Genomic DNA, 72,089 nt, shown 5'->3' with positions numbered 1-72,089 from the left:
ACCGATGGCGGATACCGGTCGAAAGATACCGATGGCAGATACCGGTCGAAAGATACCGATGGCAGTTACTGGTTGAAACATACCGAAGGGGTATACAGAACCCATGCAATGCTTATCTGTATGTTTATGATATGTTAGTATGTGATCAGTATGTTTATGATATGTTAGTATGTGATCAGCATGTTTATGATGTAGTACGTGATCAGTATGTTTATGACATATTATTATGTGATAGTGGTAGGGGTGAAATAGTCCCCGGTTACCGGTTGAAAGATACCGATGGCAGTTACCGGTTGAGAGATACCGATGGTGTTATGTGGTATGTGGTATGATGGGGGAACTCACTAAGCTTCGTGCTTACGGTTTACAGTTTTGGTTTCAGGTACTTTGTTTCAAAGGAAAGGAGTCGGCTTGGTCGCAGCGCATCACACTATGTTTTCCGCACACGAGATCCTTGGGATTATTCTCTGATATGGTTTCATAATATTATATTTTGATTATTCACACTTTGGTTTTATGTAATAACCTAATTAAATATGAAATTTTTGGCCTTGAATTTTGGGATGTTACAGATAACAATCACACAAAAGGTTTTCTTATGCTTTAAAATTTTATGCTTACAATAAAAGGATACCAAATACTTCCAAAATGACTTAAAGTCATGTAAACTCTTTAAAGTCATGTAAACTCTTTTTAAACACTGTTAAACTCTTTTAAAATGTTTTATAAACTCTTTAAACTTATATTTGTCAAAATCTTGTTTATATATGTATATGTATATAAATAAGACTTAAAGGGCTTAGGACTAATGAATTGCCTTATTTCCTTTTCCTTGTTTGGATGTGGCCTTAAGGTGGAGTTATTTGTCCGAAGGTTGTTTCCTTCTTAATTATATATATTATACATATAGGAACATAAAAGGTTACTTCAATTAATATTGTTACCTTTGTATCACGTTGAGCAAAGGGGTACATGTAACATCCTAAATTTCAGAAGTTGAGTTAAGCGCTAAAAGTGTAAATTGAAGAAGGGACTCGACGAGTAGGTATACTTACTCGCCGAGTCGGAGCGGGTTTCGGGTCGCGAATTAAGTGATCAACTCGCCGAGTCGGAACCTGGACTCGACGAGTTGGTGCTGGAATGAGAAAAACCCTAATCTCGCAGGTTGCACCCTATTTAAAGGACTTTATGTCCTTCTCTCAGCCTCCTTATTACCCTTGAGAACCAGAAAACCCTAAGCTCGTGTGTGAGGCCTTTGGAGGAAGATTGAAGCTTTGGAAGTTGTTTCTAGTGGAAGAAACTTGAAAATCAAAAGGGCTTGCATCAAGAGAGTGGCGTGGATCCAGAATCTACTTCAGTTTGGGCACATCTTGGAGGTAATAAGCTGTTACCTTCCCTCTTATGCATCTAGATCTATTCATGGATGAGTTTTGGGGCCATTTTTGGTATGATTGAGATCTATTCCGGGTTTGGGGCTTAGATCTGAGGTTGCTACTTCAGATCTAGGGTTGTGATGATCCAGAATGTCTTAAAGCAATAGTCAATGAGTTATTGGTGAAGCCCCTTTGTCTTAAACCCTAGCCGTAGAGTGTTTTGGGCCTTTAGCTCCTTGGTTCCACGTAAAGTTTGCAACTTTATGTGGGGGTTAGACTTTAGAAGAGTGGATCTATAGTTTGGAGCCCCTGCATGGCTCGAAAAGCCATTGTATGGATTAAGATCTGAAGCGACTCGGCGAGTCACATGGGTGGACTCGGCGAGTTGTATGAAGATGGGCAGGAAATCGACGAGTTGGAAGAACAACTCGGCGAGTCTGTTGAAGATTGCCTTGGACTCGGCGAGTCTGTTCTTGGACTCGACAAGTCAGGTCGCAGAACCCCAACCTCTTTTGGTTAAGCTTCGGATCTGTGAGTCGGTTGGCGACTCAGTGAGTTAGTTAAGACAGAATTCTGAGATCGTTCAACTCGACGAGTTCTGGGGCGACTCGGCGAGTTGAGTCGTGTTATGGGAGTTTTCTGAGTATAAGAACTCGACGAGTCGACGGGTTGACTCGGCGAGTAGGGTCAATCAGGAAGGTTGACTTTGACCAGGACTTTGACCAAAGTTGACTTAATTGACCCCGGGAAGACAGTTTAGTCTAAGTGTTGTTATTGGTATTGGTTGCTCAGGGAGCTAGAAGAGCAGCATTTCAGAGAGTTGTCGGTTAGCAGCCGGAGGGTTATCGGCCGAGTTCAGCAGTTCAGGTGAGTTTTCCTTCCAGTAGGAACGAGTCTACGGCCACAATGCCGACCCGTTTAGTTAGCAGTAGTTCCGGACCTCGGTCCGATGCAGTAGTTAGAGTGCTTGATGTCTTTGTGATTCAAGCATGTTTTTGTGTTATGTGTTCCGGACTTCGGCCCTATGCAGTATGCAGTATATGTGTTTATGCTAGTAGTTATGATTATGCTATGCCATGTTCAGCCAGTTAGTCCGGACTTCAGTCCGATGCAGGGGCAAGGCCCCAATTAGTCCGGACTTCGGTCCGATGCAGTTAGCCGGACTTCGATCTGATGCAGGGGGCAAGGCCCCAGTTAGTCCGGACTTCGGTCCGATGCAGTTAGCAGGACTTCGGTCCGATGCAGGGGGCAAGGCCCCAGTTAGTCCGGACTTTGGTCCGATGCAGTGGGCAAGGCCCAGTATGTGCTTTATATATTATTGTATGGTATGTGGTAGTTTGGGGGAGCTCACTAAGCTTTGTGCTTACAGTTTCAGTTTTGGTTTCAGGTACTTCCGCTAGCAAGGGGAAGAGCTCGGATTGATGGCATGGAACATACCATAGTTGCAGTTTATTCCTGGGAGTTTTGTTTAGATATTTTGATATGATATTAACTTCAGTTTTGAATTGATACATTTACTATGGCATTTTGAGACACACGATTCATGGTTTTATTATCTAATAGTTGATGTTGCGATTTTTAGTAATATTAAAACAAAAAAAATTTGGGTCTTATTTTGGGTCGTTTCAGTACATTCATGAGAGATCATGCTAATCAGATAGAACATATAAATTATAATAGGTATAATTTATGATACAAACGAGAAATGTATTTTTACTAGATAAGTATACAAGGTTTAAACTACTTTGTTAAGAAAAAGATATAATTCAATCTTTACTTAAAACTAGATAAACCAAAAATGTGAGATGCTATTTCAAGGGATAGCAATATACTTGTTATGTCGTGTTTTATAACCAGAGTCTCCTGGAGGGAGAACGAACATTGTGTGTATAGATCTATACGAGACTAACAATCCCACACCTTACAAGGTCAGAGTTCGACAGCGGCTTTTGAGAGCTACGATTGCCAGTTGGTTCCTGAAGTCATACGCAATAATAGTTTTAGACTTATCCAAGTGGGAGACTGTTGGATTAGTGTCTAAGTCCATAACTATAATTGGTATGTACTTGACCCGACTCGGCATGGTCCATTTGGGTTGCATGACATCTGAACATTTGGATAGACTGTTTATGAGGAAAAGACATTTTGTGACATATTAATATATTATAAGTTCTAATATATTAATATGAAATCATGTTATTTAATTAGTATTGATCAAGAATTAATTTGGACTTAATTTAGTGATCAAAAAGAGACTAATTAAATATATGGGGATTGATTGTGTAAATCATTCATTCTTATATATGTGGGCTTATGATCCAAGATTCCTTTATGTTGGGTTTAACCCATGTGGTGATCCATGGATACTCCATGGAGGTTAAAACCCATGGAGCATAAGGAATGGGTAAAGTCATGAGTTACATGGTGTAACCCTAATAGCCACACTATATAAGAACCCCTTTAGTTCAAGAAATTGGCACTAGTGATACATATTTTGCGGGCTAGCCGATTTGAACATGTATGTCTTCTTCTCATGGTTATTCCAAGAGTTCATGATGTTGTGTGAACCATTTGAGGTGTCACACTTGGGGCACTAGGCTCTCAAGCTTCATGGAGTCAAGCAACAACAACAAGGTATGTATTCTATCTATTTTAGTATCCTAGTATCAATGTTTTGGTATGCTAGTTAGGATAATACCTTGGATAATCATATTTGCATGTATAATAGAGAAAACATAGATCCAAGGTATTTAGGGTTGCATGTACACTTAGGAGTGTTAGAATGCTCAAAACCCATCAGTGGTATCAGAGCCTAGGCTTGTTTTCAATTATACTTGATGCAAATTGCTGAAAAATGCTGAAAAAGTCGAATTTCGGGCATTCTGGGCACTGGACTCGCCGAGTCCACTGATGAACTCGCCGAGTCCATGAAGAAAATCATCCTACTCGGTGAGTAGGTTGATACACTCGACGAGTAGGAGCCCCTGGCAGCATATCTTCGAGTTTTTTGGCTAGAAATGGACTAGGAACATTACCATAAGCTGTTTTTGAACATATAATCCTGTTTTGATGTGGTAATGTTCATACTAATCCAATTTCAAAGATAATTGTCAATAGATTCATGTTTTGTATTAGTTTAGTGATTAGGCTAATTACATGAAAAAGTTTGATTAAATTATCTTGTTCTTATGAGTTGCTTAGATTAATAGAAAAGTTAATTGATTATGTGTTTTCAATCCATTTTAATCTAAGAGTTGATTCTAAAATGTGTTTTTGTAACTTGTCCTCAAGTTATATGAAAAGTCACATTTAAGTTTCATAAAACTCATCAAAGTTGGTAATGGTTACAAAAATGAAGAGTCTTGTCCTCAAGTTATGGAGGTTCAAGAGTCACTTCATTAAGTAATAAAATGTGTAACCTTAATTAATTCCATAAATTACAAAATAAAGAAAAGTTACATTCTTTTATTAGTTTAAAGTCTTCCATAACTTGTCCTCAAGTTATGGAACTTGAAGAGTTTTTTTTTTAATTAAAACTACTTTAAACACATAAGTTATGGAATTAATTAGTTTTGAATAGTTTCAAAACTTGCCCTCAAGTTTTGGAATTTGAAAAGTTTTCTCTTATGAATACTTTAATTCCAAGTTAGCCCTTAGAATTTTAAAAGTTAAAATTCAAACCCTTATACTATTATTATAATTTTAATTATATAGTTATGTATAAGATAAAGTCAATCTTACCGTTAGTAGGCCTCATTCACGAAGTCGGTCTATAAGGGGGGTATAAGGTTACTGCCTATAAAATGGCAGTTTAATGGGTGTCCACTCTCACCCACCGCTTCCTTGACTGGTGGAGGGTCGTTAGCCGAACGGGTAGGAAAGGACTATAATTCTCCCTTCATTAAAAGTATTAATGATAAATATTAAGTAACTAAACACTTGTACATTCCCAATCTTAGTTACTTAGGAAAATGTGAAAAAGGTGCTAACCCATGAAATTACACTTTGTACCTTACCAAGTCATTAGTGGAGCGTGTGTGGTTAAACGGCACACTAATAAGGACTAGTAAGAGTGGCAAAGGGTAACTTGACTCTATTATAGATCGGTGGAGCGTGTGTGGTTAACCGGCACATCGATTAGGTGATAAAGTTAAGGGTACCAAGTCAATTTGCATGGTTATTCACACCTTGTTTGTGATCCTCGGCATCCCAGTCACAAACTTGAGAGGGCACAATCGAGATTCAAACATGCCATTGAAAGTTCAATGTATCTCAAAAGATCTAGGAGTTTCAAATCCAATTAAAACTTAATTATATTTCGTTTTTCATGGTGGAAATTGGTAAATCGTCATTTACCTACCTTCAACTATTTTATAACTTGGATTACGGCATCCCTCTTCCAGTTATAAATAGGTTGTTGGGTCCTAGCCTTAATATTTCATATTGGGTGTTATATTAAGGACTTTAAATCAACTCTCTTGAATATCTCCCAAAAGATGATCTTCCCAAATCTCTTGAAACAAGCTTTCCTAAATGAAGATGATGTCCCATGGAAATCATACTTCTTTCACCTCCTCCAATTATTCTCCCTAACCCACAAGTTCCTGAAAAGTTTAAGGTCACTCAAGCAAAGGTCTATATGTGATAACATCTTGGAGATGTAGTCAGATATTGACAAGCCGGGAGAGTTGGGTGTCAAAGTCTTGAGAAAGTTGGTGACTCAACTATTTTCTAAGTCACATAGTGAGTTCCTTTGGGACTCCTATTAAACAGACTATGACAAGACCCTTAATGATCTTATCTATTTGCTAAGATCAACTTCCTAAAACTTTATGGACATTAACAATGATGACATTGGATATCCAGTAAAGCTCTCTCTTCCCAATGGAAAGGGATCGGCCATAGTCAACTCGGTTGACCAAATGGTAAAGAGAAAGGCTAAGTCTGAGATAGTCCCATTATCAAGGGTCCATTGCCAAAGAAAGGGGCATTAGTTGCGAAGCTGCCAAATTTACCTAAGGATGTTAAAGTCAATAAGTTTGACTCTACTTCAGGTAAAGTCCACTATCTAACTCTACTAAGTTTCTATTCTGAGATTCTTGATACATGATGTGACTGGGTCACATGTTGATGTTTTAAGAATCAAAGAAAAAAGTGAAGAAACTTAAAGAAAGATTATGCTGAATCTGATCGCGTAAATGGATTTCTATCGCATAGTTTGAAGATCGGATTCTTAAGCTACATCTTAGGAGTTATGATATATTGCATAGGATTAGATAACAACAAAGTTTTCATGTGCTTTTGCATTGTAAGGATAGTTTTTCCGCAAAGTTTTAAAATAAAAGGAAATTTTTTTTATTTTATTTATTTTAAAATATCCTTACAATGGCATTTGTGAAAACTTTTGTTGCTTATAAGATTCCATTAAGAGCAAGAGTGGAAATATGAATTTGATTCTTTCATTTGTGGTAGTGTCTAAATTTATCAAATAAGGAAAGATTCTCATCACCTAAGTTTCAGTTGGATAGAAACTTGGAATCATGCAAGTTGTATAGCATGATGAATAAGAACTTTCAAGCATTGGAAAAATTAAGACTAAGTACTTGTTCACATGGATGTGTGAGTCAAGTAAAGGATCGAGTACACATTCTTGTGCACTGATCAAGCCCACCACAAATAATCGTTAAGACTATTCGTCATTATTTACTAAAATTCAGTAAATATGGTTATACTTACAAGCTTAAGTGTAATTCTGAGACATTGGAAAAGGTTTCAATGTATGGCATAGCGAATAAGAAGAATCAACTTAGGCATAAAGATAAAAGTTTCTCAAATCTGAAAAGATGGGAGAGTACTTTAGTATCATGTTATATAATCATCTTAATGATTAAGAGACCTTATCACAATTCATCCTCTAAGTGCATTCTGGTAGCTAAGAAGAGGAGCTATGAATTGTTGAAGTGGTTAAATCAAGAAGATGATTTATACTTCGTTCCAAAAACAATTCTTAGAGTTATACTCTAAGATTGTAACTTGAGTGACATGTCTTAAAGAAGGTTTAAAACACTTGTCAAATGTAAGAGTAAAAGTTTTCTACTCTTGTACATTTGAAATTGGTAAGTTGTGATGTTTTGGATAAAACAAAGACCAACTAAGGCCAATTGTGTGAAGTGTTTGTCTTGATTAGAATCCACACTATCTCTTGAATATCTGACAAGAAAGTCTTATATGTCAAGAGGACAGTGGGAGTCTTAAAGGTCTTGAAAGTCTCAAGAACTAATCAAGAATAAAACCTGAAGTTCTTCACTAGCACACGACTTGAGGTTTATAACCTATCGTGTCGACATGTCTGTGCCTATTCAAGTTGGCTTTGCATAGGAGTTCTGAGAGTTCTCAATTGGTTGCACAGCTACTTGGAAGCAATGGCAGGCCCTTGAGCTGCCAAATGGCAAGAATTTAAGATTGCATAAGTTTAATCCATATAAGTGTGGATTTGTCAGTAACCTTGTCTTGTGATTATGGTTTTGACAAAATTCATATGGATAGGAACTCATACACCATAAAATCTAAGTGTCATAAGGTTTCTCTCCGATTCATGAAAATGATGGTGAGGAAACACTTTCACTAAGTAGATTTTAGCTAGATAGCAATTGTGATATTTGCATTCTCAAAGTCGTTAGTGGAGCGTGTGTGGTTAACCAGCACACTAACATGGACTTGTGAGAAGTGGTAAAGGTCTAAACAATCGAGACTATGATTACGGCATCCCTTTTCATAGTTCTTAAAATTGTTTAGACACACCTGTGAGCTATCTAAGATAAGGTGTATGATATTGATAAAGTTTTATCAAAGCAATCTAGTATCAGAAATCTGAACTTTGGTAAGAAAGTCAACAAATTATTGATTTCTAGAAGTCCAGCTGATTTCTGATTACATGTCAAAGCTAGTGGGAGCATGAGTGTTATGCTAATAATCATCATGTTAGTGGGAGCATGATAATTATGATAAAGATTGCAAGTTAGCAATGTTAATTATAGAAAACAAAAGTTTCAATTCGTGAGGCTGCAGGGGTTGAAAAAGTTGTTTTGCTATAATTAAGGGAGAGGAAATTATACTTCATTTCAATTCTAAAAGCTTAGATTGAGGTTTTAAGTCGTATTTAGTCAAGGATATATATATATATATATATATATATATATATATATATATATGAATTTCATGTTGGAATGACTCAACATAAGGAAATTCTATATATGGGTCCATTATTTGCGTTCTAAAATTCGATTATGATTACGACATCCCTTTTCATAATCTGAATTATGAGAACTTGGCAAATAGAAATGGAAATGTTATAGCAAAAGACTGGTTTAGTCTTTATGTGAGACATCATGACTCGTGTCCCATATGCTTCGGATATAGGATCGATTACATGTGCTATATTTATCCTTTCTAAAATTTTCCAAATGCCTGGGGAATTAAGAAGGGAAAAGGTCTAGAACTGGATATGACTAAAAGGATTAAGCAATTGTCGAGGACAATCTAAGGTTTACCAAATATTGGTTGCTCAAGGACAGTTGGAAGTATAGTGTTAATTCTGGAAGGACCATATTGACATAATCTGTAAGGAGGCAACTCTTGTTCAGAAGTGATAGTCAAAATGGAATATGGAAATGTTTCAAAGTTGGAAATTATTCAATCTGTGTAAGATTAGGAAACTTAATGCAAGAAGGATGTTTCCAAGGAGTTGATCTCCTTGGAATGCTCTGTAATGGTTGTTGTCAAGTCTTTCTGACTCTGTGCATAATCATTACAGGAGGATCAATGCATATAAGTTTAGAATCTAACAGATTTCAGTAAATGGCATGAATTTGGAATTCTTGCATTTGCAGTAAGGATTTGGGACTGTGAAAGAGGATCATTGGAGTTATGTTCAATTGATCTAATTCACAAAGTGAAGATCATAGACAAACATAGTATGCATACTTGGTGTATGGCATGACTAGTGTTTAGAAAACATAGTGTACATGCTTGGAGCATGGGACAACTATTGTTTTAAATTCAAGAATAAAGTTGATAGCTGAAACAGTATACAATGAATAATGTGTAATCATATGGTGATAAATAAAAGGTGTTTTATTTATGTTCATAGGTTTTGATACCATATTAGATTCTATTATTATTGTGTTTCATTTTGCATGTTTTGACTTCCAGAATAACTAGGTCGTTCTTCCTGATTGACTAAGTTATTCAAACTATCCACAGTCGGTCATATGTTGGAAGTAGATATGAATCAAGACTGTCATGGGTTGGCTTGTAAAGGTCTAAGATGTTGGACAAGGGGCTACAACACTCATGAGTGCTCATAAGTTCTGAGTATTGGATTCAACCCGCGCTCATTGGAATCACTTCATGGATTTTATCACGAGTGATCATGAGACGATAATATCTTATATTCTTCAAACCTAGAGATATGAGTTGTTACTATGAGTTGGTTGTACATTGATTGCATGAAAACGCATTCGGTAACTCTGTGTTATAAAACGTGCCTTTGTGTATGATTCAACAAGTAGTAGAACAAGCCATATGAGTCGAAGTTTATCCATTCCTTTTACCTTCGGGATAAAAGCGATATCTGTGGGCCCCTCGATGATTTGATGATGACAAATGGAAGTGCTCGGCCGAGCCAGGACTGATTTGATTTGTTCAATTAGTCAGTCGTCATAAATCGGAAATCAGGAAACAACAAATGGACAGAGATAATGATTATAATCCATGTCTCAGTCCATATGATATCTAGAATGGAGGAATATATGATCCCTTATCTAATGGACAAGTCATTGACAAAGGTCAGAGTTCATCTACAAGGTCAGAGTTCGACAGCGGCTTTTGAGAGCTATGATTGCCAGTTGGTTCCTGAAGTCATACGCAATAATAGTTTTAGACTTATCCAAGTGGGAGACTGTTGGATTAGTGTCTAAGTCCATAACTATAATTGGTATGTACTTGACCCGACTCGGCATGGTCCATTTGGGTTGCATGCCATCTGAACATTTGGATAGACCGTTTATGAGGAAAAGACATTTTGTGACATATTAATATATTATAAGTTCTAATATATTAATATGAAATCATGTTATTTAATTAGTATTGATCAAGAATTAATTTGGACTTAATTTAGTGATCAAAAAGAGACTAATTAAATATATGGGGATTGATTGTGTAAATCATTCATTCTTATATATGTGGGCTTATGATCCAAGATTCCTTTATGTTGGGTTTAACCCATGTGGTGATCCATGGATACTCCATGGAGGTTAAAACCCATGGAGCATAAGGAATGGGTAAAGTCATGAGTTACATGGTGTAACCCTAATAGCCACACTATATAAGAACCCCTTTAGTTCAAGAAATTGGCACTAGTGATTCATATTTTGAGGGCTAGCCGATTTGAACATGTATGTCTTCTTCTCATGGTTATTCCAAGAGTTCATGATGTTGTGTGAACCATTTGAGGTGTCACACTTGGGGCACTAGGCTCTCAAGCTTCATGGAGTCAAGCAACAACAACAAGGTATGTATTCTATCTATTTTAGTATCCTAGTATCAATGTTTTGGTATGCTAGTTAGGATAATACCTTGGATAATCATATTTGCATGTATAATAGAGAAAACATAGATCCAAGGTATTTAGGGTTGCATGTACACTTAGGAGTGTTAGAATGCTCAAAACCCATCACACGGGCCATTTGCAGAAAATGCAAATGTTTGTGGACCGTCTGCTCAAGTTGAATGTGAACTTTGATGATGAGCTGGCTATATATATCATTCTACACTCCTTACCTCCATGTTATGATCAGTTCCGTATGACTTATCATATGAACAAGGAAGAGGTCACTATGAGCAAACTTCAAGGCCTTCTGAGGACCACTGAAAGTGGTCTCAAAGGTAAATATGTTGTAATCACTCCTACTGCTAATGCCCATGTTCTGGAAATTGGGCAAGGTAAGGGGAAGAAGAGGAAGGCTCCTTCCAAGAGCTACAAGGGAAAGTCTCTTGATGGATCCTTTTCAAGTGGAACCAAAGGAGGTTCTGCTACTCCCTCGACCATCCCAAAAGAAGAAGAGTGTTTCTATTGCCATGAAAAGGGCACTGTAATAGGAAGGTTTCACCTATCACCAAGATTGGAGTTTACTCTTTATTGATTAGTAGTGGGTTAGAAATAGATTTGAATAATTATTGCTACTCGTCCGAGTTTGCTTCCGAGCAGGCTCAGATGACTCGTACTCGCTACATTCCCAGGGTTGAGCGTGAGAGATTAGCTCAGGAGTTTTTGGACCTGAGACAGGGTACGGAGTCGGTGGCGAAGATCACTCGGATGTTTACTGAGAGGGCGATGTTTTGCCCGGAGTTTGCTTTTGAGCAGGTTCAGATGACTCATTATCTGACTATGCTCAAGACTGACATCTGATAGTTCGTTGTTGCTTAGCATTGTGATACTTACTGGAGTTACAGGAGGCCGCTAGGCGGTGTGAGTTGGAGATTGAGCTTCAAATGAGGGAGCAGAGGCAGGCCCCGACACAGTCGCAGCCTGCGCCAAAGCGGTCTAAGACTACTGATACTGGATCTGGGGGCCGAAAGGGCCGCACTTGTGGAAAGTATGGCAAGATGCATGATGGGGTTTATCGAACTTCTTCAGGGTGCCACTAGTGTGGCAAGCATGGCCACATTGCTAGAGATTGTAGGTAGCAGACTCCAGCTTTTGGTGTCAGACTTTGTTACCATTGTGAGCAGGTGAGCCATATGAAGGCCCAATGTCCCCTGCTAGCTGCCAGACTGACGCATGCTCCAGCGTCGGCTACCTTGAGGATTACTGACGGGGGTCAGGGTAGAGCAGAGCCCCCGAGGGCTTAGGGACGTGCATTCCAGCTTACAGTCGAGGAGGCCGGGACAACACCAAATGTGGTGGCTGGTATGTTTCTATTCCTTATCGTATTGATTATGTTTATTGTATGCTCATATGTTTGTACATATGTTAGGTATGTACGTTTTTAGTGAACTCCTTGCCTGCTCTTGTATTGTTTGAATCGGGGGTGAGTCGGTCATTTGTCTCTCGATCGTTTAGTAGGGAGTTCAGTTTGACTTTAGGAGAGCTAGAGTGTCCGTTGCGAGTCTCCATCGCCAACGAACACGGGTTTCTGCTTCATCAGTTTATCGGGGCTGTGTTTTAGATATATTCGGGGTGTCCTTTTCGATTGACATGATTCCGATTCCCATGGGGGGTGTTTGCGTTATAGTGGGTATTGACTGGCTGAGTCGTTTCGGTGCCATGATCGACTGCGAGGGTCAGTGGGTGGTAGCTCGAACCCCAAGTGGGGGAGAACTGGTTATCTATGGCGAGGGCACCAGGTTGGGTTCAGGGTTTTGTTCAGCCGCCCGGGATCGACAATATATTCAACACGGGTGTGCGGGTTATTTGGCGTACGTAGTGGATACGCGAGTCAAGGATTAGGTATCGATTTTCGATGTTCTGGTTGTTAGAGATTTCGCTAATGTGTTTCCGGAGGAGTTACCCGGAGTGCCTCCTGAGAGGTAGGTTGAGTTCAGGACCGACCTTGTGCCAGGTGTGACCCCTATTGCCAAGGCACCATACTGATTAGCACCGCTGGAGATGCAGGAGCTGCTGGGCAAGCAGTTCATTCGTTCGAGTAGTTCCCCGTGGGAGCGCTGATTCTCTTCGTTAGGAAGAAAGATGGTTTACACCGGATGTGCATTGACTACCGGGAGCTGAACAAGTTGACGGTGAAGAATCGTTATCCCTTCCCACTGATAGATGACCTCTTCGATCAGTTATAGGGAACATCTTGGTTTTCCAATATAGATATGAGGTCTGGGTATGTTAGAAGTATGTTACCAAAATCCAAAGGCTTCAAGCGACACTTTATTATCAAGATCCTTGTTCACGTGTAGCATGTATTCAATTACATTATGCAAATGTAGTTGTACAAAATGAAATCATATGGGCCACTATGAGAGAAATAAAGAAAGATGATCATAAATATGGTTTTGTTAAAATCTATTCTACATTCATCGTTTTTTAGTTCCTAATATATGTTGTAACCCTCATACATAGGCGTAATTTTCATTAAGCTAACCTCTATTATTGTAACATCATCATCACCATGTAAAATATTGATCCAACCTCTATAACAACATTATCATTGCCGGTAAAATGAATTATTATGGTAATTATGTCCGTTCAAAAACATCATCCAAGTAAGGTCTTTATACAAAAAACACAAACAAACTATATATTTTGTTCAAATGTAACCTTATGGTAACCAACATATACCAGTAAAAAATAGTTAAGGGAAAATAAACAAGAGAAAATGACTTATGAGGGTAACTATGTTTCAAAATTGTTCAAAAACATCATGTAAGTTTGGTTGTTCAAAAAGCACCATCTCAGTAAGTTTTTGTACAAAAAACACCAACAAACTATACATTTTGTTCAAATGTTACCCACTGGCTCTTGCAATTAAAGGATGACTTGGCCTGATTATTGGTGAAATGGAATAATAATGGGTGGCATGGCATTAATTTATATATTTATCATTTATAAATCGATTTAGGGCTTCTTTATGAACGACCAACTTAATTTTTGAAAACAAGATGATAAATGTCCATAAGTAGCTCTAGAATTTATGAAACTGGAATGTGCATAACAATTTGCAATCCACTCCAATTGAGTCATGACATGTAGCTAGGCAAGATGCAAACAAAAAGTGGATTTCATCATATTACAATTTGGCATAAATATTCATCAAAACATTGTTATAATCACACTACAAATTGGTATACATATTCAAAAAAGTACATTGCTCAAGTTTGTTATACCCCCTATCAAAAACTTATATATATATATATATATATATATATATATATATATATATATATATTAAAAAAATGAATCATATAACCAAGCAAATATATAGGAGAATGACATGATAAAACTTTCTATTAAAGTTACCATTCAATTGGGACAAACCCCAAACTTTTTGTTAGGATTAGTCTTTGTGGTTAATGTCCAATTCAAGAAGGATGCCTACAACCCCAAGGGTTTGCATTATCAAATATCTTATATGTTTTCGAATATGCGAGCATGAGTTGGAGATCATCGATTTAGTAGACGAAGAAGAAGCAATCACAGATGACAAAGAAGTCATTCGTTTATGAACTTAAATCGTTTTATAAAGGAAGAATATATCAACTAATGTCATGTCACAAATTATTATGCCATGTCACCAATAATTAGGTCAAATCATCATTTAACTGCAAGACCCGATTACCAGTGGACAATATTTGAACTAAACATATATTTTGTTGTTGTTTTTTGTACGAAGACCTTACTTGTATGTTTTTTTTGAACATATCAAACTTGGATGATATTTTTTGAACAATTTTGAAACATAGTTACTATCATGAGTCATTTTATCTTGATTTTTCCCTTTAAATAATTTTTACCGGTAAATGTCGGATACCATAAGGTTCCATTTGAACAAAGAATATAGTTTGTTGGTGTTTTTTGTACAAAGACCTTACTTGGATGATGTTTTTTAGCGGACCAACCTTATATGGTGTTTTTTTTTTTTGAATTTAAAACATAGTTACATTAAGAGTAAATTACTGAAATCGTCCCTATGGTTTGGTCAAAATTTCATGTTTTGTCCCTAACTTTTCTTTTGCACACGGATCGTCCATGTGGTTTGATTTTGTTGCGTTTTTCGTCCCTTACATACATAAAATTAGGGACCAAACGTGCAATTTTGACCAAACCACAGGAACGAAAAACGCAACGAAATCAAACCATAGGGACGATCCGAGTGCAAAAAAAAAGTTAGGGACCGAACGTGAAATTTTGATCAAACCATAGGGACGATTTTAGTAATTCACTATTACATTAATAAATCATATTCCTTGTTATTTCCTTGTAAAATTTCATCAGAACCAACCTCTATAATTTCATCAAATCCACCCTTAGCGACTTCGTCCCATTCTTTATTTAAAAACTTTTGTTTGTTGAGTGCCATGTAAAACATCGAGAAAAACTATTATTTGTTACCACTCTAAATGGAACCAATGGTTCACCGATCACAACAGTCAAAATTGTAAAACTCTATATTATTACCAACCTAAAATTTACAAGTCAAATCGGTAAAATTTACAAGAATATTCTAGAACTCCATTATGGTGGACAGGTTTGGAGGGCTAATCTTTTAGATAGCTGATAGGGATAAAAATTTGAATAAGGATTAAATATGATTATTTTATCGATTCAAATCAGGTTTATTAGCTAAATACCACAACTATATAAGCATAAGTATCTGAGAGATACACATTAAGTTAATGTCGAAGGCGAAAGCTACATTGATCTAAGCATGAGTAGTTGGATGCTTCTGATAGATCACAAGTGGGGGATTGTCCAAGTTGTATTTATCACTTTGAGTTGAAGTTGTCATGCTTATTGCTTTGAGTTAGGTCCCGTTTGATAGTTTCTGTTTGGGAAAGTGATGTCTGGTAAAGTGCTGTCTGGGAAAGTTTTCTGACCGGGAAAGAAACCATGCTGTTTGATTGTACATCTGATTGACTATGCTGAATGATGAAAAAAAAGTAATAATTCAATAAAAAATAAATTTTAAAAAAGTTATTTAAAAATAATTAATAATCCAAGAAAGAAAGAAAGAGGCCGGGTTTGGTGCATAATTGTCTTTCCAGCCAATTCAGCCAGAAAGATATGATTTTTGAGCTTTCTGGGAAAGACATATCTTACCGAGAAAGACCATTTTTTTGTGCAAATCAAACAGTCTTTCCGGTCCATTCAGCCAGAAAGATATGTTTGGACCTGGAAAGATGCGTATCAAACGGGGCCTTAGTCCTACATGGGAGGGAAGTAGGAAATAAGGTGAGTTTATAAATTCAAATCCTTTGTAAAATTTTGATTTGTGATTTGGATGGGCTAGGTAAGGAGGAAGTTTTAGCAAAAACTATACATATAAAGAAGGAATATAAATTCAAGACTTGACATTTTAGTACTTTGCACGTGTATATAGATTCTTTACATATTTGATCCAAAATTTAAACGAGGTTCAAAATTCTAAATGTTTGAACTATTTTTTTTATGATTATTGTCCTTTGTAGTAATTTTAATTATGAGTTCCTATGCGAAGATATAAACATGATTTGATAGACTCAAAAGTGTAAAGATCTTATACAAGTAGAAAATAAGTTTTTTTAATCCGTAAATAAATAAATAACATGGAAATAAATATATTTAATCATACAATCTTATATAATTTGTTTTTACTTCTATCACTCTGTGGTGAATGAATGTTGTTCATATTTTATTTCATACTCGTTTAGCGTCCTTGGTTTGCTTATGTAGTAGACATGTGAATATGACGGACACAAAGGACAAAGGAGGTGAAGAAAAGGTGAAAATTGTTTTGATTTTGATTTTAACTATTTTGTATTGAGTTTGAATTTGATTTTTGACTTGTGGTTGAAAATATTTGATTAAATGGACAAAGAAGATAAAGGAATGAAACCATGATGATGACATTTATACAAAACCAAAAATCAAATTTGGAAAAAAATGATATACTACAGGGACCAAATTTGTAATTCACTATTAACTAAATACGTTGTCAAACACATGTAAACCATTCACTGCTTTGTTAAAATACTTGTGAAAATTTCATTGTTTTCAAATGATGGGGTTTTAGCCCGTGTTTAAACTACCTTACACCTATCTCACAAAATAAAAAAATAGAAGGGTTTAAATGTAAAAAACAGAAAGATTGTGGTGCTGAGTGTCTTGTACGGAACTACTATTTTTTTTCTCGGGGCAAAAAGCATCTTTCACGCCAGCGAACGTTGGCCGGACATTCCATTAGAAATTGTGCTTCTTATTTACTCAAGCCTATCAATTTATTTACATCTTTGCCACTCATACTTTTCTTTGTTTATGCAGTTATAGCCCTCCAAGTTCTGAATAGTTACCTATAAGTCCAATTCTTTAAAACTTGAACATGTAAACATAGAGAATTAATCAATAATTACATATTTTTATTAAGAAATAATAAAATACTTAATTCTAAGAACAAAAAAAACATATAGTTTCATTTATCAGTATGCTCAATTTTTATAAATCATTATACGATTAAATTATTTATCAATCTTAGTTTTTAATTACAAATTCAATACATCGTAGCATTTACATTTTTTGTGTTTTATCTCTATTTTTTATAATTTAAAAACCCAAAATCGAATAAAACATCATGAAAAATGTCCATCTAGTAGTTTGAAAATTTAAAGCCTAATTTGTTGTTGTTGAAATTTATATTATATTTTATTAAAAACGATAAATATTTTTTTTCTCATATTCACTTGTATAAAAATACACATTTAAAAAAAAATCAAAGTTTTTTTATCTTTTAATACTAAACTAGAAAGGTTACCCCCGCTACGCGGGGGCCAGGAGCTTTCAATGTTGTTTCCGAATTGATAAATATGACAGACATAGAAAGTGCAAGGATGAAAAGTCCGGGCTTTGCCCCGGACAAAAAATGTAAAAGTTTTGACTGCAAGGACCAGAAGTGTGAAAATGGCTAAAGAATTAAAGAGGTAGGAATTAGCAACTTTTTAGAAAAGGGATCAAAGTTGTCAAACCGTTAAAGTTTTGTGGCCAAACTTTAAATATTAAAAGGTTCCAAAAAAGTGTAAAAATATTGATTGCAATGACGAAAAGTGTCAAAATGGGTAAAGAATAATGAGCAAAGTTGCCAAAAAACATCCAAATTTAGTATTCCTAACTTCCAACAATAATACAGGGATCAATTCTGCCAAAAAAATGGAAAGTTGAATGGAACACAAACAAAAGGACATGAATAAATTAGTTAAAGAAGTACATGGACCGGATATGTAAATCAAGGGACCAAACCTGGACAAAATATCCCAAGTTTACTATTCTTTTCTTCCACAACTTTAATATATATATAATAATTATTTGAAAAATATTATTTAAATGCTACATAAAAATAATTAATTCCCCCAACTAAATTTATACGAACTGTAAAAACATTTATTGCGAGTTAAAAACTACACCTTTTCAAATAATTTAAAATTTAAGGAGAGTGAGTGGTTTCAAAATTTGAATTTTTGACACAAGACTGAAAAGGGTAAATCCGTAAATAAAAGGAAATACAGAGCTTAAAGTGTAGCCGGCTAATCCAAAAATGGCTGTATAATGTCTGATTTTTGAGTCGAGAGCCGCTTCGTGGACTGGACTTCCATAAACTCGCCGCTCGAGCTTGACCAGACGACAGAGAAGTCTAGAGAGAGAGAAGGTTGTAGAGCGAGAGAGCAAGAAACCCCACAACATACACATTGCTTTGCTGTGTGTATAATAATATATACAAATTGTATTACCCAATAAATATATATATATATATATATATATATATATATATATATATATATATATATAGATACAAAATTACTGCGTCATTTCTGTGATAGAGAGAAACTATTCCAAAAAAGTTCACCTTTGCATCATCATCATCATCGTCGTCATAATCTCTGTTGAATACTCTTGGGTTTCTTCTTTATCATCGTCTTATTATTACCGATCTGAGTCACCGAGCGGTGTGTGGTTTCTCCGACTCGTTCTTCTCTTTATTGATGAGAAGGAGATCGATTGGGCTTAGAAGTCATCATTAATGGTATGTTAATCTTGTTTTTGGTGAAGTAGCTCAATGGTTATCGGTGGTATTTGCTTGAATCTTTGTTTTCAAGGTCAAATCTATTCAACGAAGAGTCCACATGTTTGAATCTTTGTTTTGTTCGTTGTTAGCTGCTTATGCTTATTGATGCTATATGTTTCGGCTAAATTTAAGCTAGGGGATTATGTTTTTTTTGTGATTATATCATCCATATGTGTATCGGTGTATAATCTATTTGCGTTATCCGGCTCAATTAGCTCAAATTTTGTATTGATTTTGCTCAGATTCATGAACATACCTTGAGGAACAGGGAAGGGTATGGGTGTAAGTTAATTTTTTTCGCTGTTATATGTACCTGATGTTTTACAGCTTAGATTGAGGGGCTAATTGAGCAGAATCCGCTAGATACCAGAAACGTGAAGTAGCAAACTTTGATAAATTTGAGATGAAGCCAATCTAGGGTTTTTTGAGACTCATGAACTTTTATGTGTTATCTACACCATTTCCGAGCAGCCACATGATTTGATGCTTATTTGAACTGGAAACCAACTTCATATACAAACTTTAAACCCATTTTTCCCAAATACTACCTTCGATATATCAATGCATAATCAACATCTTCTCTTAGAAGACTTCACATAACTTGATAGTGTATATATTCACCTATTCAATAAGCTTTAATGGTGTAGCTTTGAACAACTAGTCATCATTGTAATTAGTGTATGATAGTTTGACTTGCAACTTATTCTTTCACCATTGATGATAAGAAAAAATCAACTTGTCATAGTGAGTACAAAATATATTGTCTACCCCATTAGTTAGAAAATTGATATACAACAAAATGCACTTAGGAAACTTAGATTACATAACTTATTATTGCTTCAAAGTCCAATGTATATAATAATACATACAATGTTCAAAGACTAAGTGAACCATTTCAACTTTCTAGAGCTTTTTCTCTTTATGATTCTAATGGAATGAAGTTTTTTTTTTTTCACAGGCTGCTCCAGTTAATATTATTGTAGGGTCACACGTTTGGGTTGAAGATCCTGCTTTAGCATGGATTGATGGGGAAGTGACCCGAGTTAATGGGCAAGAGCTTCATGTACATACCACAAAAGGGAAAACAGTGAGTACTTTAATGTTTAATCATACATTGTATCAAAGACACCAATATCTATTTCACAAAATAATAAACTTATTCAACTACAGATTGTTACAAATGTCTCTAAAGTATTCCCTAAAGACACTGAAGCTCCACCTGGAGGTGTAGATGACATGACACGCCTTTCATATTTACATGAACCAGGAGTGTTACAAAATCTTGCAGCCAGATATGAACTTAATGAAATTTATGTAAGATGTCACATTTTCATCTTTTTTAAGCTTATATCAAAAGACAACTGATGTAATATTTCATTTTTGTAGACATATACTGGAAACATTCTAATTGCTATAAATCCATTTCAAAGATTGCCTCATTTGTATGACACACACATGATGGAACAATATAAAGGAGCAGGATTTGGAGAACTTAGTCCCCATGTTTTTGCAGTAGCTGATGTTGCATACAGGTATATAAATATAAATTATACTAATATAATACATTAATACATGAACATTCTATTTTCTTTTTTTCTTTTTTTATAATCTAGTTTGTTTTATGTATAGGGCTATGATGAATGAAGGAAAAAGCAATTCAATATTGGTCAGTGGAGAATCTGGTGCTGGTAAAACTGAAACAACAAAGATGCTCATGAGATATCTTGCACATTTAGGTGGTAGATCTGGAGTTGAAGGAAGAACAGTTGAACAACAAGTCCTTGAAGTAAGAAAAATTTACCTTTTTGCCACTGACATTCGAATGTTTTGAATACATGTTTACAAAATACATATTTTCCAGTCAAATCCAGTACTTGAAGCATTTGGAAACGCGAAAACTGTTAGGAACAACAACTCTAGTCGATTTGGTAAATTTGTAGAGATACAGTTTGATAAAAGTGGAAGAATATCAGGGGCAGCTATTAGAACATATCTTCTAGAAAGATCTCGTGTTTGTCAGATATCAGATCCTGAAAGAAACTACCATTGTTTCTATCTTCTTTGTGCTGCACCACCTGAGGTAGATCTTATTTTTATAATTTTGTGTAATAAGTAAATAATGTCATAGATTTGTTATCACTTCCAATATCATTGCATTAATTTGCAGGATAGAGAGAAGTTTAAATTGGAAAGTCCACAGTCATATCATTATTTAAACCAGTCAAAATCATATGAACTTGAAGGTGTAAGTGATGCCCATGAGTATCTTGCTACAAGAAGGGCAATGGACATTGTTGGAATTAGTGAAGAAGAACAAGATGCAATTTTTAGGGTTGTAGCTGCAATTCTTCACCTTGGTAATGTCAATTTTGCAAAGGGAAAGGAGATTGATTCTTCTGTGCTTAAAGATGAGAAATCTAGGTTTCATCTCAATGTCACAGCTGAGTTGCTTATGTAAGTTTTATTCTATACATATATACATTATTAATATTAATATGTTATTATTATTTTATTATATAGATAATAATGATAAATTCAATCTCTGAATAGGTGTGATGCTAAGAGCTTAGAGGATGCATTGATTAAGCGTGTAATGGTGACACCAGAAGAAGTGATTACAAGAACTCTTGACCCTGAAGCTGCATTGGGTAGTAGGGATGCTTTAGCAAAAACAGTCTACTCTCGTTTGTTTGACTGGTGAGAAAAACTTTGACCAGTTTCAAAATATGAATTTCTTTTTTATTTTTCAAGAATCTGACTTTTATCTTTACATCTTTTAGGATTGTGGAGAAAATAAACAATTCAATTGGGCAAGATCCGAATTCAAAGTCACTAATCGGTGTTCTTGATATATACGGATTCGAGAGTTTTAAACACAACAGGTATTGTATTACAATTTACAAATTTAGAATCAATTTAAATGGTGTAATGCTGATAATGAAACGTTTGTTTAATATAGTTTTGAGCAATTTTGCATCAATTTCACAAATGAAAAACTCCAACAACATTTTAACCAGGTTAGTTTTTTGTTTTTTTGAATTCTTCATCAATTTATGGGATTTACATTTACTGATTATTTGTCAAACTCTTTTGTTATTGTAGCACGTGTTTAAAATGGAACAAGAGGAGTACACAAAGGAAGCGATAAATTGGAGCTACATAGAGTTTGTTGACAACCAAGATGTTTTGGATCTTATTGAGAAGGTGTTGACTCTTGACTAATCTGTTTGACTTCTTTCTTTTGTACTTTCCATTAATGGAAACTAATACATTTCATTACAGAAACCTGGAGGAATCATCTCACTTCTTGATGAAGCCTGGTATGATTAATTGATTATCACATTTCAGATTCATTTTTAAGGCAAAAGATTTTAAGAAAAAATGATTTATGTTTATATTTACTTGATGCAGCATGTTCCCGAAGTCAACTCATGAAACTTTTGCTCAGAAGTTATACCAAACATTTCCAAAACACAAACGTTTCATAAAACCTAAACTTTCACGCACTAGTTTTACAATAGCTCATTATGCTGGAGAAGTGAATTATTTAGCTGATCAATTTCTAGACAAAAACAAAGATTATGTGGTGGCAGAACATCAAGATTTATTAACTGCCTCAAAGTGTCCTTTTGTTGTTGGTTTATTTCCTCCACTTCCTGTTGAGTCTTCCAAATCTTCCAAATTTTCCTCCATTGGGTCCCGCTTTAAGGTATTACTTTTAAATTTTAATTTATCTATATAAATGAAAAAGTGTTATTTGTTACATCAATCTTGCTTTTTTAATTGCAGTTGCAACTTCAATCTTTGATGGAAACCTTGAGTACAACAGAGCCTCATTACATAAGATGTGTGAAGCCAAACAATGTTCTCAAGCCTGCAATTTTTGAAAATCTAAACATTATTCAACAACTAAGATGTGGTGTAAGTATTGTGAAAAAAGATTCTTGATTTCTCTTTTTTCTCAAATGTTTATTGCTAAAAATTGTATCTTTTAATATAGGGTGTTCTAGAAGCAATCAGAATCAGTTGTGCTGGTTATCCCACCAGAAGAACATTTGATGAGTTTCTTCTTCGTTTTGGTGTTCTTTATCCCGATGTTCTTGATGGAAAGTATGATTCACTTCTTTTCTGTTTCTATTTTCTAATTCCCAATGATTTCTTTCATCTAATCATAATGCTTTTCTTTTTATTGTAGGTATGATGAGAAGGTTGCATGCCAGGTGCTGCTTGATAAAATGGGATTGAAAGGCTACCAGGTAATCTTCAAATCTTTGTAAAAGCTTCTAGATACTTTTACAAGATTTCTCATTGTAACCATTATTTTACAGATTGGGAAGACAAAGGTGTTTCTAAGAGCTGGACAGATGGCAGAACTTGATGCAAGGAGAGCAGAGGTTCTTGGAAATGCTGCTAGAATCATTCAAAGACAAATGCGTACTTATATTGCACGTAAAGAGTATATCTCAATACGAAAAGCAGCTATTCAGTTACAGGCTTGCTGGAGAGGTATTTTATAGCAATTCGTTATAAAAAAAATACTCACTTTTGTTTACAAAAAATTGATTCCTTTTTTATAATGTAATCAGGTTTATCAGCTTGCAAGCAATTTGAGCAGTTGAGAAGGCAAGCAGCAGCAGTTAAGATTCAGAAGAATTTCAGGTGTTTTGTTGCTAGTAAATCATATCAAACACTTAGGGTTTCTGCAATCACTTTGCAAACTGGTTTGAGAGCAATGACTGCTAGAAACGAGTTTAGATACCGAAAGCAAACTAAAGCTGCAATTTTCATTCAGGTACTTTGACCTTAATTAAATAAAATTTCATATATTGTAATATAAATACGGGTTATGAATCGATTTTATGATGGAATTCAGGCTTACTATCGTTACTATAGAGCATACTCTTACTACAAGAGTCTCCAAAAGGCTGCAATTGTTACTCAGTGTGGTTGGAGGCGAAGAGTTGCTAGAAAAGAGCTTCGATCACTCAAAATGGTATATCACTATTTTATAATAATAATAAAAAAACCCTAAGTTTCTTTTGTTAATAAAATTGTCAAATGTTCAGGCTGCAAGGGAGACAGGGGCTCTCAAAGAGGCGAAGGACAAACTAGAGAAACGTGTGGAGGAACTTACATGGCGTTTGCAGTTGGAGAAGCGATTAAGGGTAATTTCGTAATTTTACTTAAACTATCCTTGATGATGTTTTTCATCATTGGTTTTGACTCTTTTTTCACAGAGTGAATTGGAAGAGACAAAAGCCCAAGAAGCTGCAAAGTTGCAGGAAGCTCTACGTGTGATGCAAATCCAAATCGATGAAGCAAATGCTAAAGTGATTAAAGAACGTGAGGCTGCAAGAAAAGCCATTGAAGAAGCTCCTCCGGTTGTTAAGGAGACTCCGGTCATAATTCAGGATACTGAGAAAGTTGACTCGTTGACCGCTGAGGTGGAAAGTTTGAAGGTAATGAAAAAACTTTGATCAAGTCATGGTTTTTGTGATGAAAAAACTTTTTAAATATTTGTATCTTTATCTTGTTGCAGTCTTTGTTGCTGAATAAAAAACAAGAGACAGAAGAGGCTAAAAAGTCATTGATAGAAGCTGATGCCAAAAATGCAGATTTATTGAAGAAATTCGAAGAAGCTGAGAAAAGAGCGTATCAGCTTCAAGAATCTACTCAAAGGTGAGTAAAAGTTTGAAATTTATATAAAACAATAAAAAGTTATAAATTTTTTACTTTTGGTTGTGTAGGCTTGAAGAAAAACTCTCAAATATGGAATCTGAGAATCAAGTACTTCGCCAGCAAGCACTCACCATGTCACCTACCGGAAAGTCCATGTCAGCAAGGCCAAGAACCATGATTATCCAGGTACTCCACAAAAATATTAAAAGATTTTTTTTTTCTTTTTTCTCATAGATATTAATTATTAGTTTTTCTTTTCAGAGAACACCAGAAAATGGGAACATTCATAATGGAGAATCAAGGATTACTACACCTGTAAGAATACTTTTAAACTCCATAAATATTTTGAAGATGCAAAAATTTAAATATTTGTTATTATTATTATGTGTAGGATACGACACTTGCATTATCAAATTCAAGAGAGCCAGAGTCCGAAGAGAAACCACAAAAGTCTCTTAATGAAAAACAACAAGTAAGCAAAGCGATTACGATTTATGAAAATTAAAAGATCATTTTTGTAATTTTTTTTTTATTCATTACATAATGTGTGTGATTCAGGAGAATCAAGATCTACTTATCAAATGCATCACACAAGATCTTGGATTCTCAAGTGGCAAACCAGTTGCTGCATGTTTAATCTACAAAAGCTTACTCCATTGGAGATCATTTGAAGTTGAAAGAACCACTGTCTTTGACCGAATCATCCAAACCATTGCTTCAGCTATAGAGGTAAGCGTTACAAACATTATATGATGATTTCAAAATTCAAATTAGGGTTCTTGAAAATCTTGATCCTGTGTGATATGATGCAGGTCCATGATAGTAACGATGTGCTAGGTTACTGGCTATGTAACACATCCACATTGTTGACGCTTCTTCAACACACTTTGAAAGCAAGTGGGGCTGCAAGTATGACCCCACAAAGGCGTAGGACATCATCCGCTTCACTTTTCGGAAGAATGTCACAAGTATGTTGTAAATGACCATTTTACCCTTGTATTCTTTTTTTTTAATTTATTTCACTAATTAAAATTTGATAAATGTCAGGGACTACGCGCGTCTCCACAAAGCACTGGGCTTTCGTTTTTAAATGGTCGAGTTCTTGGTAGGCTTGATGACTTGCGCCAGGTGGAAGCAAAATATCCGGCTTTATTATTTAAACAGCAACTCACTGCTTTTCTTGAAAAGATATATGGAATGATACGCGATAATTTGAAAAAAGAAATATCTCCATTGCTTGGATTATGTATCCAGGTAATTTTATTATTTATTTTATGATTAAATTTGGTTTAAAAAAATTCAGACATGAAAGTAGGTTTTGTCTAAATGTGTAGGCTCCAAGGACATCACGTGCAAGTTTAGTTAAAGGGAGATCACAAGCTAATGCAGTTGCTCAACAAGCATTGATTGCTCATTGGCAGAGTATTGTTAAAAGCCTTGATAGTTACTTGAAGACAATGAAAGCAAACTTTGTAAGTTATATAATCTTTTAAACTGGTTCTTTTATAAAAAATTAAAAATTACTCGACTGTTTATGGATTTTTACTTTTTTAGGTACCTCCGTTTTTGGTGCGCAAAGTATTCACACAGATATTCTCCTTCATCAACGTTCAGCTATTCAACAGGTAAATTGCATAAAATATGTTTATATTGTATATCAACTTTTTTATTTATAAAAATGCTGATGATTATATATTTTTTGGTGGAAGTCTTTTGTTGAGACGTGAGTGCTGCTCGTTTAGTAATGGTGAATATGTGAAGTCAGGATTGGCTGAATTAGAACAATGGTGTTGTTATGCAACTGAGGAAGTAAGCATCACTTTTTATATTTTTTTATATATTTAAAAAAAATAAAAAATGTAGTAAATAATATTTGATTGATTTACAGTATGCGGGGACCGCATGGGATGAGTTGAAGCATATCAGACAAGCAGTTGGATTCTTGGTTATACATCAAAAGCCCAAGAAGACTTTGAATGAAATTACCAATGAACTTTGTCCTGTAAGCAAAATTTATTTTAATAATAATAAGTTTTTTAATTCCCTTTTCCTCTTTTATTATATTCAAGATTGTGCATTTTTGTTATTTATGCAGGTGCTTAGCATACAACAGCTATACAGAATCAGCACCATGTATTGGGATGACAAATACGGGACCCACAGTGTTTCATCAGAAGTAAGTTACTACTCACGTAACAAATATGAATTCCATCTCATAAAAAAACTTAAATCCTAAGGGCGTTTTCGTAATTAGGTCATTTCAAATATGAGAGTCATGATGACAGAGGACTCAAACAATGCAGTTAGCAGCTCGTTCTTGTTAGATGACGACTCCAGGTAAATATCTCAAAACTTGTAAAAACTTTTCAGGGGCAAAATCGTCTAAAATAAGGATATTTATTTGTGTATGATGCAGCATACCGTTCTCTGTGGATGACATCTCAAAGTCTATGCCACAAGTAGACATAGGCGAGATTGAACCTCCACCTTTGATACGTGAAAATTCAGGTTTTGTATTTTTACATCAAAGGGCAGAATGATTGATGTCTGAATAGTATAGAATATCTCTATTCAGACATGTGTATACAAAATTTCAGTCCGTTTTTTTTTTTTTTTTTTTTTTGGTGTGTTAATACTATTTTTTTTGTTGTTGTTTTTTTTTTTAAATTCCCGGGCAGTTTGGGTTTTTTATTATTAGTGTCTGGGGTCCAATTTATTTTGTTGGCTTCCTTTGAGCCCTTTTGGGTGGGGTTAAATTAAAGGGGGAATTTATTGATTTTTAGATGATATGGCAATGTTGCCAAAAGTGTGTTTTGAATGGGAGGGTGTATTAGGGTTTTTATAGTTGCAAATTGTTGGGTTACAATTTGTGGTAGTCGTAAGGTAAGAAACAAAACCTGTATAGTTGCATTGTGTAAATCAGTATATGACATGACACCTTCCCTAAAAGATCTCTTTTGTGTTACTTTTTTTTTTTACTTTTTTATGTGGTTGTTTCTATGAAATGTGATGGGGAGTAAGGAGGTGAAAATCTATAAAGACAGTAAAGTGAAATTTTATAGAAAATTTTTCTATTGATAATCATTGTATTATCATGTATGTGCATTATAAGGCTGCTGGGTGTGGGCAACATGTTACCATACCCAAAAGGTGTCGCATCATCATCCTAGTCATAAATAAGTGTTATAACACCAAAGGTGGAAATGGGCAACACCAAATAACATGTAATAACACCACTTATTTTCTATTTTATTTTTTAATTTTTTTTTTGATGTTTGTAATTCCCATTTTTCTATTTTGTTTTATTTTTTTAATTTATGTCATAATAATTTTTAAATAAACATATAAATTAAATAACACATAATTAAAATAAATACTAATTAAAAACTACATTCCAATGAAAAAACATAAAACGACATTCCAATGAAAAAAAAACATAGACCGAAAAAAAATAACAAAAAAAAACATTACAACGAAAAAAAAAAAACACTAATCTTCGTTTAAATATTTCTGCTCAATCTTCGCCTTCATTTTTCGGAGTGTCTCCAACCGTCTCGGTGGCAAATTATCCTCGCTAGTTTGAAGAATTGCAAAATCTTTCGCAATACGATCGTCGTCGGCTTCACGACGCAAGAACTCAAAATGTTCCCGTTGCAACTTATATCTTTTACGCGCGATTTCGTTGTGCTCGTCAAATTTTTGTTTCATTTCCGCTTGCTCTCGTCGTCTACTTTCGGCTTCATCCGGTGTGTCGTTGAGCACGCCTTGCTTTGTCGCGGCTTATCGGTCGTCGAGGCGGGGAGATCTCTTAAAGGTCGTTCAAGTCGTTCGGTATCTCATCCGTGTCCGCATTGAGGTCGATGTTCGTCCGTGCGTCCGAAACATCGACCGAACCCGAGCCGCGCGACCTCTTCGATTGTTGTTCCGTAAATGTGTTTGTTTTATTCCACTTTGGGTCTTCCTTCACAATCTCCCAAATTTTTTCGTGCTAAAAAACGTGACCGGTCTCCACATGATATTGCTCCCTCGCCGCTCTATAAACGTTAAAATCGGTCGCACCACTTTACTTGTGCGAGGAAAGTTTGTTGCAGATGAAATTGAACTTGATGCACTTCTTGCTAATTTGAGTCCACTTGCTACTCAACATGTCGTGATTGCGGTAGTTTTCACCTTTATTCAAAATGGCACAAAATTTCACGATCACGGCTTCCCAAAAAGCAACTCTTCACATGTCGTTTCCTTGCGTTGGATTTTTTGATGTCCCGCACCAAGCCACCGCCAACGCATATTCCTCGTCCGCGGTTCCCTTTCCGATTGCCCCCCCCCCCTGCCTTGCGTCTCGGGTACAGTTTCTTGGGTGGGTTGTGGTTGTGTGGTATTTTGTTGCATTGTAGTAAATGAGTTGAAAATGTTTTGTGGAAGGTTTGTAGTTAAATGTGGTGGGGGTGAGGCGGGATTGGAAAAGTTGCATTGTGTGTTGAGAATGTTAGCCTACATTTCGTATTGTGCAAAACCAAGAGGAGGAGGTGTATTTTTGTTTGGAGGAGGAGTGTTGGGGTTTTGATCCATAGTAGGGAATTTTTTTTTTTTTTGAAGATTTGAAAGTAATAAAAGGTTTGTAAAATATAAAGGTTGATGTGTATATATATATATATATATATATATATATATATATATATATATATATATATATATATATTTGAAAAAAGATTGAAATTGTATTATTATTATTATTATTATATTTTTTTTTACATTTTTGACCGTTTTACAACGGTTGAAAAATTAAAAATATAGACGTTGGATCATTTTTGCTTCGAATTCTTTCCGTTGTCGAGCGTTACCGCAGTAACGTATTATAACGTAACGCCTAATAACGCACGCCGGGCGCGGTGTTCGGCGCGTTATACTGGCGTTTTTACACCTCCGCGTCGGATTAACGCGAATACGCGTTGCCCGTACCTAGCCGCCTAAGTAACTATTGATAACCATCATATTCCATGTGCAAATCTTGACTTTTATGTAACCATGATTACAAATTCTCTATTTTTTCCTTTAAGTATTCATGGTTGGTGTGGTAATGGCAAAACACATGTTTTCAACTTTTCATTATACATCTTAAGAAAGCACCTGACGACATTATTGTCCTTTAAGAGGCTAAACTACATGTTTTTCTTAAGTTGTCTAAAATATTTTAAATTTTAAATACGAGATATTCACAAAAAAATTATGTGGAAATAGCATGATGATCCAAATTTTGGGCTTTTACCAAAATTTTATGTGGAAATGAATATGATATTCCGGACTAAAATTTCATAAAGTAACATTTTAAAGTGCATAAATTTTTCTACCTTTGGTGGGTTAAAGGTTATGAGAAATTGATCTCATTAACCACAAATACCTAGAGTATATCTCTGACGAATTCAACATCTAAATCTGTTGTTTGAGATAAGTTCCCTTAATTGTGTCAGTGAAGAAAGTTTTTTCAGCCCACTCGTTTACTATTATACCCTTCAAAAATCCTAGAACAATTTCATATAGAATATAACATCCATCAGTTTAAGCTCTTATCTGTCCCCTTTGAGTTTGATTAATTGGTGTTATTTTTGTAATAAATTTTATATGCGAACGCTCTTAAACTAAGGGTGACAAATTTTGACACGACACAACCAGACACGTAAATAAACTAAACTGGGTTGGATTGGAGATTTCAACCCGTTTAATTAGACTAGTTTGACATGAGACGACACGAAAATTAAACGAGTAAGGTTATGGTTCAAAATTTTAACACAAAAATACACGAAGATGACCACTTTCTTTATATGCACTTTTTTTTTAGAATAAAAATCTTTTAGGGCATGCCCAAAACTAAAATCAAATGTAAAAGAAAACTTTGCTTTGAGTTGTTTAGTAATATGAAAGCCACTAATTAGCAGTCCAATCAATAATTATTTTTAGTTTTTAATTTTTTATTAATATATCATACTACACAATCTCACTTACGGAGTGAGCAAAACATTTGTCATGATTTTTAATGAGGATGGTGGAATGCCCTGGGAAGGTTTGAAAATTAGTTATCATACTCGATATGAACAGTCCAGTTACATACCCATTAGACATGTCATTACAAATATTATATCACGAGTTTTGTTGTTGGAATTTGATCATGAATTTGTGAGCAAGGATCGAACAGTGAAAATTTATTCCAGGTGACATGCAAGGCATATATAATATCTTATTTCAAAGAGAGTTTGGCTATGCTACATTGTGCAATTCCAAATCCATGTGAATGACTTAAAATAATGATAAGGATAACAAGTAGGGACATATATACCAAGAGTTATAGGAGTGTCGATAAATAATTTAATTTGAACTCTATGAAATATATGACCTCTTTTATGATTTATACTAGGGCTGCGTTTGGCGCGCCACAGTTAGCTGATAAACTAGTTTATTTTTCGAGCTTTTTTATGTTGTTGTGTTTGCCAAACCAAAAAGTAGCTTATAAGCTAACTTTTTAAAAAACTACTTAGACTAGCTTTTTAAGAGCTTTTTTAAAATTTTACAAATATACCCTTTAATTAATTATAGAAAAACATACTCTTAAATGTTTTTTTATGTAATTTTATATATTTCAGCTAGTTTTACCAAACATCATTTTTATCATATAACTTTTCAACCATCAGCTAGCTTTTTATTTAACAACTAGCTTTTCAGCTAACAGTTATCTTTTCAGTTAATACGCCAATCATAATCTAGGTGTATTAGTGTGTTGCACGATAGTAAAGTTGTATGGTAAAAATATATTGACATATCATATATTGATATAAAAACTTTGGATCTAATAAAGTATGCAAAATTAAATATAAACCGATCATCAAAATAAATATTATGTATCAATAATATATTTTTCGTCCAAAACTCAAATATAATAACATAACCATCTTTCTGAAGCTATTTATATATAAACCGTCCAACATAAAAAATATAAGAAAACACATTAAATAAATTATCTTAAAATTTAGGATAAAAAAGAAAATAAAACATATTAACAATAACCCGAAAGTTAAATATGAGCAAACGGATTGGTGTTGAACTTTTTTTTTTTTTTTTTTTGTGAAAACTCATACGTGTAAAGAAAATACAATTTAATAATTTCATGAAGTACATTTTTATCGGTAAATACTACTAATTAAAAGTTAGAAAGTTATATTAGAAACTAATATTTCAATCATATTAACATATATTATATTTCAAATTTTTAAATAAAAGGATGAAACTAAATTAAAATTTTAATAAAGTTAATACAAAAATCTAAAATAAAATACAGCTATAACCAAAATCTAAAATTTAATTATTTTTAACCGATAAATATTTAATAAAATTTAATTTAAAATTTTATATGATCTATATTTTTATGAAAACACACATACACACATATATATATATATATATATATATATATATATATATATATATATATATATATATATTGTTTTTAATAAATATATTATTATAAAAATATTTCCCAATCAGTTTTATTTCCTTTTTGATTTAGTTGCTTCCCTCATAAAGTTTTATCTTTATATTTTTCCCTTTTGTAAAGTTCGATTTTCTTTTAAAAAGCTTTATTAACCCTAAATATTATCTCCTTTAGACATACCTCGAACTGAATAGTCAAAATGAATTAGAATTTATCGAGGTTGTAAAAATCGCTCGACGTTAGCTAGTCGGTTGACTGAGGTTAAGTGATTAATTGGTTAGACGAGATTAATTAGGGACCATTAATTTCTAATTTTTTGAATTTTTATTAATTAAATATGACTAATGTCATCTAAAAGTTCATAAATACCACTAATATCATAACAAAAAAAGTTAATAGGATTTATACAACACTAATCATATCTTAAATAGTTTCTATTGAGATATAACTTCTTCAAAGTGTTAAAATTTCATCGGGTTCTACTACTTCAGTCATTGTATATGCAGAGATTAATCGCTAGGGATTAATCGAAGATTAATCGGGACCTAGTCGGGATTTTGACAACACTGAAATTTATAATGTAATTTTTTTTCTCGAGTAAAACATTTAATCTTTTCGTATGAGTTAGTGTTGGGAATATTTTGTGTTTGTTTTAATATTTATAAATATATGAGTATTAAGATTGTATTATTGCAGTTATAATATATAATTAATTAGGAAATTAGAAGGTCTCCTGCATTTAACTCAAATCAACATACATTTATAAGGGAGGAGAGAGTCATTCCCTCCCAACTCATTGGACCCACTAGATCAACTTTTGTCTCTCCTTTTTCTTAATCTTTTCCCAACCCACAACACATGTAAATTTTATCTTTCTTAACCCACTAAATTAAAAAAAAAAATACAAAACAACTAAGGTACAAGTTTTAAAACACATGGTACGAGAGAAAGTAGAGAGAAATGATAAAGTGGGTTAGTGAAACCAATTAAACAATCCGCTGAAGAGGGAGTGATACCGGTGGTAACTGTATTGCTAATTAAGATTTTATCTTGATTGTGTTGTATTTTTTTAAATTGAATGGGTTACCCATTCAATTAAAAAAATACAAAACAATCAACGTAAAATCTTAATTAGCAATTGACTTACCACCGGTACCACTCCTTCAGCGGGTTGTTTAATTGGTTTCACTAACCTACTTCATCCTCTCTCTCTCTCTAATGTCTCTCTCATTTTCTCTTGTACCATGTGTTTTAAAACTTGTACCATAGTTGTTTTGTATTTTTTTTAATTGAATGGGTTGAGAAATATAGAATTTCCGTGTGTTGTTGGTTAGGAAAGATAAAAAAAAAGAAGAGACAAAAATTAACGTGATAGTGAGTTGGGAGGAAATGACTCATTCCTCTCTAAGAAGCTAATCAAAACTACCATATCAACGTGTTTGATTGGAAGATTGGTGTGCAATTAGACACGTTTCTTTGTATCAAGGAATCATGCATTTTTTACTAAATTTTTGCTCCACTAATATTTACCTACGTTTAAACTATGTATATCTTAAAACGAAAAAGACTATCTATCTATTTAATCATTGGCATAGTATCATTTTTTTTTTCATCTTATATTTTGATTTTGACATTTATCATGATGCATGTAGAAGAATAAATATGAATATTTAATAGGAAGATACTGAACCTCTCATCTTTCTCATCTTTAAATGACTGACAAATAAACATTATATGCATATTAATTACGACCTAGAAAACCGAATGACAAGCAATACATAACATATACAAATTGAGGTACAAGCAAAATATAAAAAGCACAAGAATATATAACAAGAATATATATGGTTCACAACTTAACACGATCATTATAATTCTATTACATCAACATTTGAACTATAGAAAACGTTTTATTAACAATGCGACTAGGGTTTACAGTTACACGATATGCAAATACGCTGAGAGAAATTTTGTGGCTAAAATTCCATATGGTTGAATCTATAACGTTACAATTTCACAAGCAAGATTTTCGTTTTTAAATAAGATAAAATCCCTATTTATATAAAACTCAAGTTATGAAATCTCATTTGTTCAAAAATACAGTTGTTTGAAAATCAGAGTAACATAAATAATGCGGAATCTCCATTGTTGCTGATGAATGTGTACAATCATGCCTTCGCCTTACCACGATCACGAGTGGTACCTAAAAAACATTTAATCCACAACTGTAAGCTAAAGCTTAGTGAGTTCCCCCAAAATACCACACACCACAATACATATACAATGCATGCACACATGAGCCTTCAGTCTATCTGGTCCGCCTCGCATGGCCTACAACATGCATTGACCGCTCTCTTGAGCTTGCTTCTTGTTTCCTTGCACCAAGATGAATCTCTCCTTTTCCCAAGCTTCACCAAAATCCAAATAATAAATTCTAACTCAATAAATCAAACCCTCAATCATGCATGGAGGCTAGGGTTTCGTATGAAACGGTTGGAGGCTGAAGATGATGCCCTAAACCTTGAGTTTAGGCCTTTATTGAAGAAACCCTAAATTTCATGGGCTTGGGCAATAGTGCTCCCCACGTCGTTGCACCCTCCTTGCCACGTCATGGCGACCAACATATCCGTGTTTTTCATTAACCATGCACCACGTCGTGGTGTACCTTGACCAACCATCTCCAAAACTTGATTTAGGCTTAATATTTCTCCACATTCAAAATCTTAACTCCAAGCCCAAGAACCTGGGTCCAAACTCGATCCTTTGAGACCCGAGACCTTTACCAGGTTAATTACCACCCAAACCTCCAAGTTAGGGTTATTTCGAAACTGGGTGTCACAGAATCGAGGCTGCACCCTAGGGCTCCTGTTGTCATCGTGACAATCAGGTTCCTTATTAACCATCCGATTTCACTAAGTTTGTAAAAATCACTGGATGATAGCTAGACAATCAACTAGGGAATGGTATTTATCAGTACATGCGAAGATTAATCTAGATCCTAAATTATAAACTAATTTATTTAAAAAAATATATATCATCACATAGCAAAGACTGATTCATTTTATTTTCACATCATAAATTATACAGATAGGTGAAAGTTAAAACAAATAGTCAAGTTGGATTTATTTTATGCTCAGATACATAGAAACAACATCGATGTGAAGTCCAATGTCAACATGATGAGAGACGAAGAAACAGAGACGTCAACATGATAAAAGATAAAAAGACGTGAAGCTAAAATTAGCACATTTATTTATCATTCCCATATTTTCATTCTAAAATTTTCATTTTTTTTTCCAGATTTGTTAACTTATTTTCACTTGTTTATAGTTTTAACCATTTTATATTTGACTAGTTTTGACCGCCTAATCCGATTAATCGTCCTCCTAATCCGATTAATCGGCCACTAGTCCAATTTTAACCGAGCACACATAATACGACCGATTAACATTATTCGTAGACGGATGAAAAGTGTCAAGTGATCGTCTAGACCGATTTTTACAACACTATTGAATCACCCAACTCAATATATTTATGTTCTTAACTCCCCAAACTCTTTGAACCCTAATAAGTAACAACCCTTGATCTCTCCCCTTTCACTTGTTAATTATTTTTGTATTAAGATGTAGAAACTTCATAGATAAAAATATTGTATATGGCTGAAATATCAATATAAGAAATTATTCATTTTCTCTACATATAACATATTGCATATGCACTTGTTAAAGGCTGTTTCATAAAAATGCCAAATTGCCGATCAATCATCTAAAATTCATAATGAAATCCTAGCCCAGCTTGCGAAAATCTGGCGAATGGCGCCCATATTTTGAATTCTTATAGCAAAGTGGGCCATATTTGGGCTTACAAGTTGATATCCGTCTTTTCCAAAAAGATACAACCAAAAGTCGATTTGTCACCTCCAAAATTTGAATATTCAAATTTCAGGCATATATTTTCTTGTAAATAACTAAATATCCATAAGTGGTGTGACAATGTAAAAAGTATGATAATTTTGAACCAATGTATCAAATTTGAATTAGTTTATTTAAAAACCAGAAATACAAGTTTATATGAATATAACTTTCATATGGCAATATCGACCTTGAAAGATTTTTGTAGTTGATCTATTAGAAAATTTATATTCTAGGAACATTGATTTATTATTATTTTTGCGTTGTAAATTAATGAAAAAATTGACATAAATATGATAATCGTCTTATTCATGTTTTTTGAAATTATGGTTCTTTTTATAAAAGTAAATAAATTTGATGAGACTTTCGTCTCTTTCCAAAAAAAGAAAAAGAAAAAAAAATTATGATTCCTTTTCTCCCTTTACTAGAATCCATGACTACTCTCATAAAATACATCAATTCATCAAATATGTTATATTCAACATGTAGCTAACTTAGTTGACAACAATGACTAGATTTGAATAAAATATATATTTATTGTTACATACTGTAGCATAAAGAATAATACAACTATTAAATAACATTTTTGGTTCAACCACTATTTAAAAAGGAAGTTGTGTTAAGAACCTTAGTTTATTTCTATGACTCTCAAAAAGTTATTAAAAATGTAAATTAATCGACCTATACAAGGTTTGTATTTAAACACATAGCTTCACAAAATCGCTATATACACACAACCTAGATTAATAGCATTTATAAATAAAGTTATAAAACTTTAAACCACGTATCATAATTATCATATTTAATACCCCTATGTAGGGCTGATAAAATTGTACCACGGAAAACCAACCAACATGTTACCAACCGAACCAATAAACTTGGTAGCCAATATATTTGGTAGCCAACATGTTTGGTTGGTAGTACCGTACCAATTGATCAATGTTGGTACGGTAATGGTACAAAAGTTTGAATACCATGGTAATACCGTACCAACCAATTTATTATATATATATATATATATATATATATATATATATATATATATATATATATATATACATGAAATCGTATATTTCAACTATTAATTGTGTTTAGTGTTTACAGTTTTAATAACATTATATTAGTTATTTGATTGTATTAGTCGATAGTTATTACCACGTTAAAGCACAAAATTAAAACGTTACTTTAGCATTACTTTAGTATAATTCTTTTGTAAACAAAAAAACTACGTAACTAATTTCTATACTAAGCATTAAAATCCCGATGTCTTTATTTTAGTAGAATTCTTTTGTAAACAAAAAGAACTACGTAACTAATTTCTATACTAAACATCAAAATGCCGATGTCTTTGCTTATTTTTAAATGTTACAATAGAAAATTAAAAGAAGTTGGTATATACCATTACCAATTTGTACCAAGCAAACATGTTGGTAGCCAAATAAATTGGTACCAAGCATACTTGGTACGGTACCGGTAGAAATTTTTGTATACCAATTATAGTTGGTACGGTACACGGTTTAGAGAAAAATGAATTGGTACCGTACCAATTCCACCCCTACCCCTATGAATTGAGGAAGTTTATGATAAAAATTTGTGAAAGTACAAGGGGCAAAATGTAATATACGAAACGATCACGTGCACTGCACCAACTAACGATGGCATTTCAGACATATTTTTATTGTTTGAACTCCGAACAAAAGAGGGTCAACCAGAGAGAGAGAGAGAGAGAGAGAGAGATAAGCTTAGCGTTACAAAGATTTGTAACTGTAGTTGCAAGAAATTCCATTTTCTTATTCACACACGCAATCAGAAGCTTCAAGTTTAAGGAGTACAGAAGGCATCCGTCAAGGGATTAATCTAGGGTTTTCATGTTCTTTGTGCCCACGGATTTATCGAGGTAAGTGGTTTAACTTCCACTCTTCTATATCGTTACATTACATAGTTAAAGTATTCCGTATTATCATGCTGGAAAATTTTAGTAGTGAATTGAATCAAGTTTTGTTGAATCGGAACTCGAGAAATTTTGAACTGGATTGTGTGTATTTGAATTTTAAACGAATTAGGATTTAGGACCTCCGGTACCTGGATTTGACTGTATTCTCATCAATTCGATTCTCTCGAACTTGAATTTTATAGTTCAAATTTGAAGCTTGAAAAGTTTCATGAACAGTGCTGTTTTGGTAGGATTCATGAATTGAGCTTTTTCTAAAAGGTTAATTTTGATTTTCGTTAAACTGTAGGTAGCGAAGAGGATGTCAAAAAACGAGCTCAAAAGGAGAAGTGGTGAGGGTTCTGGAAATGGAATATTGTTCAAGGATATAGATGTATTGACTAAAGCATTATATGAAGATAAAACACATCCCAGGAGCATCATAAACTCTACAGCTAGTAGCAGATCAAAAGCCATTGTTAAACCTCATCTTCCTGAAACAAAATCAAAATCTAAAATCAACAATGAAGATCGGTTTCTAAAGGACAAGAAATCCATTTGGAGTTGGAACACCTTCAAATCTTTCACACATGTCCGCAACAAGAGATTCAACTGTTGTTTCTCCCTTCAAGTCCATTCAATCGAAGGACTCCCACCAAGTTTTGATAATCTCACACTCTGTGTAAAGTGGAAGAGACGTGATGGTGAGTTGACCACTCACCCTGCATCAGTTTCACAAGGTGTAGCTGAATTTGAAGAACTGTTGACCAACACTTGCTCTGTTTATGGTAGCAGGAGTGGGCCCCATCACTCAGCTAAATATGAAGCAAAACACTTTTTATTGTACGCATCTGTGTATGGAGACCCTGAGCTTGACTTGGGAAAACACAGGGTTGACCTTACTAGATTACTCCCTCTTACATTAGAAGAGCTTGAAGATGAAAAAAGCTCAGGAAAGTGGAGTACTACATATAGATTATCAGGCAAGGCAAAAGGTGCAAGTATGAATGTCAGCTTTGGGTATTCAGTAGTTGACAGCATTAAATCTCCTACTGGTCAAAGTCAAATGAAGCGAGGTGAAAGTCTTCCTGTTATGTCTCGTTCATACAATCGTTCTGTAGAAGATATAAAGGATCTTCATGAGGTTTTTCCAGTTTCAAAATCAGAACTTTCTGAATCTGTTAGTATGCTGTATAAGAAACTTGATGAAGATAAGTCAACCATATCTGTTGACTATGAAACCAAACGAGATGTTCAAGACTTTGACACTCCTGATCCTGATAAAAGTGAGTTTTCTATCCTAGAACAGGGAATAGAGTTTCCTGTGAAAGAAAAGGCAACACCAGAACATGACATAAAAGCTTATGAAGAGGAAGAAGGTACTTTAAAAGATCAGAGATTTGATGAAAAAGAATTAATCATGCAAGAATTGGAATTGGCCTTGAATAATGTGAATGAAGTATCAGATTCTCAAGAAGAAAGTGAGAATCTAAAAGAAGATGAAGAAGAGGGTACTTTAAAAGATCAGAGATTTGATGAAAAAGAACTAATCATGCAAGAATTGGAGTTGGCCTTGAACAATGTGAATGAAGAATCAGATTCTCAAGAAGAAAGTGAAAATCCAAAAGAAGATGAAGAGGGTTTGAAGGTGACAGAAACAGAAAGTGTTGCAGGTTTTGAATATGAAGAAAATGAAAACATGGAGGTTAAAATCGGTTATAAAAAGAAAGGAAAGGCACTGAAATTAGATCATGCTACTGAAGTTGTAGCTGAAGATTTCTTAAACATGCTTGGAATAGACCACAGCCCCTTCAGTCTGACTTCTGAAAGTGAGTCAAACTCTCCACGAGAACGTTTACTAAGACAATTTGAAAAAGATGCATTGACCAATGGTTCTTCTTTATTCAACTTCAATCTTGATGATGATGATGATGATTTCATTTGCGACTCTTCATCCACCTCAATGTTACCCGAAGAACATAACAAAACAAAAGCATCGATCATGGAAGACATGGAATCAGAAGCTTTGATGCGTGAGTGGGGTCTAAATGAGAAGGTTTTCGAGCGGGACCCATCGAGTACAAAAAGTCAAGTTGACTTTTCTCCTGAAGAACCACTTGAGCTTCCTCCACTTGGAGACAATTTAGGTCCGTTTGTTGAGACAAGTAATGGAGGGTTTTTGAGGTCAATGAGCCCTGAGATTTTCAAGAATGGTAAAAATGGAGGGAATTTGATCATGCAGGTTTCAAGTCCAGTTGTTGTCCCTGCAGAAATGGGGTCTGGAGTTATGGATGTTTTACAAGGTTTAGCTTCTGTTGGTATTGAAAAGCTTTCATTTCAAGCAAACAAGCTCATGCCTTTAGAAGATATATCTGGAAAAACTATCCAACAAATAGCTTTAGAACAAGAATCATCATCATCATCCATCGTAGGTCAAAGTCAAAGATCAAGAAAATACGATTTGGGGGATACAGATCCAGAATATGTCTCTTTAGAGGATCTTGCACCATTGGCAATGAACAAGATCGAAGCTTTATCAATGGAGGGGTTAAGAATACAATCCGGGATGTCTGATAATGAAGCACCTTCAAACGTAAGCCCAAAATCCATAGGCGAAGTTTCTGCTCTGGAGGGTAAAATGGTAAATTTGGGAACTGGGGGGTTACAGTTGTTGGATGTTAAGAACAATGGACATGATGAAGATGATGATGGTATGGATGGGATGATGGGTTTATCTGTGAGTTTAGACGAATGGATGAGATTGGATAGTGGTGAAATCGACGAGAGTGAAAGAACTTCAAGAATTCTTACAGCTCATCATGCTAGTGACATGGCGAGGGTAAAAAGAGGAGGTAAAAACAAGAAAGGTGGGTTGTTGGGGAATAATTTTACTGTTGCGTTAATGGTTCAGCTTCGTGACCCGTTAAGAAACTTTGAACCGGTGGGGACACCGATGCTTGCTCTTGTTCAAGTGGAACGCGTCTTTGTCCCACCAAAACCCAAAATTCACAGCTCCATTTACTGGAGAAAACCCGAAGAAGAAGAAGAAGAAGACGAGGTGAAAGTTAAAGATGTTGAAGAAGATAAGGTGGTGGTTGTTGAGGAAGAAAGTGTTTTGGTTCCTCAGTTTAAGGTTGTGGAGGTTCATGTTGCGGGTGTGAAAAATGAGAGTGAGGGGGGTAAAAAGGGAATTTGGGGGTGGGGGTCGAATGTGAAACAAGAGAAGGCGGGGTCGCGGTGGTTGGTGGCGAATGGGATGGGGAAGAAGAACGGGAAGCATCTGCTGATGAAATCGAAAGCTGCTGATAAATCCTCTGGTGGTGGTGGTGGTAGTATGTGGAGTGTCTCATCAAAGGGGAAGGGGAAAGGGAAGGTGGATCCACCTGTTACTGTTAGGAACCCTAATGTTATCATTCCTAATGAAACAGTGAGGTTGCTAAGTGGAGCAGGCTTTTTATGAAAATGAAATGGTTTCTGTTGTGAACAGATTGCTATATAACTTATAAAGATGTTTTGTTTTGTTAAAAAGAAATTATGGTTGAAACTGAAGAGGAACCTGTTTGAATCCTTGCTTGTGTACAGCTAAAGCCAAAAGTCATGGCATGGATGATGTAGGGTGATTGAAATTTCTTCTACTTTATAGCTTGTGTAGGCCATTTTGCCATTTTCTTATGTTTGTGGTTTTAACTCAGAAAGCTTTTCAGTTTCAATTTTCATAGTTTGCAACGAATATTTGAATGTATTTATTTTGTGATTTATATTATATGGCAACCACCGGTTTGCAAAGAAAAAAAATATTTTTATCAAATTACATGCAAGTTATCCGTTTTTTGATGAGGAATCCAAACTACTAGTCCCAACAATTGTCCTAGTACAAATGGGAGTCAACAACATTTGAGATATAGTACCACAACTCATTCCATCCATTGATCATTTTGTCTCAGCATTAGTAGTTGTCTATCTTGCCAATTCCAGAATAGGCACCGATAGAAATCAAAAAAACAAAAGTTTGAATCAACTATTTTAGTGATATTATGCTATTTTATTCCCAAGACAACACAAGGCAGATTAATCAAGCAGGATTACAAGCAGTCAATACATTTGAAGAACTCACCAAGCATCTTGTTGAGTTACCAGGAGAGATAAAAAAAAAAAACAACTATGTCAAATAATCCTCAATGCAACAAGATATCATTGTCAATAGTGTAAAGAAAATTTAGAAGAAGCACCAATAATGGAACAATGATACACACAATGACGTCAGTGAGAAAATATAAGAGCAAAAACAATATACAATATTACTGTTCAAACACGATACAATTATTACCTGTCAAACATATAATAATTATAATATATTGATTTTTGTCAGATCTATAATAGTATGAATGTATTGTATGTAGGACACATAGGTCAATGATACATAGTAACATCCAATATGTATGTAATAGTATGAATGTATTGTGTGTATGACACATAGGTCGATAATGCATAGTAACATCCAATGTGTTTGTTAGGTATGTGTAGTTTGTAATAATTTCATAATGTAGAATAGTATGTGTAATTGACTAACAATAGTTAGTCATATGTTGTGTTTGTAAAATAATGTCTATATAAGGATTGTTCATCCCATGAAATAAAATTTGTGAAATAAGTTTACTCTCAGAATTTAAAAATTTGTCTGTTGAAGTTTTTAACTTGTGAATAACAGATCATATATCCTAAAAATATCATCCAAGAATTCGACAAGCAGACGAATATTGTGTATTGTGGTAATATTAGTGTACTCTACTGAACCAACAACCGAGTTCGACATCAAAGAACAAAGCATATCCAAATCAAAGGTAATGACTTCTATTATCTTTGTTTATTCAATTTTATTCTTTTGTCCAACTAAACATAAGAACATGCATGTTTCATTTAACAGTTTTAAGCAAAATGTTCTGATAATTTGTTAAACAGATCCATAAAAGCAATCATGGGTAAACTAGAGATTCCAAGAAAAAACATTTTCTTTTTGCAATGTCCATGGACAAGTAGATAAAATTAAAAAGATCTCAAGTCTTTCTACATTAACATCTAAATGACTAAAATAACCAAAACACCATATTAAAACCAACATTCTTTCCTACACTTGTCTCAAATTCAACCATCAAGGTCGTGCTCTCTTGGTGCTACAACTAGGACATTTATAGTGCTTAATATGCTCAGCTTTTGCAGGAGTAATCTTTACACACTTCCCATGAAACCACCTCTCACACAAATCACAGCAAATCCAAAACTCATCAGAAGCATAATTCTCTCCACAGGCCCCACACAATGCATCACCATGTTCATCCTCCTCCTCATCTTCTTCTTCCTCATCAACCTTACCATACTTCCCCTGAAAGGATTCAGACCCTTGCTGTTCATATCAAACATTCAACCAAAACATATTTTCAATATATTATCAATAAAACAATGGAAATAAAGTCTCATAAATCATATCATACCCCTTTGGTGTTTGACTTTGATTTGTTGTTGTTGCTGTGGTTTGCCATCTTTGTTTGTTTCTTGGTGTTTCCACTCACGACTTCAAAGATTGTTGGGAGATCATTTATCATGTTGAACAATCGTTTCCTGCATCAGAATGTAATGATTATAAAAGTAATCTAACCACCATTGATGAAGGAAACAGAGATGAAAGAACCTGTCGGATTTGTCAAAACCAAATCTAGCACCAAAATAGAATGCTACAGAAAGTAGCCATGCATCACTGTGGACAGCAACTAAAGCCAACCAGTCGTTTTCTTGCATTCCATCTCTTGCAAAATTGATACCTAATGCAGGCTCAGGAAGCTCTGGAGGGACCTCTTCTGCAGGTAGGTTAACCTCCCATTGTTCGCTAGGGAATCCATACAAACACAGATTTTCTTTCTCTGAAAACACCAAAACATGAAGTAAGTTCATAAAAACAAGAGTAGCCCCAATTGTTTCTATAACATGTTTGATCCGAATAGCTCCAAAACATCACACAATTATCTCCTTTTTAAAAAGGAAATAGAAAACCTAATCATGTATCTTCAGTTGATGAAATTGTAAAACATATGATACGGGGAGAAAGTGATAAGAAGTTAAGAACAGCTGGAAAATTGAAACCCTAGGAACGAACCAGGATCGCACTGCCGGAAAAAATCTTCAACATCTACAATGCGAAACAAATAGACGATATCAGATATTAGGAATTGAACCCTAGAGACTTGAAACTTGAGCAAATTCGTTGAGTGAGAAATTGAGATTGGATAATTAGGAAAGGAAATAGAAGAGATTAGGCGCACCGGTTGTGAGGGCCTTGATCATGCCACTACGACGGCCTTTGTAATCTCTGAAGACTTCTTCGACGGTCCGAGGATTGTATGCAGCGGCTCCGGCAGCGTCCATTGTCGCCGTCGCTCTCCGAGGAGGAAACACGTTCACTGTATGTGCGCTGAAAAGAAAACTTGATTTTCAGAGATGGATTTTAGCATCCATTAACTTCATATAAAACAAAAAAAGAACATGGAATTTTGTATTTGTGTGTGTATGAGAGAAGAAAGAGAGGGGCAGATGGGTTTCCTTCTTATATAATATTGGTTGACTACTTTATTTTTTAGATAAATGCACACTCCGAAAAATATTTTATTATATAACACAATTCTCTTTTATAAAAGATATGTCGCAAAATAGACCAAAATACTTTTTGGTCAAAGGGTGTGGCTTCAGCCTGGTCAAAGGGTGTGGCTACAGCCTGCAGTGGCACCAAGATTGAGATAACCCCTTTAGTTAGCACTGACAAACGTGTTGTGTTGTATCGGATTTGTATCGTGTCAGCTAAAAGGGTTGAGAAAGCTGGACTCTAAGACCTTCCCATATGGGGTAGATGTCTACGAGTGAGGTCCGACATGACGTAGATGTTTAACTGTGAACACAAACCCAAAGGGACGTAAATGTGTTGTGGCTTGGCTACGGTCACAAGAGATTACGATGCATTCCGTTGATTAGCCTTAAACGGTCACAATTTAGATTGTTGCATATTACTCTTGCCATGTAAAAAAATTATATTTAAATCGTACAACCTTTTATTCATAAATTCCAACCTTATACACATTTCACACTACAAACAGGGGCAGATGCAAGATTTTGTATTATGTGTTGCCGGTGGCATATTTTTTTTACGTAGTGGCACAATACTAAAAAAAATAAAAAATTAGAAATTTTTTACACTGTGTCTAAAAAAACAGGGGTTGTCGATATCATTATGGGCACCATAGTGGAACTGCCCCTCACTACAAACACATACATTTTCTTTCTATATCCTATTCTCTTCAAATCATGGATCCAAACCAAAATACCAAAACCACTCCAAACATCCCCAAAAACCTCAAACACCTCAAATGATCCATTCTCATATGTTGGTAATTACATGCAAATGTTAACATCTCCAATTTAACAACATCTATTCACTAACTATTCATACCCCCAAACTACTTCCAACAACCTATACCACAACAATTCAATCATCATAATTCAAAGCTTTTCAACAAAAACCATCTTAACCTCAACAATTTCAAGCAAACCATCTCAACCCCAAACTGAAGTCTCATTTTCTCAATCCCAACCTAAAAACTTCGTCCAAGAAACTCAACCACAACCTAGAAAAAGACAAAAAAAAAGGGAAATGGAAAAAAAATTTGTTTGGAGCGAAGAAGATGAGGAAGCTTTAGCGAAAGCTTGGATTTTCATATCGGGAAGACAAGCAAACCGGCAACGTGCAATCGACACAAAGTTTTTGGAATCGTGGTTTAGACCACTTTCATGCACAATCAGGAAAGTGCCCATATCGGACATACGACTCGGTCAACAGAAAATGGCGTGAAATACGAGTAGCTTGTACAAAATTTAATGGTATATTTGAAATTCTTAAAAATATGCACAAAAGTGGTACCAACGATTTCAACATTTTGTTAATCACGTGCCACCAATACAAGCTTAGCAACGTCGATTACCCATTCAACCACCAAAAAACGTGTCGTGTTTGTCGTAAGGGTCCAAAATAAGTCCTTAATCCAAACGTGCATTTGAAATCGACCACCATCTCCAATAAAAGGTTGAGAACATCCGAGTCGGATGTGGGTTTTGGCATCAACCTCAACGATGACTTGGACGACACCAATAGGGAGGGTTCACCGGAAGTCCACCTTCATCAACCACCATGAAGGGACAAAGGGAAACGAGCGGCATCTTCATCTGGAAAAACGAGTACCAAAGAAGTATCGTGTCGGAAAATCTAACAGCATTTCTAAAAATTCAACGCAACGTCATCAAAAAATATGGCAATTAGTTATTATATTTTGATATCCATGTGTTTTTTATTAGTAATGTAGGTTTAAATTTGTAACTTTAAATTTTTATGTTTTTTTTCCAATTTGTAATCTAGGTTTAAATTTCTAAGTTTTAATGTCTAATGTAATTTTTTTATTAGTAAAATATTTATTTATGTTTAATAATTATGTTTTTTATTTAATATAATGTCAAAAAAATATAAAAATATAAAAATATATAAATAATATGGAATGATAACTATTTAGAATGGTTAGTGGTGTAGTAGTAAGGCCGGACGGAGTGGTGAGCGGGGAAGCCGCGGGAAACGATCCCGCACCAAGAAACACCGCACCAGGGGTGCGGGAAAGGAAAGGTGGGAAGAAGGTGGGGGAAGAGAGTCCCGCACTCTCTCTCTTTTTGTGAGTGGCTGAAATTTGTTTTTTGTTTTTTTTTTTTTTTTGAGTTGCAGGTTTTAACGAGAGGAAGAAGATGAAGGCTTCTGAAAATGACATATTTGGCCCCTATGTTTTGGTCTTATGGCAGAATACACTCAACTTTAAAATCTCTTCACAAAAATAATTTTCAAAAATTACAAAATAGACCCTACACTTTTAATTTTCTACTAATTTAAATATTAGGTTTAATGTAATTTTTATTTTAATTAATTAAATGCTTTTTATTTTTAATTAAATTTTATGTTTACTATTAATTTAAAAATTATAAATCATAAAAAAAATTTATTTAAAAAAAAAAAAAAAAAGTGAGGGAAGCCCTTCCCACCCATTCTTTGGGTTTTAGTTGAGGGAAAGAGGGGTATGGCCCACAAAAAGTGAGGGAAGCTTCCCTCCCACTCCCTCCGGTCTAAGAATGTAGTGAATATGATATGATGCTGATATGACGTTACTTTTCTAATAGGAATGTGATGATCATACCCTTTAACATAACTTGACTCGTTTAATTATCATGACTTGTCGTGTTAATCGGTTTATTTTCGTGTTGGGTTTTACGTCAAGATTTAGACTTTGTAAATATGTTGTATTATGTTAGGTTGAAATATTTTAAAGCTTGAAAAGTAGACCGGGAGACAAAGAAAAAGTGAAACATCGAAGTTAGGAGGTGGAAAAAAAAAGATATTTAGTTTAGAAACCGGGAAAAGTTAGAAGAAAAAAATTATTTATTATTATATATATATATTAAAATTGTGGAGGAAAAGAACAGTGACATTTTTTTTTTCAATTTTGGTCCTCCAACTTACAACATTGACCCTTCACCTTTATGCTTTTGTTCACAATCAACCCTTTCACTTTGGTTTGAATTTTTCATAACCCTCACCTTTTATTACATATTATTAGTATTTAGTCTTTTGGCAGAAATGACTCCTCATCATTATTATTATTATCTACGTCTGTCATATTTATCGATTCGCATATTTATCGATTCGCAAACAACATTGAAAGCTTCTGGCCCCTACGTAGCGGGATAACCTTTCTAGTTTATCATTAAAGTCAGTTTAACTGTTTAAACACAAACATCATTTTGACTGACAATAGCCACTGTAGCCGGTTTCTAATGATTCGATTCTACTGGTGGTTAATGACTTGATACAGTAAAACTCTATAAAGCTGCATCTATTTTCTTAAATATCATATAATATTTGCAATTCTACAAACAAAAACACACAAATATGAATAAAAAATCTGGACCCTTTTCATGAGCTCAAAAAATCCCAATGTATTTTCAGATTTGTGCAGGAAGAAGGCATGGCAGATCACAAAGAGCTTTTGACCACTGCAATTGTTAAGAATCTCAAGAGTTACAAAAACTGTTTCCAATAAATTCCATGTGCTTATAATATATATAAACATACACTTTACACAAATATTTAAAAAATGTAAAAAGATTGATCTAAAACCATACCATTTCCATCCTCCAACACATTTTCCTGTAAAAATGTCTGAACAGCTTCCCAATACTCATCACCACCAACCAGCCACGTGTCCATATGTTTGCCATTAGGGAAATCCACAAAAATACATCTTTTGTTATGTAACGCTGCTTTTGCATATAACATCTCCATGTGAGATGGAGGAATCATCTCATCTTGTAGCCCAGAAAGAAACAAAATCGGCTGTTTTATCTGTGTATATCCATTAAAGCTTTCAACTTTTTGATGTATAAAACTATAAAAGATAAATCTTTACACTTTTTAATGTATAATACCTGTCCAATTACATCTATAGTGTTCCAAGGAGACCTGACAACAAAATTAAGAATTTTTGGGGTTTTAGAACTGCTTGAGCTTCCTCCAATGAAATATTTAAGAAAAGGTAATAAAACTCCAGCCATATCTAGAATTGAAGTAAAAGTGTTCTCCAATATCAATGCAGCCACCTTATCTGGATTATTTTTGGTGACCACAGCACCAACTGCCCCACCAAGAGACCTTCCAAATACTACTATTTGAGTAGTGTCTATGTCTGTTCTTTGACTCAGGTGATCTAAAGCAGCCTGGTGAAAATGAAAAAAAGATGGATGTGTAAAAGATAGAGAAAGCAAAATGGAATTATATAAAAAGTATTGGCTAGAAAGCAAACCTGTGCATCCCTGGTGATTCCTTCTTGAGAAGGATAACCATCACTAGCACCATACCCTCTGTAAGAAAGCATGAAAACATTGCAGTGTAGGTTTTGTAACATGATGCGCACCATTTCAAGACGATGTGCAATGTCTATTAGTTCATAAGTCAAGGCTTTCGATGATCATATATGATATATATATTCAGAATTTATATCACCAAGAAGGATACTACCAGCGTTTTCTTGGAAGAACAGAATAGTTGGGCCTGCAAATTGAACATGTATACTCTTAATCCCAAAATTTGGGAACAGATGGAGCTAAATTGAAGAATACTCTTAACATTTTGTTGCAGAAATCGCAAAATTGAGAAGAGAAGGAGCTAAGTTAACGAGTAATAAAGTGAGGAATTCTCTTCCGAATGGATCGTCAGTGATCATCCGATAGGGTAAACTAAAACACACATAAACCCTAAATTCACCAGCAGAGACGAATTTGCGCAATTTGAACAGAAGTGATGCATAATTGAAACGGGAAAGTAGATCACATATGTGAATTGATATATGCATGTTCATATATGGAGAGATAGAGATGGTGACCTGTGGAATTGGGAGAGAACTTGATGAACCACGAGTGAAGGCGGACACCATCGGAAGAAGTAAGCCATACGTCTTCGAAAATGAGGCGGAGACGATCGGGGGTGATTGGATAGGACTTGGTGAGACCAGGCAAGACGGGGACGTAAACTAACTTTTCCTGAAAGGCTACCAGCAATGCCATTCCGGCCACCGCTATTCCGCCGACGCCATAGATCAAGCTCTTGTACGACACCATCGCCACCTCTCTCTCTCTCACACACACAATCAATTCCTTGGCAAAGGAGTTAACCAAATCAGTAGCAACGTGTTCTCCAAAAAAAAAATAATAATAATAAGTGGGAAAAATAAGGAACAAAAAACAATCGTGCCTTTGAGTTTCTTCGAAGAGGAAAAGTTCGTAGAGATTTCATTGTTTTTTTTCCTCTCTAAAATTCAATAAAAATATCATTTTTCATTTTATCATAAGTGCAAGAAAATACAGATTATAACATTATAAACTTTTCTCCTCCTCTCAATTTTTAGAACACACAGTTAATGTCAGTTGATGCCTTAAATTTTTCAAGAAACTTTTTCTTCATGCATTGGTATCTTGATGACATGACCATCATAAGAGATTCAAAGAAGGTGGTCACAGTGTTGGATATCATACGGTCTTACATTGGGTCTTGAACCGAATATTAAAAAAACTGAGTTATTTTAATCTTCATGTGATGGTAGGAAGCTTCGTGGGAGTTTATCCATGTTGACATTGGAAGACTGTTATTCGGGGTGAGCTTCTTGGAGGGGTTGTTTGCAGCGACAAGTGTTTTATTGAGTCGTTGTGTTTTTCTTTCATAGTTTGGTGACACGTAGAGTGAGTTCATTTTGCCTTGATTTGTATGTGTATTTTGATCTTCATGTGATGGTAGGAAGTCGTGAGGGTTTATCCATGTTTTTTTTTGAAAGATGGTTTATCCATGTTCAACATCCCATGTTGACATCGGAAGACTTTTATTTGGGGTGGCTTCTTGGAGGGGTTGTTTGCAGAGACAAGTGTTTTATAAGAGGCGACATTGTTCTTTGACACATAGTTATGTGGATCCATTAAGGATATGGAGGTTTGTGGAGGTCATTTCTTTACTGATTTAATTTGGTGGTTTAGGGTTGTTCTCGGTAGCAGAGGCTTCATTTTATGTTTTTGTAGCCTCCAAGATCCAATCATGGGGTTTACAAGACAACAAACATGTTACAAGACAAAATGCATATGTGATATTGATTATAATTATATTTTTGTGTAACGTCCGGGTTTCGGGGCTAAGCATTATCAGATGATATAATAGTCTAGGTCAACTATTGTAACTCTTTTGAGATAATAAAGATGAAATATTTGAGTATTATGTGAATTATGTGCCTTTATATGCTTATTATTTATTTATAATGATATAATAAATAAAGGATAAAAATAAGCGTCAAAAATAAAGTGTTAGATAAACCCAATATCGATGAAGAAAGTTGTATTGGTCGTGACAAGGATTCCGGAAATATAAAGAATGCCGAAATCCGAGTTATAACGAAGAAGTTATGACCTGTCGAAGTTTCACGACAAAACCGGCACGACGCTGTGCGACGTAAATAGTGAATTTACGATAGATGACTTTTTGGCCTTAGTAATCTAAACCAAAGTTGTAGTATACGTTAAACCGAGAGCGTGCATAAAAAGAACGCACAAATCTGACTTCGTATGAGGAAGTTATTAATTTTCTAAGATTTGGCTTAGCAGTGCACAGCCCGAAACTCGAATTTTAGATCGAGCGGTTTTTGGCCTACGCGACCTAAATGAGAATTAATATCTCATTAATAGGAACTCAACGGTAAAAAGACAGACGAAAACGGAGTCCGTATGTAGAAGTTATGAATTTTACGCGGACATTTAACAGTATAATCTCCTCGTACTGTTAAATTTAAGATCGGTCGAGAATTAGCCGACAGAGTAAAATGAAAGTTGTAGATCTTATTTTTACCTACGCGTGGATATAAAGAACGCCAAAAACGGAGCTCGTATGTGAAAGTTACGGATTTTAGAAGTCGGAAGTGTGTTGTGCGAAAATGGGTGACGTGACACAATCTTGGCCATTGCTTTCTCCCCAAGTCTTACCACCAGATGGTGACATGTGGCACCAAGTTCATCCATATTTCACCTTATAAATAGAACCTCTCCCACTCTCATTTTCTTCACACATTTCCTATTCTTTCGTTCTCTCACTAGTTTCTCTCTCTAAGCCCCCTAACCCCCCTAAAGTCTAGGTAAACCCCCTAGCACCCGAAGGAAGCCCCGAGTCTCCCGGAGTCCCGAGAAAAAGGGTCTTTCGGTTCGGAAACGCTGCTCCAAGCGAAGCCCGGTTTTCTATAAAACCCGCTGTAAGTGAATGTGGGGACAGATTATACAAACACAAAGAACGCATACCTAGTCAAAAGGGTGTGAATGTGGAGAAGGGAAAGAAGGGCAATTTCGTTTTTTTCGGTTTCTTATTTCTTCATTTTTGGGACTGCAAAAAGTCAACACAACCCTGGTTCTTTCTTTCTTTCTTGATTATCTCCATTTTTTTCAATGTCGGTTTGTTGAGTTTAAAATAACGATTTAAAAAGAAGCAAACGTTAAGGATTTCAATAGGATCTAGCTGACTAGAGAATGTTTCAATAACTCTTATGATTAAAGAGTATCATACCATTAAATTTATAACAAAAAAAATGATATATACACTAAAGTCCCAATATTTTCAACGATTTGACAAAAAAGTCCTAAACTTTATTTTTTTGACTGCAAAGTCCTAATTGACGATTTGACAAGAAAGTCCTAAACTTTATTTTTTTGACAAAAAAGTCCTAATTACCGGCTAACCGGGAAAAAAGGGTAAAAGTGTAAAAAATTACCGGTAATTTGGACTTTACTATCAAAAAAATAAAGTTTAGGACTTTCTTGTCAAATCGATGAAAATATTGGGACTTTAGTGTATATATCCCGTATTTTATATCTACAAAATGTTGGGGTAAAACATGGGTAGATGTAATAGACGATGTGTGATAAAATGATGAGAGGCATCGATGTTGTTGTTGTTGATTCTGTCATCTAGCGAAGTATGGATGACAACCACGGACTCTTCTAGACAGTCCAGTGGAACGCTAGCAGGCTCGCAACCTGTAGGTGTTTGTGAACGATGTGTTCACCGGTGTACTCCATCCCCCTCATGGTTGCCTTTAGGACATTTATTGCTGAGGAACCCCCTTAGCAGTAGTGTCCATCCTGATGATGATCCTTAGGCTAGGTCCCTTATGATAGGTGTTTAGGGACGTAAAGTGAGGATAACGGGAACGGGTAATCGGGTTATTGTTGGTTGATGAAATTAATAAACTTATTTATTGTGGGTTGAAAACCCTATGTGATCACCAGGCTCCCAAGCCTGACCCACTCAGTTTCTTGTATTACAGGTAGTGGTGCACGAGCATAGATATGATGTTTGGGATGAGAGATTACGGATATAGGCCTGTAGATATGAATAAATGTAGTAAGGCTTATATTGTACTGTTTATGCTTTTGATCTGTATCGAACATGACATCCCGAGGTTTTTAATGAAATACATTTCTACGGAAATGCTTTGATAAATCTTTATCATATTTTATTTTGGGAACAAATTCCGCAACACTTTTATTTAAAATGTTACTCTGATTTTTAAACAAAGCATAAACAAAATCGGTCTTTTCTGGCCGTGAAAATGGGGATGTCACATTATGTTTTGGCTTGTCTTCATGATACGATCCCGAGCTTCGAATTTAGTGGTTTCATTAATAAGGATACCCTCAAAATATGGGAAATTAATTTATCAGGGTAATTACCTTTTTGTTTTGTTCATATCTGGGTAACTTCGTTTTTTTACACATCTAGGTAACAAACTTGTTGGAAATTGATTTATCAGGGTAATTACCTTTTTGTTTTGTTCACATCTGGGTAACTTCGTTTTTTTACACATCTAGATAACAAACTTGTTGCAGTGTTCAAATATAACCATTATGACGAGTTGTAGCAAGTTATATCTGGTCATAAGGTTGGACGGAGTCGGGTGCGGGAAGCGGGAAGAGGGGCGGGGCCTTTCCCGCTCCGATCAACACCGCACCGGCAGTGCGAGAACGGCTGCGTGGGGGAGGTGGGGGTGGGGTTGCCACGTTCTCGCTCCGATGGGGATTGGATAGAAATTTTTTCTTTATTATTATTATTATTATTATTATTATTATTATTGAAAATAACCGTTAAAAACGGTAAAATGTGATTTTTTTTCCAACGGCTATATGGTTTAAAATGTAATTTTTTTACCCTCTACAACCTCTATAAATACTCATACTCATTTACATTCAATCAAACCTTCAATCAAACCTCAACCTCTATTTTCTTCAAAAAAAAAAACGAATCCCGACAATCAAACCCCAACCTCCGATAGAAGGAAAAAAACTCATGTTTCAAGTTTAAGCACCCCTACTCGAAACATTTTTGTTATCGGTTCATCATCACAAGGAGTTTATCGTCCCCAAATCGATGCTCTCATTCAATCTCCACTACAATTTTAATACCAAAATGTTAGATAATATTACCCGGTCCAAGTTCCAAATGTTACTCCGCAAATGTTTTCAAACTTTGTTGTTTTTCCTAATCAACATTCGCCAAATCAACCTCAAACCCAAACCCAAACCCAACCCCAAACTCAAACCCAAACCCAACAATAATTCCAACTTGTCGATGAGTTGGATGACTCGGAAGAAGAAGAGATGGTTCCCGAAACTCAACCCACACCACCCCACAACGACGCAAAGGAAAACAACAAGCGCACGAGGGTGTCGCACAACCGGGAAGACAAAAGCCGATAGCATCGCTTCCACAAGAAGAGTTAGTTTTGGTAAAAGCTTGGGTTGACATTTCTGAGCATTCGAAGACGGGAAATGCACAACCGGGAGATCATTTTTGGTTTCGCATTTTAGAAGGGTTTCGGGAGGAGCTAGGAAAATATGGCAACTACCGTACGAAACACCAAATGAATTCGAAGTTTCGAGAAATAGCAAAGGGGGTTTAAAAAATAAATGGGTTGTACAACAACCTAAAAATCCAACGAAAAAGCGGTCAAGGCGACGAAGAAATACTTCAAGAAGCTTTGAAATTTTACCTTGAGGAAGTCAGAAAACCATTCAAGTGGCACGATTGTTGGAAATTATTGATTAAATGTCCTAGGTGGAAAAAATATGACCAAGATTTTATTTTTGGAGTACAACAATCAAAACGAATGAAAACGAGCTCTAATGGTTACACAACTTCCTCCGATGCTCGGGTTGGTCTAGATTTAAATCAGGAGGACAAACTCGAGCTAGAAGAAATTGTCCGACCGATGGGTAGGGACAAAGCAAAGAGGAAGGAAAAGGGACTTCTTCGGGTGCATCGGATTTCAGCATGGACCTTGATGAAATGCGAAAAATAACAGCGTCGTTTGATCGATATAATCTTAATTTCGCTGAACGTTTGACGTTCGACAAAGAAAAAGAAGAAGCAAGGAAGAAGGAGCGCGCGGAGAGACATGAAATGAAGGATATAAAGTTCTTGATGGAAACCACCGACCATCTCTCGGGACCGGCTCTCGAGCTCATGATGAGGAAGAGGGAAAAAATTATGAAAAAATATTTTCCATAGGTTGTTGTTGGTTTGTTTGATTTTTTGTTTGTGATTTTTTTAATATTCTACTTTTTTAAATCTTAGGTTTATTGTAATTTTTATTTTAATTAATGAAATGCATTTTCTTTTTAATTAAAATTTTTGTTTATTATTAATTTAAAAATTATAAATCATAAAAATGAATTAATTTTATTTAAAAAAAAATAAAAAAACGAATAGTGAGGATAGTTTTCCACACATTCCTTGGGTTTAGGTGAGGGAAATGAAAGTGAGGGAAAGAGTGTTGTGGCCCACAAAAAGTGAGGGGAGTTTTCCATCCACACTCTCCGGTCTAATGGTCATATATGGACACTTCCAACAAGTTTGTTACCTAGATATGTACAAAAAAAGATTATCCAAATGTGAACAAAACGAAAATGTAATTACCCTGAAAATTCATTTTTTTTTACGTTCTAATTTTGATTTGGTATAAAATTTAACCTAAATGGTAAATATTTTTAAAATCACACCATCTTGATAAATATATTTTTAAAATACACTACTTTGGTAAAAAAAAACACTCCATAATTGACAAGGAAAAAAACATCGTCATTTTATGGAATTTTATTGTTTAAAATATTAAATATAAAAAATAAAATTTACTAGACACTAGATGAAGACCAATACATGAAACAGAACACAATCTTTAATGGAGTTTGCTCAATGTATTACAGGAATTTAAAATACAAAAAATAAAAGTACATTTTATTTACATCGATAGTATTGCTCTTGTCTCGTATATATAGAGCTATTTGATAATTATGCTACCAAAACAGTTCTCAACATGCCGTGGTCAATTTAAGTGCTCATAAAAGGTGATTGTTTAAAGAAAATTTAACTGAAGTTATTAATATTGCAAATATTATGATTGATCGCCTTAATAAAAACGGAAATTGACTTATGGTAATTACTTTTTCATTTTGTTCACATTTGGATAACTTCATTTTTTTGTACCATCTAGGTAACGAACTTGTTGGAAGCTTCACATATGACCATTATGACCGGCTGCAACTTGCTACAACCGATCATAATGGTCATATGTGAACACTTTCAAAAAGCTCGTTACCTAAATGTGTACAAAAAAACGAAGTTACCCAAATGTTAACAAAATAAAAAGATAATTACCTTGATAACTCAATTCCTCCCCCTCCCCACCCCCGCCCACCCCAATATATATATATATATATATATATATATATATATATATATATATATATATATATATATATATATATATATATATATATAAGCCACTAGCCTTTTTAATAAAATTGTATTCATATAATCTTATAATATTTTAAATCACTATGCACCAATACAATCAACTTTATTTATATAAAATACAATCCCAAACACCTTAATAAACATAATTGTAACACCCGACATTTTCAAACAGTTAATTACTATGGTTTTTAAAACATCTATGACATAAAATCATATTTATCAAAATGACGTAAAAAAACATTTATGTTTGCTTCAGAAAATACAAACCGACACTAGGTGTTACATCTGATAATAAATAAAACCATAGCAAAGTAGAAAATATACATGACAAAGAACTAAGTCTAACTTTTATCTTTCAAAGGCTCATTTCTATAATCCACAATCTTTTAATTCTTCAAACCTGAACCTGAGATACATGACATTTAAACGAAATAAACCTTATGGGCCTTCTCGTATCATGCCTTTGTATTTGCATACGGTCCTTTAGTTATGTATAGATCTAAACCTTAGGCAAAATCATAAAATTGACAACCTATCAACCTTACCAAAATAATAAGAATAAATCAAGCCATTAAAGTATCCATCGACTTCTACCTCGCGAATGGATATATAGTCCCGGTAGAGTCGTCCCATATCACGTTCTTGGGATATCGCAATTGTTCGGAAAGTACTTTATATTATGCAATCACATTCAATGTACGCATGATCACCACTTTTATTTTGGAGGCTCAATCACATACATATGTCATGCTCTATCTAGAAAAAAATAATAACTTGCATAGTATAAACAATTTATCATATCGAAGCATTAACAAATTTAAAACCTTTAGCATGAGCTTATATCATACTTTTATCTTTCAAAATCACATATAATTAATACATACTCTTACAAAAAGTTCATTTATTCAAAATTACTTATTTTTCAAAACTTTAGCTTACTCCTTTGAAAAAAGTTTATTTATTCCTCAACCAATACTTTTCTTTTTCAAAACTATTTCAAATGCTACTTACTCTTTAAAAAAGTTCATTTGATCAAAACTCTTTGTATTAAGTTTAATCTTTAAGATCATTATGCCAAAACTAAAATAAATTCAGAGGCTTTTCCAAAACTTACAAACCTAGCCTCCCTCTTTGTCATTCTTCTTTCATTTTTTTTTAATTCATAGTTTGGTTTTAGTAAGTTGACTAATGAATATTTAAATTAGATAGTTGACCTATAGACATCTGTGATTTGGTCATCAAATAAATATGAATTATATGTTTTTTGTTGGCTAAATTTTGACATAAATAAACTCTATTACATAATCGATCTATATCTTTCCATATTTTTATAATTGAACGGAATACATAAAAGCTTTTTTATAAGTAAGTGGGTCACATAGATATTTCCCAAAGTCAACCAATGACTATCTATCATCCTTAAAGGAATTTTCTATTAAAAACTTACCCATAGAGTCAAAACTTTCAATACAATAAAAAATGTTATCTTGTTTTCAAACAAAAGAAGTATTCTTCAATTTAGTTATATACTTTATTTTAGAATATCACTTGCATTTTCTTATTCTATAGTTATTTTGATAACTATTTAAAGAAATTTATGTAATCCAAAAGTAAATATTTAGAATATATTAAACTCAAACACTTGACATTTTCTGCAATTATACAATCCCAACCAATTTCATAACAAATTCCAATTTCCATAATCATAAACCAACCCTTCAATTTATGAAATTCAAATTTCCAAACACCATTTAAGTAAGCTACAATCTTTTCCAAAACAAATACAATAAACTAAGCTCGATGAACACAAAATGAACATCAAAAACTTAGTAACAAAGCCAAGGATGAGTTGCCCAACCGGTGTATTATCTCACCAGCCAATCTATAAAACCACCAAACCAATCATGTTTGTCCACCCGAAGTGCTTAAAAACCCCTCATTTCCCCTTATTCCCCATGAAATGCCACTATACCCATGATAATGTTCATGTTCCATTCCAGATTGATTAGCTTCTTGATAACTTGAAGGGCAATGAGAGGTCAAGAATCTTGCAGGTTTTGATTGTTGTTGAGGTTTTTTGGTGGGAAGAAACCTCCCACCTGAACCTCTAACCCTATTCAAAGCATGTTTATGTCTAGATTCATGAAGGTAAGGCTGCAAAAGTCATTTCACACACAAAGATCACTAAAGATATCTACTTTCTTAATGTTAAGATCAAGAAAGATTGTGGGTACCCTTCGGTTTTTGACAAGTTTGTTTTGAGCTTCAAGTTTGGCTCGAATCTGTCTCCTTCTGAGAATACCATGATATTGTTTTGCATTGACATAAATAGGGCCATCTTCTGATAGATCTAAGGGGAGTGGAACTCGGGTAGGAGCTATTTGTATGATATGAGGTTGAATCTGGTCAAAATATTGATAATAATTTCATCATAGGGAGTATATTCATGAATCTTGATTACATAAGTTGTTAATGTGGTAAAGAGGACTTACAATAGGTTGTGATCCATAGGGGGTATAGAGTCCATTGAAGTAATTATCAGCATAAACATTTTCAACCTGATTTTGAAAGCAAAAAAGTTAGTAGAATATGTGAATAAAACGGATTAAAAAAGAATGAGATGTCATGTGACATACTATTGGTGTTGTCTTTTCAGCTTGAAGACCACCTGTCATGCCAAAACTTGGATTGCCCATAAATAAAAATGGCTTCATTTGAGTTTCATCTTGAAGATATCATGAAAAAAGAGAGTAACTAATCATATAAACACATTCTCTAAAAGTGAAAAAAACTAAGAAAATCAATTGAACTTTATTTACTTTGGCGATAAGGGAGGGGTAATTTTGGTATTTGGGTGATGACTAGTGAAATTATGAATTCGGGTATTAAGAATGGAAGTAGAACATCATATAGGTTTTGCTTAAGTAAGTAGAAGTAGAACATCATATAGGTTTTGCTTAAGTAGGTTGCTTTTACATATTTTAATGTGTTATTAACTACTAAGATCGTTTTTGTTCTTTTACTAATGTGTTGTTTCTTTTCTACTTAACGCATGTATGGATATAGTGGCTGAATTGGTAATGATGTTTGTCTGGATAAAGTGTTGTATACATAAGGTTTGTTTCTTTTCTAGACTAAAATAAGCCGTATGAATGAGACTAAATAACTATTTTACCCTTGCATTCCAACAAAAAAACTTCACAATACTTATCAATTTTTAATGTGAGAGGAGTTAGGAGGAAAAAAGAAGTATGGCAATTAGGTAAAGAGTAAGTGTTTTAATACATAAAGGCAGGTTTTTAAGCTTAACCCATAAAGTCATTTTGTCGATATTAACTTATTAAGTCAAAAAGAAACAACCATGTATGATAGTCCACATTAAGTGCTTTAACTCATCAAGCCCATTAACTAAAAAAGAAACAACTTATTCGCTATGTATAAGTGTTTCTTTTCGACTTAGTGAAAATGTAACAACTTGAAAGAGAAAGTAATGAAAACTAGGTTTTCATATTAAGTCCTAACTTTTGACAATTTATGGGACCTTAGTTTTAGGCTTTTATATTACACTCATATGAATATGATTATATATGAACACACCCTTGTTTCTTTAATCTTTAGAATCACAAAGTCTTAAGGGGTGTTTGGTTCGCAGAATGTTTTTGAAAGGAATGGAATCAATCGAAAGAATTGGAATATGAAGGAATTAGAATTTGTCATGCATTTGGTTGACATGAGAAATAACGGAATTTTTTATTGTTTTATGTTTGGTTTGGAAAATATGTTCAACTATTATAAATATTTATGTAAAAACACCAAAATATTCCTTATTGCTTTTTTGTACTTGTGTATTTAATAAAAATGATAGATTTTTGTCTACTAAAATCTTTTATTTATTAGTTACATCTTTTTAACCTTTTTAATAAAAATCAATTGTGTTCCACAATTGTATTCAAAATTAATGAATAAAACCCACCCCAAGATTTACAAATTTTAAATTTAATTTTTTGAATGATCAAGTTATGGTCTTTAAGTTGAGGAAAAAATGATTACTATTTTTAATTTTTGGATTTTTGGTTGTTGATTTTGGTGATGCTTATATGTCCATTTGCGTTTAATATCATTGTATAGAAGGATATATTTGTCTTTTTGATAGAATAGGGAGAATGTAATTTAGATTCCTTTAAACATGGATTTCAACGGGAATCCAATTCCATCGATTTCAACAACCAAACACATCATTGCAGGAATGTTTCATTCCAATTCCTTCAGAATATTCCACCAGAATCCATGAAACAAACACGCCCTTAGTATTCATGTACCCATTACAAGTTTGATTCTAAAAGCCAAAGCCAATAAAAGATTGAACATAAACCTTGTGTTATTGTTTTTTTTTTTGTATCATCATCATCATCATCATATTAGCTTTGTTGCAATTTGCAAACTAACCAACATTGTTACAAAAATGTAAAAAGGTTGTTTATTTAGCATTTACATTTTCACAAGTTCTCTAACATGGCTTGTTATTGCAAACTATAGTTCAATAAGAATAATGGTATGATGGTTGAAAAAGTCAATATATCCAAAAAAAAAAAAAAAAAAAAAAAAAAAAAAAAAAAGTTATAGCAATCAACTACCTGAACCAGATGATGAGATGCATTGATCTTGAGAATGAACTCCATGTGTAGCAACATCATCATCCTTTTGAGATTGATCAGATGAAAGACACGTGGATGAATCTTGATTGTAAGATTGCTGAGTCAACTCATTCGGGTCTACAGGTAGGTGGGGTGCAGGAACCATCTTCAAGCTATAATTTTTGTAAACAATTTGAGGTATTTGCTGCTCATCTCAGTATCATCATGTTATGCAAGTTACATATGTAATTAAGCATTAAATTGACTAATGCTTTTCTTTGATTTACACATTGTAGTTTGTTTGAATGAATCTAATCAAATAAAGCAACCAAAACATTATTGATCATGAAAAAAATTCAATCCAATATCATAAAAAGACCCGCCATGAACATGCATACAGTTCACAGCCCTATCGAGATAAGATCAAAATCAATTTCGAGGGACGAAAACAATTTTTAAAACCCCCAAAAAGATCAAAGCCCAAATCTTTATCAGAAAATCGAAGGTCACTGATGATTCTCGTAACTAGAAAGGGTTGGGGGGACCCCGAGAAGGAGGAAGAACAGCTGAAAAATATTACAGAAAAAGAATATAAAGCAACTGACTCAAACTCAACACAGTATGCATTGATTTCATTCAAGAATCATAAATAAAGATATACCCACATCAAGATTGAACAAAAAGTATAAAATATAAGATAAAATTAGCAAAAAAGGAAAACCCGATATAGTAAAAGTCAAACAAAAGAAAAAAGAAAGAAACCCAGATAAGAGAAGTGTTGTAAGATGAAAGAAGTAAGAGAGAGAATGAAGAAAAATTGAACCTTTGAGATCTTGAAGAAGGAAGCAAGAAACAGAGTTGTTGGGGGAAATTGGGCATGTCTCCTCCCTTGAAACCCTCTAGAAATCTTCTCTCTCTTTCCCTGTCATCTAGGTTTGATGTATCTATCTAATATATCTATCTCTATACTTCTTCCTCCCAGAAATAGCTTTAAATATTTCCTGCTAATTTTTAATGCTCAATGGAATAATAAAGACAGACACCTATGCCATCGAACAACCATCCTCCCCTGCTCATTTGGAAATTTTCTTTTCTTATTATTGTCGCTTCTGTTCTCTAGTTGGTCCCACCATAATAATCACCTTATTTTATTCAAATATTATAAATATTTTAATGATGACGTACTTTGAACTATGAACATACCATAAAAACCTAATTGGTTTAATCCTTTCACAAAAATGGTAAATTAATAGTATTAAACGTATCAAATATTGTTACACGACGAAAAGTCGTTCACATGACCCATAAATTATTCTAAGGATTTTAATGGAAAACATCTTCTAACTCCCGAACTTGTGGTGATCCGACTTCATGATTTGTGTGTATATATTGTCTTGGTTGGAGATTATGGATTACCAAACTTATGTGCAATTTTTTTCTTGATCAACAAACCATGGTACATACACTAAAGCTTATTAATTAATTACCAACAACGAAATATCTCTATCTCATAGGAATCTTCTTTCTCTATATCTCTATCTTTGTTACGTGACTTATCACATAATGTTTGTCCCTTTGACAATTTGTCTCTTTTAAGAGATCTACTATTACTCATTTAGTACTTAATACATTAAGTACTTAATCTATATCTATGTCTAGTACCATAAAACATTCTACAATACTAATAATAGCTAGACATACTTACATACTCTTATGATTGTATTATATATAATTATCTTCTATCTCTTTCTTTTATCTCTTAGGTATTTAGCAAATATCCTTATAATCTAAACCCACATTTTATTTGTATACATATATGTAACATCTCATTTTCACATTCGAATAAAATTCAATAAACTGAATCGTTCGTAAATCGTAAAAATGAGTGCGCCAAAACATATATATATATATATATATATATATATATATATATATATATATATATATACATACACACACATATATAAAGTACACATCGTCCCGATCCCAAAAATATAAATTTCGTAGAAATCTGACTCCGTATGAATTATATATGATTTTTATAAGATATAAAACTCCGTCGCGCACAAGGAATGTCTGACGTAAAAATCTACGAAGAGAATGGTTGACTTTTGGGTAAAGTCACTAAAAGGACAATCGTGGTAGTCTTTAAGATAGGAATTTTGAGAAAAGGAATGTCAAAAACGGAGTCCGTACGAGAGAGTTATGATTTTAGCAAAATCATTAAATCATATAAAAATAAGGGCTAAAAATAAAGTCAAAATTAGCCGATGGAGCCTAAAGGAAAGTTGTAGTATATGTTGATTGCTACGCTTGAAAAAAAACGTCAAGAACGGAGTTCGTATGAAGAAGTTATGGAATTTACAAAATCTGTGATTTGCGTCCCGCGCAGTGCACGCCCGGTGCGCGACGCACGCTTCTAGAACGTGAAAACGCGGACCACAGAGAAGCCGACACGTGACACAAAGTGGCTAGGAAGACGTAGCCTTAAAATACGCGACGTGCACCCCTTATGCACGCTGCGTACCCCAAAAATGGCCTATAAAAGGGCAGCAACCCTCATTCTCTCCCTCACACATTTCCAATCGTTCTCTCTCGATAAAAATTTGATACTAGCCTATTTTTCCTTCGTTTCTGGCCTGCGAAGAAGTCCTATGACACCCCTGAGTACTCATATGAGTAGTAACATTCGATTAGGAGATCCCGAGTTAGTATTATGCCCGCTTAGATCCCAGTTCTCATCAAAAGTACTTTGTAAGTGAGCTACGCTTACTCTACCTCCGTGTAATTTATAATTATAGTCATAATCGTTATGATGAACTTATAATTAAGATTTATCAGTAATTCCATGTTATAATACTGATTAATCTACTTACGGGAGAGGTGTCTAGAATGGTCATGTTGGCTTGGTTGTTGGATTTCAGAGAAGCTATATGCCGAAATGATCCTGCCTCCCAACTGCCCTGCCTGGCTGATGCTCACTTAATATATCTATCGGTATTCATTAGGATTAGTGATAGGTCTAGCCTACGTTACCAGATCGTCGTAGAAATTAATAAGTTATAGTATTATAGGTTAATACTCGTTAAGCGTGTTACTCGTCTGTTGGATCACCAATCGGATCGCCTAGATCCTGTCAATCGTCTAAGTGGTTGTCCAGGTGAGTTCATCTCATTATATTATGTATTCCAGTATATATATGTGTGTGTTAGGATATAGGAACTAGCAGTGTAGAGCCTATAGTATAGTTTTATATGTGTCGGTAGAACCGAATATGTAGTATCTATGTGTGAGATTGTTGTTATGCTTATAAGTTATTATAAATTAGTTAGGGGATGATGGCGAAACGACAAAGAGGTCGGGAGTCTATAGGCCCATCTGTTAACGAAATGGCATGTAGGCCGTAAGTACACATTGATACGTGTTAACGAAATAACATGTAGGTCGTAAGTACACGTAAATTCGTGTTGAAGACAAAATGGCGTGTAGGCCATAAGTCTAAAATACATATATTATTTGTATGCATGTATGTGTATTGTGGTATATGGTGTATTGGGGGAACTCACTAATCCTAGCGCTTACCCAGTTGTTATAAATGTTTTTCAGGCACTTCATTTGGTTCGTGATAAGGGCAAGGTTCGAATGTACTCATGCACATTCTCAATAATGTTTTCCACATTATACTCTGATGTAATTGAATATTTAATAAATAAAAATGAAAAATTTTGAGTTGAAATTCAGTACGTTACAATATATGCTCTGCTACATGTATCTTGCATATACTTCTTACTTACTTTTAATATGTGTACATGCTCTATGTAACATCCCAAAATCAAGGTAAATTTTTCATTTTCAAAATCCAACAAAAATCATAATAGTTTACAAAACATAGTTCCCACGAGTAAATATCATGAATCGGAGTATCCCAAAATCAAATATCATCAAATCAGAAGGAAGTGTACGATCACGTCTTTGTTTTTCCCCGATCATCTAAAGTACCTGAAACAATAAACTTAAATTGTAAGTCAAAGCTTAGTAAGTTTTCCCCAAATACCATACAATAGAACATATACACATAATACATATTGGGTCCATAACCTCCCGATTGGATTACCCCTGGCACACAACCTTCTGGTTGGATTGCCCTGGCCCACAACCTCACGGTTGGATTGCCCCTTCTGGCCTACAACCACAAGGTTGGATTGCCACCGGTCACAACGTTTCGATTGGATTGCCCGGGTTTGTTGACTGGCAGCACGAAGCAATACAGTCTCAACCAAACCACACTATGTCAACATGTAAAACAAATAAACACATAATGACAACCAGATAATCATGCAGGTCTTAACAGTTCACTACAGTATAGCAACATTCCAAACCAGAATACACAATCTACTGGGTCGGCATTGGTGTCTTCGACCCACAAGTACAGTGATGAAAACTCACCTCACAGTCTGAAAAGATAGCAGAATAGAACTCTGCTCCAACTGTCAACTCTACGCGTCACCTATATAGAAAACAGTGACCTAGACTCAATTCACAACTCAAAATACCCAAAATACCCCTAGTTCAACTTGGTCGAAAGTCAAAAGTCAACTCGAGACAGAGTACGCGTTGCGTATTCAGCATGTATGCATGGCGTACTCATTCAACAAAAATGGGGCTTCAATGGAGTACGCATTGCGTACTCAGAAGTACACCCAACGTACTCGGCCAACCTTAGCAATCACTCGAAACGGTCCAAGATTATGATTGAAAAAGCTCATCGTACTCGGCCAAACTTAGCAATCATTCAACAGGCCCACCGTAGCTGAGACGCGTGAAAGGTGATGTGAATCTGATTGAGCTCTTCAGGCAAATCTAATCGATAGGCTACCCGACCAACCTTAGCAATCACTTGAAACGACCCAAGATTCTGGGGCCCCAACTTGCCTCTCTTCCTAAAGCATGTCACCGAAGTGAGACTCACATACCCTGGCTAATCATGAATCCTTGACCCACTAACTTTGACCAATGAAAAATAACCATCACTACCCTGCTCGAAATACGGAAATACAATACCTTGTCCGACTCCCAAAGAAGCAAAACCATCCCGGAACACAATCAATATGACTTCACTTAGCAACCCGAACCATACGGAACCCTTCCAGCCCTGAATTCTTGTTGATACCACTAGAAAACAAAATTTCTGACTATTCACTATTGTTGAACCCTCCACTTGAAAACAAAGGTGACTCCCAACACGAGTCTCAACTAAATAATCGTTGTAGTGGAACACGAAAAATGTTAATATATATTCCACAACCCCCTTTAACCACTTCAAACCTAGGCATCTTATAAAGAAATCTCGAGAGACCACTCGGAAACCCACAACTGCCACACAAACAACCCAATGGTTTGAGAATACTCATTCGCAATGAATAACTTTCTTTCCCTAGCTGTAAGACCCAACTTCTCGTGAGAACCACGCAACTGAGAACTCTCAAAACTACAACAACAAACCAACTTCATCAATATACTTCCCAGAACCGGGAACCCATAATTTCTAAACTTCAGAAACCATCCTCTAAGACTAATGTTCATCCATTCGTCGTACCTACCCCTAGTTCCTAACTAGGAACACAACCAAAACATGCGGAAAGTATACTCAAAACATATAAATTTCGAATTTCGCCCAATCCTAAATCCGAAAATTGCACCTAAAATCTTAAATACACACTTGACTCCCTGACAAGTCATCACCAACCTACTGCTCCCACGAGTATAATGATGGTCCACCCTAAGATTTTCACGTTGCATCCAATTCCCTTAACAGGTCAGGTGTACCTCCACCTGACAAATCACTCGAGACATTCACGATGAACTTCATGACTCAAGATTCCATAACCGATACCCATCATTGGTAACCAAACTCCTAATAAACAACCTGCAAGCAAACAGGATTTATAATGCAAACACTCTGCAAGAGACTTCTGATGCACAACTATTACTCCCAACAACCTTTAACTGCCCACATTATCCAAACTAGTTAATTACTGAGTCTCCCGACTCCCATAATGCACTAACACCCAAACATTCCAAGAAAACTAACGATCCGAGATCTAAGAGCCTCAAAATATTGACTACCGGATCTCTCCCACAAATCATTCCGCCACTGGTTTACGATACATCATGACACCATCCAACTATCGAGATGAGAAGCTCATGGTTCCTCACCGCCTTTCCACAACTGCCATGGGCCATGTCCATGGTTTTTTCCAACCATCCACAATAATACCTAATCGAAGATCAATATGAGTCGGATCCCCGACCGAGATCACCCAAATCCTTAATCTCCGATTCCCTGTTTATGATCAAAAACCAATTATTCTCTTCCCTTTAGATACAAATTCCAAGTTAATCCGCAATTAAAATTATTACTGCTTTTTCCAAGCAGTTCTCCCTCACTTGGAATCAACCCCTCCCTAACAACTTCAAGACTTTTATTATACATTCACAATCCATAGAATCCAGACCCTAAGCTTTCCAGCTTGATCACCATCCATATCAATAAACATCCCAACCATAAAACCTTCTCAAGGAAATTTTCCAGTTTAAATAATCGAATCGGTCCTACCATTGCTCAACTGATTGAATCAAACTTTTTGAATGCCATCAAAACCGAGGTTAGACTGACTCCTTTCCAACCCTACCGGTGCGACCACGCCGAAAAGGGATTTCGCGTAGATCTGAAGTCCTTCTAGGAAACTGATCAATGTTACTATGACACCCTATTCATGGGTCCAAAAATGCATGTTGCTCTATATTTGAAGAAAGATTGATCCACTCATAGCACCATCAACTGATATTGCTTGATAACTTCTTGAAAAATCTCATCCACTGAACCAACACCCGTGCAAATGTGCATCCATTACACCATGAAGTAGATTGATAACTCAACAGTAGCTCTACCTCCTATTAATGATAACGATCGATTCGATGATCCAACCCCACATTCAATTGATATTCAACTCGAGCAACACACACTCCTCTTAACTTTATTTCGTTGTTCCAAAAGGGACAACCGGCTACAACGAGATCTTGTCTAGAAGCTTCTAATGCATGGACTGTGCACAACCCCGAGCAGAAAACTAACAACAACTCACCCTACACCACCTTCAGATCAATCTCTCAATCCTCTCCAACATAAAAGATCTCAACAGTCTCAGACACCATAAATCCAATGAACTTACACTACAACTTCCTTCGGCCCATCGTGCAGAAACCATAAAAATCAATCTGGTTGATGACCCTTCAAGCAGAATGCTTGGTCCTCCCCCTCATGGCTTGCTCCCCTATTGGCCGACATCTTCCACGTCGAAACCTAAAACTGGTTCATCCAGATACTCTCTAAACACAACTCTCGGTATGCAAAATGGCATATGACAGTTCGGGAATAATAACCAACAATCGCAAGGAATCTTGAACCCTAGATGGAGATGTCAGAAGCTTTCCCAACATTACAACTTCCAACCTTTCACGAACAATCATCTTACTTTATGATTTACGAAGCACCCCGAAGGCCGAGACCCTGACCCATTAAAACCTTCAGATGCTAACACAATAAATCTAACAAGCTAACTATACGGATGTCTATCCATTCAAGATTAAACCAAGGATCAAAATGTCATACCAACGATTTCTTGCGATTCAACCTTGAGCTCCTGTCGGACGGTGGGTATCTGGGCTTGCACTCCATCCGCTACCCATGCAGGACAATCATGTTTGAGATGACCCAACTGGTGACAGTGGAAACACATATGATCCTTCTTGCAGTCACGAACGACATGCTCTTTCTCTCCATACTTATAGCATTTGAACTTGTGACAGGCAAACATGTGAGTCCCACCACACTTCCCGCAGATATCAAAGCCCCATTGACTTCCACCACCCAGATTAGCAGCATCGAACTCTTCGTCCATCACTGAAAGATCCATCTTTCTCTTTCCGGGTCGCGTTCCTACATCAAGATCTTCCCTAGTAGTCACCTAAGTAACCCCTCCCACAGCTTGCAAGGCTGTAGTTCGATCCTCGAACTTGGCAATTAGCCTACTAGTGATCCGATTCACGATGCCATGAAACCCTTCTTGCAATATTTGTGAAACCTCAGTGGCAATCATCTCTCGTATCTGATCGTCAGTCAACCCTAACATATCCTAGCCACCAGCTCCAAATCTTGAACCGGATCCACTTATGAACATTGTAACACCCACAGATTCGGGCTAGTCAATTTAGAGATAACAAGCGTTAAAAATGAATTTTTGATAGAAGATTATTTAGGAAAAATAATCTTAACAAAAGTTATAGTATATGTAACAAGGATTCCGTAGATATAAGGAACGCTGAAATTCGACTTATAACGAAGAAGTTATGACTCGTTGAAGTTTCGCGACTAAACGGGCACGACTCTGCGTAACGTAAAAAGTAAATTTTTGATAAAATACATTTTAGCCTTAGTGATCTAAACGAAAGTCATATTAGTCATCAAACCAAGAGCATGCATATAAAGAACGTATGAATCTGACTTGGTTAGAGGAGGTTATGATTTTTCTAAGATTCAACATAACGATATACAACTCAGAAATCGAATTTTAGATTGGTCGGTTTTTAGCTGAAACAATATAAAAGAGAATTGAAGATCTCGTCAATAGAAGTTCAACGATAAAAAAGAGTAAAAAACGGACGTCGGATGACAAAGTTATGAATTTTTAACGGATTTTAACAGTCTAAGCCTGTTAAAATATAACTTTAAAAATAAAGTCAAAATTAGCCGATCGAGTCTAAACGAAAGTTATAGATCTCGTTGATAGCTACACGTGGATATAAAGAACGGCAAAAACAGAACTCGTATGTAAAAGATATGGACAAAACTTGATCCCTACTCTTCGAGCGAGGGGAATTGTATATATATTTGTAAATTTAAGATATAATGAGAATTAACCGATAGAGTCTAAATTAAAGTTGATGTTCTCATAAATAGGAATCCATTGATATGCAAAACATCAAGAACGGAGTTCGTATGAACAAGTTTTAATTTATAATAACATATTTACGTAGTAAAATAAAGTATAAATCATATATATGTATACATTTATATACATATTTATATATCATTAGAAAGGTATCGACGATGCGGTCGTTATAAGACTAATATTGAATACTTTCGATATTAGTTTAGTACAAATATCGTTAAATCTATTTAAAATAGTATTATAAAGGGGCGCTTGGTCGTTTAAGTAACTATAAAGGGTGGTTTTTGAAAATTCAATTACTATAAATATGAGGCTCTAGGCTCTTATATTTCTTACACCATTCTCTTGATTCAAGAGTCTTTCTCTTCTTATCCTCGAGCATGTCGATCCCTCGTGATTCGATTTCTCTTTCTGTAGTTTTAGTATGGTAAGGTGAGCGTTGAAGCGCTACAAGAATCTTTTTAGAAGAAAGATTCAGCGACAAAGTTTTTTTTTGGAAAGGGAACTTCCCTAACGAGGGTTTCCGGGCCAGCTTTCGCGCACCGACTAATCCCCCGCTGCAAACATGAGGCTTGCCTCATGCCCTGGAGTCACTGCAGGCAAACCTCCATGGCCACAAGGGCTGAGTGGTGCCAGGATTTGAACATGGGTCAATAGGTTATCCACCATATCTTCCACATGCCTTACCAAGTCACCACAACCCAAGTGGTTTATCAGCGACGAAGTTATGACCACAAAGTTCTAAGTTTTCGTTAGAAACCTTGTAAGCTGAGTACATCTATTTCACTAGAAACCCTGTAGGACACTCACCACGTCGTGGCACTCATCCCACCACACTGTGGTTCCGGCTTAACAACAACTTGTTTTCCTTCCAGCTTTGGGTAGTGATGGTTGTATTTTATTAGGGATATGGTAGGTGGTCGGGGATATATGTTCTCGGGTATCTGTAAATTTGTTCAGGCTGGATAGGTTGTTCGGTTCAGGTTGTGAAGTTGAGTCCTTGTGGGGCAGTTTTGTTTGGTGCTATCTGTCATGGAGTCCGACATTCTTCAGGGTTTTCAGTTTCAGGTATAGCGGTTGGGTATCTTCTATCTTGGATTCGACATCAGTAAGGGTGGGTGGTCATCAAAGTTGGGTGACTTCCCAGTCATTTTTGGGGTTCAGGGAGTTCGGCCAGGATCGTCAGTTCGGTAGGGGAGATTGTAAGAAATGATTTCGAGGACAAAATCTAATGGAGAGTTGTAACACTCGGAAAATTGAGGAGAAACTTTGGGTATAATCACTTTCTGAGGATTCGACACGGTATGTTAGAGGCACCAACACGACATGTCTAGATAAGAAAAAAAAACGTGGCTTTCATCAAGGCCAACACGACGTGCTTGTGCCATAACACGTTGTGTTGGCGGATAGTGGAGAAAACCCTAATTTTTAGGGTGTTGCACCCTATATAAAGGCCTTAATTCCTTATGGATGGCCTTCTTACCAGCCTCCATTGTCACTAAAACCCTAAAATCGATCTTGAAGTCTCTTGGTGGTGTTCTTGAGCTAGTAAGAAGTTCTTGGTGCTCTTTTTTGGTCTTTGTGAAGGAAGAGGATATCTTGAAGTTGCTTTGCTTGGGGAAAAGACTTTGGATCCAAAATCATCATCATGTGGGGAAGCTTTCTGAGGTATCAAGTTTGCATCTTGTCTTGTATATGTTTAGATCTCTTCATAGTTAGTTTGTTGTGCTTTTGGTACCTTTTTGGGTTAATGGATGAGTTAGGGCGTTTATGTGACAACCCGAAATTTCCA

The 72,089-nt window shown here is 35.0% G+C and overlaps 5 protein-coding genes across 6 annotated transcripts; 2 read left to right on the top strand and 3 right to left on the bottom strand.

The window, feature by feature from the left end:
• Positions 1 to 18,921: 18,921 nt before the first annotated feature.
• On the top strand, positions 18,922 to 27,836 carry LOC145123678 (myosin-17-like). The gene is made up of 35 exons (XM_079058880.1): positions 18,922 to 19,150; positions 20,151 to 20,279; positions 20,363 to 20,506; positions 20,579 to 20,724; positions 20,822 to 20,978; positions 21,054 to 21,272; positions 21,360 to 21,646; positions 21,743 to 21,889; positions 21,973 to 22,074; positions 22,152 to 22,209; positions 22,295 to 22,396; positions 22,475 to 22,512; positions 22,604 to 22,901; positions 22,982 to 23,113; positions 23,193 to 23,302; positions 23,388 to 23,448; positions 23,521 to 23,698; positions 23,779 to 23,984; positions 24,066 to 24,185; positions 24,259 to 24,357; positions 24,430 to 24,651; positions 24,732 to 24,871; positions 24,940 to 25,057; positions 25,133 to 25,186; positions 25,263 to 25,343; positions 25,430 to 25,600; positions 25,684 to 25,839; positions 25,919 to 26,125; positions 26,206 to 26,343; positions 26,426 to 26,496; positions 26,581 to 26,680; positions 26,760 to 26,873; positions 26,967 to 27,047; positions 27,126 to 27,208; positions 27,288 to 27,836. The coding sequence occupies exons 1-35, from the start codon at positions 19,148 to 19,150 to the stop codon at positions 27,409 to 27,411; spliced, it is 4,596 nt and encodes a 1,531-aa protein (XP_078915006.1). The 5' UTR covers positions 18,922 to 19,147; the 3' UTR covers positions 27,412 to 27,836.
• A 10,122-nt stretch (positions 27,837 to 37,958) lies between these two features.
• LOC145123917 (EEIG1/EHBP1 protein amino-terminal domain protein) lies at positions 37,959 to 41,864 on the top strand. Its single transcript, XM_079059100.1, has 2 exons — positions 37,959 to 38,159; positions 38,503 to 41,864. The coding sequence occupies exon 2, from the start codon at positions 38,515 to 38,517 to the stop codon at positions 41,650 to 41,652; it is 3,138 nt and encodes a 1,045-aa protein (XP_078915226.1). The 5' UTR covers positions 37,959 to 38,159; positions 38,503 to 38,514; the 3' UTR covers positions 41,653 to 41,864.
• Positions 41,865 to 43,183: 1,319 nt separating this feature from the next.
• LOC145124849 (PHD finger protein ALFIN-LIKE 5-like) lies at positions 43,184 to 44,739 on the bottom strand. 2 transcript variants are annotated; one of them, XM_079060317.1, is made up of 5 exons: positions 44,507 to 44,739; positions 44,341 to 44,373; positions 43,879 to 44,107; positions 43,682 to 43,808; positions 43,184 to 43,572 (listed from the first exon to the last, which is right to left on the bottom strand). In XM_079060317.1, exons 1-5 carry the CDS (start codon positions 44,607 to 44,609, stop codon positions 43,342 to 43,344), a joined length of 723 nt encoding a protein of 240 aa, XP_078916443.1. In that variant the 5' UTR covers positions 44,610 to 44,739; the 3' UTR covers positions 43,184 to 43,341. The 2 variants fall into 2 exon arrangements, with proteins under 2 accessions (XP_078916443.1, XP_078916442.1); XM_079060316.1 differs by having other exon boundaries at positions 43,184 to 43,593; positions 44,507 to 44,738.
• Positions 44,740 to 48,131: 3,392 nt separating this feature from the next.
• LOC145123462 (alpha/beta hydrolase domain-containing protein WAV2-like) lies at positions 48,132 to 50,053 on the bottom strand. The gene is made up of 6 exons (XM_079058671.1): positions 49,703 to 50,053; positions 49,336 to 49,371; positions 49,124 to 49,257; positions 48,750 to 49,037; positions 48,447 to 48,666; positions 48,132 to 48,317 (listed from the first exon to the last, which is right to left on the bottom strand). Exons 1-6 carry the CDS (start codon positions 49,935 to 49,937, stop codon positions 48,298 to 48,300), a joined length of 933 nt encoding a protein of 310 aa, XP_078914797.1. The 5' UTR covers positions 49,938 to 50,053; the 3' UTR covers positions 48,132 to 48,297.
• Positions 50,054 to 58,300: 8,247 nt separating this feature from the next.
• On the bottom strand, positions 58,301 to 62,349 carry LOC145125924 (nuclear transcription factor Y subunit A-3-like). The gene is made up of 6 exons (XM_079061331.1): positions 62,110 to 62,349; positions 61,287 to 61,459; positions 59,289 to 59,377; positions 59,145 to 59,210; positions 58,887 to 59,054; positions 58,301 to 58,806 (listed from the first exon to the last, which is right to left on the bottom strand). Exons 1-6 carry the CDS (start codon positions 62,163 to 62,165, stop codon positions 58,555 to 58,557), a joined length of 804 nt encoding a protein of 267 aa, XP_078917457.1. The 5' UTR covers positions 62,166 to 62,349; the 3' UTR covers positions 58,301 to 58,554.
• Positions 62,350 to 72,089: the final 9,740 nt, after the last annotated feature.

This window comes from Lactuca virosa, chromosome 7 (genome assembly GCF_052849685.1).
Source record: "Lactuca virosa cultivar CGN04683 chromosome 7, Lactuca_virosa_CGN04683_v6, whole genome shotgun sequence".
NCBI classification, from domain to species: Eukaryota; Viridiplantae; Streptophyta; class Magnoliopsida; order Asterales; family Asteraceae; genus Lactuca; species Lactuca virosa.
The sequence above is the reverse complement of the archived record's forward strand: the minus strand, read 5'-3'. Positions and strand labels throughout refer to the sequence as shown.

Excerpts from the sequence above, each read along its gene's own strand:
- LOC145123678 (XM_079058880.1), top strand. Across the intron at positions 21,890-21,972 it reads TACTCTCGTTTGTTTGACTG|GATTGTGGAGAAAATAAACA; the intron begins GTGAGAAAAACT and ends TACATCTTTTAG. Across the intron at positions 25,601-25,683 it reads CCATTGCTTCAGCTATAGAG|GTCCATGATAGTAACGATGT; the intron begins GTAAGCGTTACA and ends GATATGATGCAG.
- LOC145123917 (XM_079059100.1), top strand. The coding sequence starts at position 38,515 with ATGTCAAAAAACGAGCTCAAAAGGAGAAGTGGTGAGGGTTCTGGAAAT.
- LOC145124849 (XM_079060316.1), bottom strand. The coding sequence starts at position 44,609 with ATGGACGCTGCCGGAGCCGCTGCATACAATCCTCGGACCGTCGAAGAA. Across the intron at positions 44,108-44,340 it reads TTTCCGGCAGTGCGATCCTG|AGAAAGAAAATCTGTGTTTG; the intron begins GTTCGTTCCTAG and ends TGGTGTTTTCAG. Across the intron at positions 43,594-43,681 it reads CAAAGTCAAACACCAAAGGG|CAAGGGTCTGAATCCTTTCA; the intron begins GTATGATATGAT and ends TGATATGAACAG.
- LOC145123462 (XM_079058671.1), bottom strand. The coding sequence starts at position 49,937 with ATGGTGTCGTACAAGAGCTTGATCTATGGCGTCGGCGGAATAGCGGTG. Across the intron at positions 49,372-49,702 it reads GTTCTCTCCCAATTCCACAG|GCCCAACTATTCTGTTCTTC; the intron begins GTCACCATCTCT and ends TTCAATTTGCAG. Across the intron at positions 49,258-49,335 it reads CTTCCAAGAAAACGCTGGTA|ACATTGCACATCGTCTTGAA; the intron begins GTATCCTTCTTG and ends ATGAACTAATAG.
- LOC145125924 (XM_079061331.1), bottom strand. The coding sequence starts at position 62,165 with ATGCCCAATTTCCCCCAACAACTCTGTTTCTTGCTTCCTTCTTCAAGA. Across the intron at positions 59,378-61,286 it reads CATCTCATCATCTGGTTCAG|ATGAAACTCAAATGAAGCCA; the intron begins GTAGTTGATTGC and ends GATATCTTCAAG. Across the intron at positions 59,055-59,144 it reads CCTATGGATCACAACCTATT|ATTCAACCTCATATCATACA; the intron begins GTAAGTCCTCTT and ends TATTTTGACCAG.